The sequence below is a fragment of the Melozone crissalis genome, unplaced genomic scaffold (genome assembly GCF_028551555.1).
Source record: "Melozone crissalis strain CALT ecotype California unplaced genomic scaffold, PUWL_Pcris_2 ptg000035l_1, whole genome shotgun sequence".
Taxonomy (NCBI): Eukaryota; Metazoa; Chordata; class Aves; order Passeriformes; family Passerellidae; genus Melozone; species Melozone crissalis.
In genome coordinates this window covers 8,371,395-8,443,483 of record NW_026535813.1, presented here as the reverse complement: position 1 = coordinate 8,443,483, position 72,089 = coordinate 8,371,395, and the positions used below count along the sequence as shown (strand labels likewise).

The 72,089-nt window shown below is 44.5% G+C and overlaps 1 protein-coding gene across 1 annotated transcript; it reads left to right on the top strand.

Annotated features, from left to right (window-relative positions):
- The first annotated feature begins 26,936 nt into the window (after positions 1-26,936).
- MEX3C (mex-3 RNA binding family member C) lies at positions 26,937-51,485 on the top strand. Its single transcript, XM_054283152.1, has 3 exons — positions 26,937-26,967; positions 27,246-27,515; positions 50,269-51,485. Exons 1-3 carry the CDS (start codon positions 26,937-26,939, stop codon positions 51,483-51,485), a joined length of 1,518 nt encoding a protein of 505 aa, XP_054139127.1.
- The last annotated feature ends 20,604 nt before the right edge of the window (positions 51,486-72,089 follow it).

The window sequence follows — 72,089 nt, the reverse complement described above, 5'->3', positions numbered from 1 at the left end:
AGATCTAACTAATATATTAAGGACAAGATAGAAAGTTTTAAATAGAATTGATTCAGAAATATTGATGAATAAGCTGGCCACTGCAGCAAGTGGCCTAACAAAATTGAAGCAGCCTTTACAGTCATCACTATTGGCATTAAGAACTAGCCAGTGGCAGATTTCAAAAGTACTGCCAAAGTAAGAAAAGGCCGAAGACCAAGACCACAAGTTAATAGTAGAAGCACTTAGTACAGTTCAAGATAATGTCTTTAGCTTTCAGTTGTATACAAGCACAGTTATAGATGCAGGCAACAGCAGCTTTGATCATATGGGAAGGGGGTGAAAGTGATTTTCCAGCTGAAATTCGGAAGATTGTCTGGGATTGTGCGATTGATTTTGAAAGGAAGTTTCAGTCCTAGTAGACTATAGTAAATTTCACCTATGATCCTACTTCTAATGTGGCCACTGCCTTTGTGCTCACCATACGTAATGCCACTGTTTACATTTTCCATCCCATCATTGCACTAAGATTAAATCATGAAAAAACAGTGTTCTACCCTTCAGAACATAGAATGTGAGCACGAAAAGTGAATGAAAAGTAATTTTAAGAATTTTAATTTTTTTAAAAAAATCATTTTAATTTTTGTATTTGTAATTTTTTAAGATTATCGAGTGTAGTTTTTCGTACTTAGCCCGAGTGACATCCCACCACTTGATTAAAACCAATTACACAATGAATCACAGACTATCACCTACTCCTATTAGAATAGACCTTACATTATTAATTAAGCACCAAGGCCTACTAGAGATCTTGAAGAAAAACTCAAGAAAGCAGAGAACTGTCCAACATGATACAAAAAGAAATAACTAGAATTCTGCAAAGAATAAAACAAAATGCAGATGATCACTGGTGAATTGTGATCTTTAAGTAGTCAGCAACTGCAAATAGAATCTTTAATAAGTTGTGTCATCCAATTGTAGTTTTGTTAATATTAGTTAGAATACATTTAAAATTATCCATTATATTGCTAATTTAGAATTAGAGAATACTACAGCGCGTAGCTGTGTTAACTTCCTCATCAAACGTAAATAGCAAAGCACAAAAGTATACTTATTGTCATAAGAATTTGCATGAAGTAAAAGAATTTACTTCCTCCTTTTTAAGAAAAGAGAGAATGAGACAAAATAGAAAATTTTCCAGGGTAGAAATCCATTTTGATTTAGGTGAAATTTACATCTTTGAGTTAAGTCTGTAGTTTGAAACATAGCTATGTAGCCTGACTGAAAAGCCTAGGCTCAGAGATTCAGTGAAGGACAGAGATAAAGGAAGGGAGACAGAAGGTGATAGAGAGAGACAGAGACTGCTGTGAGAGCAAGTCAACCTGACCTAGGAATTCTTTCTGATAAAGAAGAACTAGCGGCAAATGTCACGCAAAATTCGTAAAAATGAATATGTATGAACCTATTGTAAAATTGTATGCATATGTATCTGAAAGAAAGATAAAAAAAGACCTGAAGTTCCCAGTGGTACGCATGCCTTTTAAAGCAAGTAATCTCCGCATGCATCCAGCGCTGTAATAAACATACCGGCTTTACAACTTTCACTAAGTTGTAGAGTTTTTAGCTATATCTCCGCAAAACAATGGGGCAGTCTGTTCTTGTGTTTGTGGGTATTCGGCGACGTCTTCATCTCCAGGCTGAATTGGTTTGGTTTTGAGGAGGTCTTGTGTTTGACTCAGGAGAGTTCTAGTCACCGTTTCTAGGAGTAGCATTTGCAGTGACTAGGTCTGGTTTTATATTTTTTCCTGGGTACCACCTTGGACCAGATGGTAGTAGCATGTACACATATCCTCTGCCCCAGGTAATCAACTGGAAAGGCCCAGAAATTTGGTGTGTTTCGGGGTCCTTCATGAGCACAGGTGGTTTCTCAGTGAGCTTTGCTTGGGTGGTATTTGCAAAGTGGCGAAGTATTGGTGGGTCAGGTTCTGATGTTGTACAGTTCAGGAAGTTGATGATGTAGAGAGCCTTGCAAAGTCTTTCCACTGGGGATGTGATTCTCTTGTCTATGTTCTCTTGATTGAAGACTCTTTTGAGGGTTTGATGTGTCCTTTCCATGATGAATTGTCCTGTGGGGTTTACAGGTATGCTGGTCTAGTATGCTATTCCCCATTCACTGAAGAACTCCTTTAACTTGTGGGAGGTATAGGCTGGTCCATTATCTGTTTCAATCTCCTTTGGTACTCCCAGGGTGGCAAAGGTGAGGAGAAAGTGTTTTATTGTGTGCTGCGTAGATTCTCCTGGATGTGATGATGCAACTACTGCTCCTGAAAACATGTCGACCGATACATGCACGTATTTTGACCTTTCAAAAGGTGTGAAATGACTTACAGCTGTCTGCCACAACTATCAGCGGTTCAGACCTCGGGGATTGACTCCCGTCCCCATAGATGGTATCGGATAGTTTTGACAGTTCAGACATGTAGCAACAATAGCTTTTGCCTGATTTTTTGAGAGCTTGAACATTCTCATAAGGGCAGGTACATTTTGATGAAAAAATGCATGAGACAACTTTGCCTGGGCAAAGATGTTAGGGACATTAGCAGTTTATACTGCCATGGCTAATGCATCTGCTTTCCTGTTCCCTTCTACGATGATACCTGGGAGGTCAGTGTGTGACCTCCCATGCATTATATGGTAAGGTTGCTTTCTGTGGGAGATTAGGTGTATTAATTTAGAAATCAACTGGTACAACTTTGGATTGGAAACCTCTTTGAGAAGAGCATGTTCCGCTCTCATAGCTATACCAGCAACATAAGCTGAATCTGTAAACAGATTGAAGGGTTCGTTTTTGAACTTTTCAAAGGCTCTGACAACAGCTGCTAACTCAGCAACCTGTGGCGATCCCTCCACTATTTTCATGTCAGATTCCCATTTTTGTGTCTGAGGGTCTTTCCATGTCATTACAGACTTGTGGGAAGACCCTGAGCCATCTGTAAAGATGGTTAGAGCTTTGAGAGGTGTTCTACTTTGGACTAATTTTGGGGTCAAGTGAAAGGTTACATCAGGATTAAAAAGTTTGTGTTTTGGGATCTCAACTTAAATTTGGCCTGTATAGCTATCTAGGGGAAACTGGAGATTTTCATTGGTCTGGAGCAAATGCTCCAAGTCCCCAGTGGTTATTGGCAAGTATATGCATTCAAACTCACACCATGCAAGAAAGTGGAGGCGAGTTCTAGCCTTTTTTATTAGATGTGCCATGATTTCCTGGAAGGTGGTAACTGTCTTTGTAGGTTGGTTGTTTGTAAAAATCCATTCCAGTATCAGCAAAGGGTCTCAAAGCTGAAAGTCCCATTGGAAAATCAGTCCATAGAATCGAGGTGCTTTTCCCAGGATGACAAACTGGAAAGGCAGGCTGGGCTCAAAGCGATGGGCTTTGCGTGAAGACAGGGCTTCCTGGAGCTTGGTGATGGCACCTCAGGCTTCTGTTGTGAGAGTGCATGGAGAGTCCAGGTCTTTATTGCCACGAAGAAGATTGAACAGGGGAGCAAGGTCCTCTGTTGTAATTCCTAGCAGTGGACATACCCAGTTGATGGATCCGCACAGGCTGTGTAAGTCTCTCAGGGTTTTTGGGTTGTCTCGGATGGCGAGCTGCTGGGGTACGATGATTCTTTCCCAGATCTGGACTCCAAGGTAATTCCATGGGTTGGTATACTGTATTTTGCCCTCACGGATCTCAAATCCTGCCTTTTCTGGGGTTTCAATGGTCCTTTTAACTGTTTTGTCCAAGTAAGCTTTATCTGATGCACAAACCAGGGTATCATTCAGATAGTGGTGGATGATAGCATCTGGAAATAATTTCCGAACAGGAAACAGGATGTGAGCCACGTACCACTGGCAAATAGTGGGACTGGTTTTTAGTCCTTGGGGAAGAAAAAGCCAATGATATCTTTTGAGTGGGGCCTCTTTGTTAAGAGAGGGAACGGAGAAAGCAAACCCTGGAGCGTCCTGAGGGTGCAGTGGAATGCTGAAGAAACAGTCCTTAATATCCTTGATAGCAAGTGTCCAGTCTCTAGGCAGCATCGATGGGGAGGGCAGGCCAGGCTGGAGGGGGCCCATGTCCTCAATGACCTTGTTAATTTTGCGAAGGTGATGGAGGAGCCTCCACCTGTTTGTTCCAGGCTTTGCAGTACAAAGACTGGAGAGTTCCAAGGGCTGGGGGATTCGACGATGTGGCCTTTGGTGAGCTGTTCTTCCACGAGGGTGTGTAGTGCATGCAGCTTGGCTTTAGAGAGGGGCCACTGTTCAATCCAGATTGGGCCATGGCATTTCTAGGTGAGACGAGGTGTATCTGGCAGTGCATGTTGCTCAGTGGCCCCGATTAGAAATCCCAACTTGGAATACATAGGGAAGCCCCCCACTGGGATAGAACATCCCTGCCCCAAAGGGTGATGGGGGCCCTTACCACAAATGGGTGGATGGTTGCCAGATTGCCTTCAGGCCCTTCGACGAGGATGTTGTTCTTGCTTCGTATGGATACCGTAGCTCCACCAATCCCTGAAATCATGCCTGCAACAGGTTGTAGATCCCAGCGTGCTGGCCACTCGGAGTGAGCGATGATGGTCACATCAGCACCGGTGTCCAGCATCCCCGGTAGGTGGATCTTCTTCCCTCTGCAGGTAAGGCCGCACTCGATGGTAGGCTTGGTTGGTCCCACGACTTGTGCCCACATTGCTGTAGGGTTAAGAGGAATCTGTTCCCTGTGATTCTTTGGAAGTAAAAAGGCTTGTGCAATTGGAGTTCCCTTTGAAAGGAAAAATGGTGAGTCCATGCAGTATACCTGGACAAGAATCTCTTGTCCCAGGTGCACTGTATGCACTTCTGGAACAACAAAAATTTCCTTTGGGCTATGAAGAGAGTCACCGAAATTAAGATGTCCGAAGGACCACCTCTTGGCCCATATTTGCCTGTGGGAACACGATAAACATTCTCATTATTAAAGTCAATGGACAGAGCAGTTACCAGTTGGCGGTGGGTTCCCATCTGTATCACCCCGTGTGTTGGATCCTCTTCTTGTGGTCCGGAACCTCCTGGGATGATGTGTGATTGGGTCTGGGTAGCCTTTGATTTGTTGTCATAGCCCGGGGCTCCACCGGGCTGTGTGAGGCGTTTCCCGGACACTGCTGGTAGTACTGCTGATTTTGGGGTCTTTGATAGGTGTTACAAGTGTGTCAGGTAGGTGACCTGGCTGGGCAGTCCTTTATAAAATGTCCAAAATCTCCACAGTGAAAGCAACGGGCATGGTCTTTAGAAGCCATTACTGCATATGCACCAGAAACTCCTTCAGCAATACCCTTAGCAACTGCTTGGGCCATTGTATTTTCAGTTGACATGTGATGTGTACAGCATTCCAGCATTTGCTCTATGGTAGGGTCTGTATCCAAGGGTTAAGACCTCAGAATCGCTTTGCATTGTTCGTTTGAGTTACTCATGGCAAGCTTACATAAGAGTTCCTTTCTTGCCTCTGAGCTCTCTATCTGTTTTTCCAGAGCATCTTTAATTCTGTCCACAAATTTGATAAAGCTTTCATCTACTCCTTGTTTAATAGTAGAAAAATGCATTGTCGGCATTGAATCGTCATGTATGAGAAGTAAGGAGGTTTTTGCTGCAAGTGCCGCATCTTGCAGTGCCTCTTTGTTCAAATTTTCCATTTGGTCTCCAGGTTTCTGTAAATCCCCTTCCCCAGCCAGCTGTTCTACTGTAAAATTTGTCTTATCAGCATCTGCGGAATATGAGTCTGATAATGTTTTTAATTGTTTTTTCCAATGCCTTTCACGTAACATATATTCTGCTGGGGACAGGAGGCAATGGGAAATATTTTTAATATTGTGGGGAAGTAAAACATGTGCTGAGAACATAGCTTCTAAGAAGTTTCTAAAATTATGTGAGCCTCTGCCATGTTCTTTGGCTATATTTCTTAATTGTACGAGTTCCTTATTTGAGTTTGGTTTCCACATCTTTGTAGCAGATTCCTCGCCATTTCTTCCCTGTCTATACTCTACATGGAAAGCATTCATTTTCTGCGCCATCTGCCAATCACCCATCTTAGTCGCTTCTATCTTAATTAGAGCCCATGGATCAATGTCCACTGTATTAAAATCAGAGTCACTGGAACTACTGTTGTCCAAGAAGGAGGAGTGAGGGCGAGCAGTCCGTGTCCTTTCCTTTTTATGGCTTGTAGAAGTGGGATTTTTCAAGGGCTTAGGGGGCTGTGAGGAGGCACATGGCATAGCTTGGCCAGAGGGAGGCACCATTTCGCTTGGATGGCAGCACAGCATGCACAGGACTGGGGGAGAGGAGTGGTACCGTGGGAATTGTCTGGGATTCCGCTTGGGTGATATTGAGGGTGGGTGGGGGGCTGGGAAGCTGGGGGTGGGGGTAAGGGGGGAGCGGGGGTGAGGGGGCAGTGAGACCGGTCTGGGGTGCCGTGGGTATAGGGTGGCGTGCCAGAGCTGTGGTGTGGCAGCACGCAGGAGCACATCCTTATGTGGCAGGCAGGCAGGAAGGGGTGGGGGCGGGGATACAAGCAGACACGAGAGCGGTGGTAACAGAGGTCGAGGCTGGGATCGGGGACCAGCGGCGGGGGTGGGGAGGACCGGAGCGGGGATGGGGGGGGCAGGAGGGAGGGTGGGGGCAGCTGCGGCGGAGGGAGGCAGAGCCACCGTGGGGGGGGCTGCAGCGGGGGCGGGGGAAATGGCGATATGGGTGGGGGTGAGAACGGGAGGGGTGGGGGGGAGGACAGGAGGGGGGTGGGAACCCGAGCCAGAGGGAAAGGGCATGGCTGCGCTCTCAGATAAGGGGGAGGCCGTGTTTGGGGGGTTGGGCGGGGGAAGAAAGGACTAGTACATATAAATCTCTCTCGTTCTGGGATCGTTTCAAAGTACTAAGTTTTGATCCCATATTAACGTGTCCCTTCCAGCAGACAAAAATGAGAAAAAAAAAGAAAAAAAAACAAAAAGGGAATTAGGACCCAAAGAAAAAAGCACGCAATAGAGGCTGATTTAAAACTTACACTTCTTCAGCCGTGTGGGGTCCGAGGACTGCTGGAAGGTAGTCTGCTTTCATCAGTCTCTTCGAACAATTTCGTTCAGATGTAAATTTCTGAGTGTCGAAGTGACACCCCCTGCAGAGATCTTCTAAAACGAAGAGCTCTCTCCACAAGAGGACGCGGTGTTCTGAAGGCAGTTACTGTTTTCCAAGGAAAACGCTGCTCTCCTGAGGTATTCTCCTCCTGTTCCATGCGCCACGTAAACCCGGCAGCCTGCAGGGCTGGTTTAGCCCCCGAGCAGGCAGCACGAGCCGGATAGGTCAATCCCTCCCAGGGACAGAGTGTCTGAATACCCAGGCCGCTCATAGCCGTGGCTACCTTAGCAAGCCCAAAGGATAACAACTCTTTAGTGATTCAGCTCTCTTAGGATTCCAGCTCATTGCTTGCTAAGGCACCTGGCAGGCTAGTGGGGAAGCAGATGCGAGAGAGGAGAAGAAAATGTCCTGGGGTTCCACAGCGATGGTTTTATTGAGGGGTCTGTGAAGGGTTCCAGCAACAGCTCTTCTTCTGCCGAATGGGTTAAAACAGCCCCTTTTTTATAGGGTATAAAGGGATCCAAACTTGTCCAATAGGAGGGGTTAGGGGAAAGTGACCTATGGGGTTACAGAGTTAAGCTAGGGTCTGAAAGGTGGAAGACAGGAGCTTATTTTGCTATTTCATCATGACTCAGCAATTCCTATCGTTAAGCCTCGGCCCTCCATAGGGCCCTAGCCAACTCCATGGAGCCTGCTACATATTCTGGCCTTAGCCTGTGACTTCTACAAAGAAGAGGAGGAATTACAGCTTCCATCAGTGCCATACCATGTACACTGTCTGATTCATCCCAACACCAGACATGCTAGCTGGGTTATAAGTAAATGTTTAAATTGTGGAAAAAATTGGTATTGTAGTTCACAAAGTCAACACTCGCATTGCATGAAGTGTCAAGAACCAAATCTATTCCCTATCCAGATAGAACTAAGAACAAGTGAAATAATAACTTTGCTTTGTGGATGGGAATAACTAGTGTGTGTTGAATGGGAGATATTTGAGGAATGGTGGGAAACTACAGTTAAGGAGTGACAAAACTATTTGCCTGGAAATTAGCAAAAAGGAAGTGACGATGAGATAGAAAGCAAGCCCAGATTGTCCACTGTACTCGCCACCAAGAAGATCATATACACCTGCTATGGGCAGCAGCCCCATAGGCAAGGGAGGTGGGAATACAAGCCATACCGGAACTCTGTTATTCCTTTTTCTGTCACTCATTTGTTGTCTTTTCCCTTTCAGGATACCAGCAATATCTGTCATAAATGCTACTGGAAGTTTTACATGAAAAGAAAACGAGGTTCCTTTTTTATTACACCCATGTCAACAGTCACTGCTATAACTGTTGAAGGTTGGGTCTTCTTTTCTGTTTATTCCTTATCATCTGGGCGTGAAAAACGCCATTCACTTGTGTTAAAATTTTAGAAGTTTAATAGTAATAAAATATTAATGAAAATAGTATTAAAAATTAGGACAATAGGAATTTGGGCAATTAAAGACAGAACAATAAAAGACAATAGAAACCAAAGAATTATGGACATCCGGGTGTTTTGCTCTGCCACAAAGCACGTTTTCCTAACAAAGAATTAACCCTTAAAAGCAATAGCCTATTTCATCTTCATATATCTCATATATGATTCAAATATTCCTTTCAAACCAGGGATTTTTCTGTTTACTGTCAACCTCCCCCCCTCATCTTGTTAATCAGTCTTTTTGGCCCCTCAAAGTCTGGGCCTTCCCAATAAGGAGGCAATAATTCTTCTCTTGAGATCTTGGTGTCTTGTTGCTGTTATCTCTGTGCAAACAATTTCTTGATTATCTTATCCATTCCTTGAGCTAGTTACAAAAACTATCTTACATCACAAATTTTCTATTTTAATATTATGCTATAGCCTAAAAACTATATTTACCACACTACTTAAAAAGATTAATCCAGCATAACTTTCCAACATAACACATATAATACTCATTTTAATATTTGCAATCATATAAATATGCATTTTTCACCCAAGGAATTTCTTCCCATTGAGTTGCTGATGGGAGCTGATGTCTGGGTGCTTGGGACAAAGGGGGAACTGTTGTTTTTTGGGAGTTTTCCCTTGGGGGAAGGGGCTGGGCTAAGCTGCTGGCCCTCTCTCAGTTTGTTTTTTTTCTCAGAGGAGAAGGATCGGAGCCTCTGCTCTTGGGAAAGGGAGTTTCCACTGCTGCTGCCAGAGCCCGGACCAGAGCTGCTTCTTCTGCCATAGGGTGAGCCTCTGCTCATGAGAACAGCCACTGAACTGGGACCTTATTAACACCTACCTCACTAAAAGAGAGACCTATCCCGCTCTGCTCGGGTGGTTGGGATCCTGAGCTCAGCTCTCCCTGCCCTGTTGGGAGCCCCTCACCCCCCTGCCTGCTGAGACATCCTGCCAGCCCAGCTTGCTGCTTTCCTAGAGTCCTACTACAGGCACCAGAGCCAGCTGCCCCAGGGTTTTGTGAAGCGGAGACTCTCTTCCATCCCCTCCCGTCTTTGGACAAAGCCACCATTGCCATGTGCTCCCCAAGACTGCACCAGAGGGACCTCTGCAGCCACGTGGGGGTCATCGCACCTGCCCTGTCCACCGGGAGCCTGCCAGAACCCCTGCTGACTGTGACCATAACTACACCAAAGGGAAAAGTGCCGCAGCTGAAAGGCTGTTACTGGGTTCCGGGTTCTGTTTGTTGTTAATGCCGTAGTTGTTGTTTATTTACTTTATTATACATACTAGTAAAGAACTGTTATTCCTATTCCCATATCATTGCCTGAGAGACCCTTGATTTCACGATTCAAATAATTTGGAGGGAGGGGGTGTACATTCTCCATTCCAAGGGAGGTTTTGTTTTCTGCCTTCCCTAGCAGACACCCGTCTTGTAAAGCAAGACAGGAACCCATTCAAATTAGGTGCCTGTATGCAGAACGGGAAAAAATACTGGATTGTGGAAAACTGAGGAACAAGTGGTAATAGGTTAGGAAGTGAATGTCTAAAAGGGGAGAGATGGCATAATGTCACTGTGCTAGGATGATGTTATGATGCTTGTATCCCCATTCGTGTGTTCTGTTTATGCTGGATATCATGTTCTGTGCCTTCAAGACTGGCTGTGAAGAGTAAATGTTTTGTTTTGGTTTTACTATCAGCCGCTCCCCCAGGGCTGGCGAAACACACAGACGGGGCAGTACATAGTGCTGCTTTTGCTTTTTGCTTGGCTTTTTGCTTTGCTCTTGCTCTTGCTTCTGCTTTGCTCCTGCTTTGCTCTTGCTTTTTGCTTCTGCTCATTAGTTAGTTTAGCTAAGCAGTCCAAATTTCTTCCTGGACTGTTTCTCCTTTCCCTTTTATTTGGACCTACTCGAACCTGCTCTGGACTGGGACCTGGGAAACACCGAGAGTTTGCACCTTGTGGCTGCAGCAGCTGCCCTAGCGCCGGAGGGACTTATAACAGAGCGACCACCCCCGAGAGAGACTTTCTGAATTTGTAATCTTTTTTCAGAGCGGTGAAAGAGTGTTGTCATTCGGTATTGTTCATTTTGTATGCTGGGGGGTGCTGTGCCTGTTAAATAAACAGGTTCTTTCCACTTCTCTCCGAGGAATCCTTCCCGAACTGGTTGGGGGGAGGGGCCGTGTGGGTTTGCTTTCTGGAGGGGCCCCCTTTTGGAGGTTTTCTCCCGAATTTGCCCTAAACCAGGACAGTTTCACATTAATCCTTAGGGGTGGAGTCCAAAATTTGGTAAAAGAACAATTAGTGAACGAAAAGGCAAAGCCAGTGCAGTAATCTAACTCTATCAACCCCACATCAAGATTTGCATATGAAACTTAAACAACAACTAGAATAGGAAATAGATATCTCGAGATTTGGGGAAAACCTGTTTGTGGAATTGGAGGAAAGAATAAGTAAGGGACTTAACATAACCGTTGGGTCTGTGGAGGGGCTTTGATGATAGAGGAATGGCAGTGGAAAGGCAGTAGCTTAGGCTCAGTTGAACTCCTTAAATGGAATCGGGCAAATATAAGGAGGGGAAACCGACTAGAAGGGTGGATTCTAAGTTCAACAGTGATAGGAGAAGAATGTCTCTGGTGCATCAGAAAAGTTTTTTTTAACGAAGTAGGAAATACTCCCTGTAAGAGATATAAAGTCAGTAATAGAACTTTTACATGGTGGATTCCAGAGGAACCAACTGCATTGGACTCAGAGAAAAACAAAAGAAAAAAACTGCAAGTATAATAACGAAATTAGACTTTACAATGTAATGATACAGGTAAGGATCCTTATTTTGGAATCCCAGAAATACCCAAATTTTGGGAGAATATAAATCAACAGAAAAATTATTATTGGAAAGCACCAGATGGCTTATTTTGGATATGTGGGAAAAGAACATACCCAAGACTCCCCTCCTTGTGTAAAGGGAGTTGTACTCTGGGAATCATACAGCTAGGATTTTTTCTTTTACCAGGACCAGATGCAGATCAATTAGGAGTACCAATTTATGAGGACCTAAAAAGAAATAAAAGAGAATTGATCAGAGGATTTAAAAAATGGGGAGATGAGGAATGCCCTCCTGAATGCATATTGGAAACATATGGGCCAGCCACCTGGGCACAAGATGGGAGTTGGGGATATCGAACCCAAATTTATGTGTAAATTGTATTACAAGACTCCAAGCAGTTGCAACGATAATAACAGAACTGGTCAGGCATTGGAATTAATATCGAGTCAACAAAGTCAGACAAGAGCTGCAGTGTATCAAAATAGTTTGGCTTTAGACTATTTATTAGCTGAAGAAGGGGGTGTTTGTGGAAAATTTAATACATCATGTTGTTTGAAAATAGATGACTATGGAAATGCCATCTTGGATATAGCCAAGAATATCAGAAAAATAGCCCATGTACCAGTCCAAAATTGTGAACCAATGCTAAACACTAGCTGGTGGGATAATATATTGGGGATCGAATGGTGGAAGAAATTAGGCTTCTTCCTTTTATGTGCTACAGCTGGTTTGATATTTCTTCCTTGCTTGATCTCCTGTTTTATTTGACTAATCACCAGCGTAGTCCAAGGCATGCAAGCGGTAACAATACCTATGGACCCAAAATTGGCTACATCTGGAATGGCACAAAAAATCATGGTGTTAAAGAAAAAAAATAATATGGAAGACCCCTTGAAGATGCAAAATTGATTTGTGAAAAAAAATGAACAAATAATGGAGGTTAGAAAACAAGAATTTTTGCTCAAGTCAAATTATTTATAAAAAAGAAGGAGGGGGTTGTTATAGATATATATTATAATATTGGCTTTTTGCAAATATTAAAATGGGTGCTGTCTTAGGTTGGAAATAAGCGTGTGTATTCTATTCCTGTCTGTGGAGCAGTTATCTTCTGTTAATTGGGCAGTTTTCTTTATCTCTTCCACAAACCAATCCTCCCTCCAGGGAGATACCTTCTGTTAAATGGACCATTGTGTCTCACTGCATGACTGATAAAATTACAGCATCCCATTGTGAGAAGCTCCACCCAGAGGGAGGAGCCAAGCATTCCTAACTGGATATAATCAAAGATTTGGAAGACCATAGGCAGCCTTTTCCACTGGATTCCCAGAAGAACAGCTTTCTTCTTCACTGGATTCCCAGAGGAAGACCAGGCCCATCTACACCACCACTGGGTGTAGATGAAGAGGAAGACTACACCCTTTTACAGGATCACTGTTTCAACAGAACCACATCTGTCACTCCAGGAGGACTGCAGCCACCATTTAATTGGACTGCTACCAACTCACAGGGTGTCAGGTTGTATTCTGACTCTAACAGTGTTGTTTTGTGCTACTGCATTGTTTATTTTATTTTTTAAAGTTTTCTTCCCTAATAAAGAACTGTTATTCCTGCTCCCATATCTTTGCCTGAGAGCCCCCCTTAATTTCAACATTATAACAATTCAGAGGGAGGTGGTTTACATTTTCCATTTCAGGGGAGGCTCCTGCCTTCCTTAGCAGACACCTGTCTTTTCAAACCAAGACATATGCTATATATATAATGTTAAAGTAACTTTGCTATAAAGATATAGTTTTTAATTCTCTTGTTAATTATGCTTAGACATAGTACTGAAATAGCTGATATAGATATACTTGTGTTAAAATGCCTGCTTGGTTGGGATAATATTCAAGGAACATGTGATGAAGACCCCTGCTACTGATATGACTATCAACACTTACCATCAGTAGAAAGTATGGACCAAAGCCCATAACTGGCGGTGATAAGAACGGACTAAAACCACAACCAAGAAATACACATGCTCTAAAAAGATGGACCCAAAGATAAGCCATGCTAAACAGTTCTTGAAATGTGTAAATGAATTTGGGGAAAAGTTTAATATGCATAATTGTTTATGAATATGTAACAGGCTGATGCAATAGAAAGGGTATATAAAGGGTGCTTCCAAAACAGCTGATGTGCTCTTGGCTGAATGCCAAGAGGCATCTGGCCGTAAATCATTGTTTTATTGTCTTTGTCTCCTATTGTCCTTTATTAAACTTTTTAAATCTTTACAGGAAAGTGAACTTTGTTTTTTCACACACTGGGACCTTACCTCACTAAAAGAGGGACTTTTCACCATCTGCTTGTGTGCCTCAGGGGGAAAACCCCGGGATTCCGAGTCCACCTTTCCCCTGCCCTGCTCGAAGCCGGGCTGTCGCTGCCCTGCCCCTGCCACTTCTTTTCCACTGCTCTGAGTCTTCGCTACACTGTAGTCCCGCACCCCAGCCTGCCGAGACATCCCGTGGTTCTCACTACAGCTGTGGAGTTTGATACATCTTGTCTATCACCTGGGATTGTTGCTCATTCCTGCCGGCCTAGCTTGCTGCTCCTGAGAGTCCTGCTGGGGCACTGGGATCAGCTGCCCCTGGGGGGTTGTAAAGCAAGCCTTTCTTCCATCCCTTCCCGTCTCAGTCAAGTCCGCCATTACCACGTGGTGTCTGAGCTCGTACCGGAGTGCCTCCTGCAGCCGCGAGGAATTATCGCACTTGCCCTGCCCACCGAGAGCCCACCAGCGCCCCTGCCAGCTGTGACCATCACTACACCAAAGGGGAAAGTGCCTGTGGCAGAGAAGGCTGTTACTGAGTTTCTGGTTCTGTTTGTTGTTGCTACCATAGTTATTGTTGTTTGTTTGCTTTGTTATATATACTAGTAAAGAACTGTTACTCCGTTACTCCTATTCTCATATCTCTGCCTGAAAGCCCCTTAATTTCAAAATTTAAATAATTTGGAGGGAAGGGGGTCATATTCTCCATTCCAAGGGAGGCTTCTGCCTTCCTTAGCAGACACCTGTCTTTCAAGCCAAGACACCTGTCCGTATGCTCATATCGTACCTTCTCAAGTCCTTTGATTGGGGAGTGCGCATATTATTTGAATCCTGAAAGTCATCTGTGGCAATCCCAGATATGAGTATAGATTGGGAGAAGAAGTCATTGAGAACAGCCCTGTGGAAAAGGACTTGGGAGTTCTGGTGGATGAGAGGCTGGACATGAGCCAAGTGTATGTTCACAGCCCAGAAGACCAACCACATCCTGGGCTGCAGCAAAAGACGCATGCCAAGCAGGTCGAGGGAGGTGATTCTCCTGCTGCATGCCCTTCTGAGACCCCAACTGGAGTATTGTGTCCAGGTCCTCAGCACAAGAAAGATGTGGACCTGTTAGAGTAGGTCCAGAGGTGGCCACAAAGATGATCAGAGGATTGGTGCACCTCTCTTCTATGAAGAAAGGCATGGGATTATCCAGCATGGAGAGGAGAAGGCTTCGGAGAGACCTCATTGCAGCATTCCAGTATCTTAAGGGGCTTATTAAAAGGAGAGAGAGGGGCTCTTTATACAAGCATATAGTGACAGGAAAAGGGGCAATGGTTTTAAACTGAAAGACGGCAGGTTTAGAGGAGATGTTAGGAAGAAATTCTTTACTCAAATGGTGATGAAGCACTGGAACAAGTTGCCCAGAGAACTTGTGGGTGCCCCATCCCTGGAAGTGTTCAGGGCATGGTTGGATGGGGCCCTGAGCAACCTGATCTAGTGTTTGACATATCTGCCTGTGGTGGTTTTGATAGTGGAACCCTGGAAAAAGTTAAAGATAGAATCTAAAATGTTAGGCTTTGTGCTTTCCCAGATCAACTGCACCTGCGTAAGCAGTATGATAAATTATGTAGTTGTTAGATGTGATGATTGTTTAGTAATTAAATGTAATTATTATATAACCATAAGAAGAATAGTGAGAAACTATGTTGGAAATTCAGAGAGGGGCTAAATTTATGTATACAATAGAACAATATAAGTTTAATAATTAACATGAAAGTTATGTAACGATAGAGTGTAAAACATGATCATTTCGGATGTATGGTCGGAGTCAGATTTGGGTTGAATATACCCCGATTCCCAGAGCTCTTAATAAAAAGCACCGCATATAATCGTTCCGTGATTATGTGTTTTTGAACGCTAACATTTTGGCGAACCCAGAAGGGACCCTTGTGAGTGCTGCTGAGCGAGTTCGCGACTCGATCACGCTCCAGCCGGCACCGAGGGATTCTCAGGGAGCCCATCGGCCGCGACCGCTTCCGCTGCTCACAAACGTCCCCGGGAGAAAGGTAAGGTGCTTTTTACTTTGGTTTTGGGTGCCTGCCAATAAGACGCAGCGAAAGCTACGCTTGCTTGGGCTAAAGGAATTCCTGTTGGTGTAAGCCTAGGCGCCGTTCCGTAAGACAATCGCGAAAGCGTTGTGGGTTCGGCATTTGTGGTATTTTTGAAATGGAGAAACTTAAAGGGATTTTGGGCAGTAACACCCCTATCCCACAAAATTCTCCTTTGGGGTGCTTATTAGCACATTGGAAACAAGGTAACTTTGGGGAAGGATTACGTAAAACTAAGTTGATTGATTATTGTAATTCATGGTGGCCAGAATATGCCTTGGAGAACGGTGAAGAATGGCCAAAATACGGTACTGTGCAATATAACACTATTTCGCAGTTAATGTCGTTTTGTTAACAAGAAGGAAAATGGGATGAAGTCCCATATGTTGATCTGTTTTTCTACTTACGGGGAAAGCCAGAATGGCAGAATGAATGTGGATTATTAATGGTTAAAACATCTGCAAAGTGTGGGGATTGTGAGGAACGTTGTTTAGAACACTTGGCATTAAGAGAAAGCTTGAGTAGAGAAAATTATACAGATATTGATTTACAAGTAGCTCCAATAGGAACAAGAGAACCTAACCCTATCCCACCTGTTTCATCTGTCCCTATCCCACTACCTGCTCCTCACCCACCTACCCCTGAACCTGTTTCATGTAGTACACCTTTCCCTCTTTATCCTCCTCTCCCATCGTCACCCTATCCCTCTTCCTCGGAAGATGAGCAAAACCTAACTGTGATAGAAAGGGGAAAGAGGTATGCGAGTGAAAAATATAGCAATGGTAATGAATCAGTGACCCCAATAGCCCATAGAACCCGGGGTCGGGCAAAGCTTGCTCCAGTTGTGCATAGAGATGGCATAAGGAAACAAAAACGGACTGTGATTGCCCCCTTGCGACAAGGTGTCGGAGTGGAAGGGCCAGTATTTGTAAAAGTACCTTTTTCCCCGGCAGACTTAGTAATTTGGAAACAGTCAGCCGGAACTTACAGAGAAAATCCTGATAAAGTGGCACGCGTAGTAAAAATGGTTATGAAAACTCAAAATCCTGACTGGGACGATATACAAGTAATATTAGATACTCTGATGGATTCTACTGAAAAAGAAATGGTACTTAAGGCAGCCAAAGAGAGGGCAAGAGAAGATATTAGAAATGAGCTGGTAACAGGGAATTTAGATTTGAATTTCCCAATTGAGGATCCAAATTGGGACCCTAATTTGTTGTGCGATATGAGGAGATTACGGAAATACCAAGAGTAGATCCAAATAGGAGTTCAGAATGCTGTGCCCAAAACTATAAATTGGTCCAAACTATATGAGGTTCGACAGGAAAAGAAGGAATCTCCCACTGCGTTTTTGGAGAGGCTTAAGGAGGTAGCAAGGAAATATACAGACCTCCAAATGGATACAGAGCAAGCCAAGGTTCAGCTTGCTCTCATATTCTTGGGCCAATCACAGGATGACATGCGTAGAAAATTGCAAAAATTAGAAGGGGAAGAATTAAGGAATTTGGATAAGTTACTCGAGGTCGCCTGGAAGGTATATAACAATCGGGAAAAAGAAGCTAGTAAAAGGCAGCAGCAAAATCTTTTGGCAGTAATACAGGGGAGAGGGAACCCAAATTTCAGGGGGCGTAACAGGAATGGTCGGGGTAGGAGACCAGTTACCCAGGGGTTAAGCCTGAATCAATGTGCGTATTGTAAGCAGGAGGGGCATTGGAAGCGAAATTGCCCAAGTTTGAATAACCAGTTTGACCAGGGCAATCAGTTCCAGCAGGCTACCAAGGAGATGGTCCTGGGGGAGTATACCAGCTGACTAGACGTAGAACCGGTAGAACAAGTTAAGGAACCTGTTGTAAATATACAGTTAGGGCATAAAGAGGTCAGATTTCTAATAGATACGGGAGCTAGTTTTTCTGTATTGAATGATTTGGAAGGACAAATTGGGGACAAGGAAACGACAATAGTCGGCACTACAGGGAAAGAGGAAAAATGGCCTTTCCTGCAATCCCTAGATTTGTGTTTTGGAAACAAGATCATAACACACGAATTTTTATATGTACCTGAGTGTCCAATTCCGCTTTTAGGGAGAGATTTGCTAGCAAAACTTGATGCGGTAATAACCTTTGAAAATGGAGAGCTTATAATGAAAATACCTGAATCAAAGACGGGACAGATATTAATGATCAAAGAAAAACCTGTCCCCTCTATCCCTAGGGAGGTAGAAGATGCAGTGATTCCCTCTGTATGGGAGACGGATATACCAGGGAAATCTAAATTGGCACAACCAGTGCATGTAGAGTTAAAAGAAGGGGCAAGGGCTGTACAAGTCAAACAATATCCCATATGACCAGAAGCACAGCAAGGAATAGTAAAGATTATTGAGAAATTCTTGAAATACCAAATTTTAGAAGAATGTGAATCAGAATTTAATACACCAATATTTCCAGTAAAGAAGCCAAATGGAGAATATAGAATAGTGCAAGATTTGAGAGCAATAAATAAAATAACAAAGGACATTTATCCAGTGGTAACAAATCCTTATACATTGCTAACATCCGTAAAGGAGATATATAAATGGTTTACCGTAATTGATTTAAAAGATGCCTTTTTCTGCATCCCCCTTGACAAAGAAAGTAGGAAACTGTTTGCCTTTGAGTGGGAAAACCCAGGGAACGGAAGAAAGACCCAGCTCACCTGGACACGATTACCACAAGGATACAAGAACTCGCCCACCCTATTCGGAAACCAACTGGCAAAGGAACTGGAGATTTGGACTGAAAATGGGCAAGTACCAAGAGACCAATACTTATTGTTGCAGTATGTTGATGATATACTAATAGCTACAGAAGAAAGAGCAACCTGTATAAAGGTAACCATTGAGATTTTAAATTCACTGGGGATGGGAGGCTATAAAGTATCCAGAGGAAAGGCACAAATCACACAACAGACTGTGATTTACCTGAGATGTGAAATTTCACAAGGGCAACGAAAACTAGGTACTAACCGTATCCAAGCTATTTGTGCTATTCCAGAGCCCCAGAATTTACATGAGCTATGAGTCTTCCTCGGGATGGCAGGATGGTGTCGCTTGTGGATCATGGACTATGGACTGATTGCGAAACCCCTGTATGAAGCTCAAAAGACACAGCCATTCACCTGGGGCAAACCACAGAAAGAAGCCTTCCTAAAATTAAAGGAAGCACTGACAACTGCTCCAGCATTAGGGTTACCTGATCTGTCTAAAGATTTTCAGCTGTTTGTACATGAAAGGCTGCGCCTAGCACTAGGAGTCCTGACCCAACGTCTGGGAAGCTGGAAAAGGCCGGTGGGCTACTTTTCCAAACAACTCGACAACATAAGTGCCGGGTGGCCCCCATGTCTGCGGGCAGTCGCAGCTACTGTGATCCTGATACAAGAAGCCAGGAAACTTACTATGGGAAGGCACATAGATGTCTATGTACCACACATGGTAACCACTGTCTTAGAACAAAAGGGGGGCCATTGGCTATCTCCCAGCAGGATGATGAAATTCCAGGTAGTCCTGACTGAGCAGGATGATGTCACATTAAAAACAACTAACCTTTTGAATCCAGCTTTGTTCCTAGGTACCACAACTGAAGAAGGCCCATTAGAACACAACTGTGTAGAAGTGATAGAGTACACCTATTCAGCAAGAGAAGACCTGAAAGACGTCCCACTAGAGCAGCCGGAGTGGGAGCTGTTTACAGATGGGAGCAGCTTCGTGGAAAACGGAACCAGATACGCTGGATATGCGGTAACAACAGTCAATACAGTAGTGGAGGCAAAGGCATTACCACCAAATACATCTGCCCAGAAGGCAGAACTGGTTGCTTTAACCAGGGCACTAGAATTAAGTGAAGGGAAAAAGGTAAATATCTGGACTGACTCAAAATATGCTTTTGGAGTGGTGCATGTACACGGAGCACTATGGAAAGAAAGAGGACTGTTATCTTCTCGGGGTACGCACATTAAACATCAGGATGCAGTCCTGCAATTGATAAAGGCAGTACAAAAACCTGAACAAGTGGCAATCATACACTGCAAAGCACACCAATCAGGAAACTCCAAAATCTGTGAGGGAAATCGAAAGGCAGACTGGGCAGCCCGACAGGTTGCTCGAGAGGTACAAACAACAATGGCATTGATACCTTTGAAGCTTAATGTATCCCAATTCAATTTGCCTCCAAAACCAAAATATTCAGTAGAAGATGAGAGACTGGCACATTTGCTAAATGCACAAAAGAATTAAGAGGGATGGTATGTAACTGCACAAGGACAAATAGTGGTACCCCCCTTGATAATGAGAGAGGTTCTACAAATTAAACATAACGAATGTCACTGGGGAGCAGAGGCATTGGTAAAATTGCTAAAGCAGAGTTTAATTTCAGTATGGATGTTAATAATGGCAAAATCAGTAATGTCAAAATGTGATATCTGCTTGAAAAACAACCCAGTGGCCAGGCGACAGGCACAGCTAGGAAGAATTCGGATAGGAATAGAGCCAGGAGACTATTGGCAGGTAGATTTTGTAGAACTACCAAGGACTCGAGGATACAAATACCTGCTAGTGGGGGTTGACACATTCTCTGGGTGGCCAGAAGCCCTTCCCTGTCGCACGAACCAAGCAAAGGAAACAGTTAAGTGGTTACTACAGGAGATTATTCCCAGGTTTGGGGTACCCCTAGGGGTATCATCAGATAGGGGACCCCATTTCATAGCTACAGTAGTAAGAGAGGTAAGTAGATTGCTGGGGATAAATTGGGACCTCCACACACTGTGGAGACCCCAGTCAAGTGGACAGGTAGAGAGGATGAATCAGACACTAAAAAGGCAAATCAGTAAAATATGCCAACAAGCCAAATTGCAGTGGCCGCAGGCTTTGCCAATAGCACTGTTGAGGATTCGGATAAAGCCTAGGAGTGGGATGTCAGTCAGTCCTTATGAGATATTGTATGGGAAACCATATGAATCTCCTGAGCCTAACCCTAATGTATATGTCACAGGAAAGCAGGAAGTGTATAATTATGTTCTGTCTCTTGGGAAAACTTTAGCTCGGCTCCGGAGTATCCTCGTGTGGAATAGACCACTGACTCTTGAGAACCCAGTCCATAACATACATCCAGGAGACGAGGTGTACATCAAGAACTGGAACGAGGAACCGCTGAAAGAAAAGTGGAGTGGACCCCATCAGGTACTACTGACCACCTTTACAGCAGTCAAAGTAGCCGGCGTGGAACCCTGGATCTACTATACCCGAGTGAAGAAAGTCCATCCTGGATCACAGACTGTATAAACTCTGGAATGAACAAAGGCTGCAGATAAGACGTGTTTAATTGCTTTCAGAATGCTATCAGTAATTGTGCTAACATTATGGTTATTAATATCTTTGGGATGTGGAATGCAAAATGATCAACCAACCACTCTTCATTCTAGAATGAAGAGAGAGGTACAAACGGAAACACAGGTGATAAAGCTTTCTAACGCACTTCGGGCTGAGAATGTAATGATTGGATTAGTCAAAGATTTTGCCAAAATGCAAAACACCAGCCGAATAACTGCCTGTCTGCCAATACCAAAGGCAGCAGGAGACCCAGTAAATTGGGGAATCATAACATCAAAACTACCTGAAATACAAAAGAACAAAACAATTACATGTAAACTGGTACCCGAATCGAGGCAAGTTACAGAAACAACTCTGGTATGGGAATGTGAGGCCAAGGATAGGAAAGATCAGATAGAACCTTGGGACAGTGCGTGGTCTGTGAGTATTCTTCAAAGATTCCAATATATGGCAAACACCCCTTGGTGTATTAAGTGGGAAGGCCCCGAGAATGAAACAGATCCAGCAATAATGAACACTGACACTAGTAGCAGAACGAGGGCAGACAAAGTAAGTTGGTGGGCATGTAATAAAACTTACAACTGCACTTCAGATGATGAAGAGATAAAACAGATGCCACCCGTGGCAATAGCCCTACAAATTGGTTGTGCTTGCAGAGGGATCAAACCTAAACAAGGCAGAGTGAATTATAAAGTAATTATAGGGTGTACCAGGATTACAATCCGAGGTCCAGGACAATTTGTATGGGCAGCAAGTGATGGTACCTGGACAACACATCTGCCTGTAGACGGGAAAGTAAAGGAGATTACTTTAGGCCTCCCAACCTTATGTCCAATTTGGAAAAAGTCCCCATTTAATGGAAAACATGAACTTCTGCAGATAAGAGCAAGACGAGAAGTTCTAGACAATGAAAATCCAGATGACACTTGGCAAGAACCCTCTAGTGGAGTGAAATTTGGATGGGCCCTAGAGTCATTGCTTGGTCCTATAGCAAACTATAAGAGCAGAGAGATGCTGTACAAACTTACAGGTCAGGTAGGTAGACTGGCAAGAGTCACCTGGGAAGGATTTAAAGAATTAAATATACAATTACAAGCCACCACAAAAATGACTTTACAAAATCGATTAGCCCTAGATATGTTACTCCTGCAAGAGCATGGAGTATGTGGATTTTTAAAGGAACAAGTTATCATTGCTGCGTTCATATCCCAAATGTAACTGCAGATGTAGAATATGACATCAATTAGTTGAAACAAATAGATCATGAAGCACAAGAAGAGCAAAAGGATTTGGCTACAAGCTGGTTAGGAAAAATCTTTAAAGGATTGGGGTGGAATGTGAGTTCATGGATTAAATCTATCATTGAGAGTGTGATAATCTTACTAATTGTATTTCTAGCAATTTGATTAGTTTACAGCATCTTAAAGGGAGAGATACAGAAGAAAACATCCTGGAACCAGAGGATAATAAAGGCACTAACACGAGATCCACGCCCACCATCTTCTGGTTCTCCAGTTCGTAACAGAATCCACGATAACGTTTACATCAACCCTGGATTTGAAGAACCAAGTACAAACTGAGGAATAAAGGACTGTATCAAGTGAAAACATTTACACCTATAGTGAAGTGAAAATGCTTTCAAAGGGGGGAGAATGATAGTGGAACCCTGGAAAAAGTTAAAGATAGAATCTAAAATGTTAGGCTTTGTGCTTTCCCAGATCAACTGCACCTGCGTAAGCAGTATGATAAATTATATAGTTGTTAGATGTGATGATTGTTTAGTAATTAAATGTAATTATTATATAACCATAAGAAGAATAGTGAGAAACTATGTTGGAAATTCAGAGAGGGGCTAAATTTATGTATACAATAGAACAATATAAGTTTAATAATTAACATGAAAGTTATGTAACGATAGAGTGTAAAACATGATCATTTCGGATGTATGGTCGGAGTCAGATTTGGGTTGAATATACCCCGATTCCCAGAGCTCTTAATAAAAAGCACCGCATATAATCGTTCCGTGATTATGTGTTTTTGAACGCTAACAGTTTGACCAGGAAGAAGTGGGAATTCTGGGATGCTGTGGTCAAACCAATGGGTGCTCAGATTTTGATATTGGCACCTGATGTGGCCAGTGGGATCTGGACACACCTCCGAGGACACACAGGGGTTAAAAGCAGAGCTTCGGACCTGGGAGGCTCTCTTGCTCTCTTGGGACTTTGAGGGACGGAGGTCGGATCTCCCTTCCCCCCCCCCCCCCCAGCCGCTGCTGCTGGGCGGGGGAGGGGCAGCCATGTGGTAGGCCTGGGCCTGGACAGAGATGGGAGGTGAGGAGGCCCTTGAGGATGGAAGGGTGGAGGAGCCCCAAGAGACAGCCATCGGGCAGCCATCCCCCCCCAGGAGAGAGAGAGAGGGAGAAGAGCCGGCGACGACGAATGTGATAGCAGCCGGCCCAGGAGGAGAAAGGAGGGGAATGCAGCGAGGGAGGAGGTGGCCGGCCGGAGCAGCAGCGAGTGTGGGAGTGCCGGAGTTCTGGGACAGGCAGAGACTGAAATTTTTAACCCCTTTCTTTCATGATTGGGACCTCGCAAAAATGCTGATCCTCCTCGGAGCTGAATACGAAGGGAGATAAGAGATAAGATAACAAGGACCTGGCCTGAAGAACGTGGAGAAGGCTTGCTGAGTGGGGAGAGATGATTGGAGTGGCCTTTTGGCTGGACTTTTCTTGTGTGGCCATAGACTGAACCAGTTTTATTTCTGTGACACAGAGACTGCATTTAGGGGGAGGCAGTGCCTCAGAACCAGGAGGGTTCATTGTGGGGACCCCTCGGCCCCAGGGGGTTGGAAAAAAATGGGGGGGACAGATGTCCCAAAGCAGAGACTGTGCCTTTTTGGAGTGAGACAAGGCATCCTTAAAAGACAATACTAAAAGCAGCTCTGGTCCGTGCACAGTGGTGAGAGCACTGGGCATGGAAGGAAGATGTCACAAGTGGCAAAAGGACTTTCCGGGCGGCGCCGAGTGACATGGAAGCACACGAGGTTTCAGCGTGTTTCCAGGGGAAGCCTATAGTGCAAGAAAGACTCCTCTCCTCTTCATAGACTGAAGCTTGAATATCCTAAAAGGTGGTGCCAGACTGGGCAGTTGGTGATTTGGGGGAATGTATTGGATTGAGAAATTTTGGTGGTGGGGAGGAGGAAAGTGTTTTTTGTAAGGTTTTCAATTTTTTTTTCCTTATAAGTTTTTTCCTTCTTTTCTTGTAGTTTAGGTAATAAAGTTTTCTTTATGTTTAAGCTAGAGCCTGCTTTGCTTATTCCTGGTCACATCTCACAGCAGACACCAGGGAGAAGGTATTCTCATGGGGGCACTGGCTCTGTGCCAGGCCCAAACCATGACACTGCCCAAGGCAGGGGGGTTGGAACTAGATGATCTTGAAGGTCCCTTCCGACCCAAACCATTCTATGATTTTATGAAGTAGTATTTTATGAAAGAAAATGTGACAAGCCTGAACAACCCCTCTTGGGTCAATCAAAATGTAGTTCAGCTTTTAATGATGTTCTTTAATAAATTCCTTCAGCCATGATGGGGGTGAGTGAAGCAATGGGGGAAGACAGAGGGTTAAAATAGCTTCCCTGGTGTGAAGTGAGCTGTGAGGAACAGGTCCCAACAAGCCACCAAGTAATTCTTTTTTCAGACTTAATCTTCCATCTCAGTTTACAGTTAAGCACATAATCCTTGCTTTGATATTTATACCTCACTCTACATCTTCTCTTTGTTCCACCAAAAACGAGAAAAAAAAGAGTAAGACTAGGCTGAGAGATTCAGATGTGTGTGAACCTTGTAGGTCCTTCTTCTCTTCTGGGAGAAGGTCAACTTCTGGTGTCATGGCAGGGATTGGGATGGTGTTAAATAGATCCAGGTACAGGACTTACTTCCCTGACCCTGTATGACAGTATAGCTGAATAAATGAATCCCAACAATTTTTGGTGAGACGTCATTTTGGAGAATGCTAAGGAAACTGGGACTTCACTTTACCTGCACGTTAGAAATATAGTCCTCCTGGGGGTTATAAATGCCTTGGAAATGTTCGGAATTTACAAGATAGTGCTGGAAACCAGACACTTCTAATCTGTTTCAAAAATGAGCTGGTCATTTATGGGTGAGCAGCAGGATGTGTCCCCCAGAGAGTTCCCAGGACCATAGAATCCTAGAATCATGGAATGTTTTGGGTTGGAAGGAACTGTAAAGATCCCTGCCAGGGGCAGGGACATCTTCCACTTGACCAGGTTGCTCAAAGCCTCATCCAACCTGGCCTTGGTAGGAATCACCATGTAGTATTTATGGGGAGCATTTGTTGTGTGTGAAGTCATGTTGCTGCCACAGCAGGGATGGCCCTGAAGCTGTGAGCTCATTTTGCCATTCAAAAGAGCAAATTGAAGTGAACCAAAAGGCAGAACTTCAGCTACATCAACTGGCTTCCACCTGCATCTACATTTGATATACCCCATAATCCTTCTGTACTGCCTACTCCTTCAGACAATAGATTGATGTAACTATTTTACAACCAATATGGACAGAAGTTTGGAGAATTACATGGTGATGGTGTTCACAGGGGTTTTCAGGTGAGGGAAGAGACGAGGATGTTGACTCTATGTTCAGAAGGCTTAATTTATTATTTTATTATATATATATTACATTAAAACTATACTAAAAAGAATAGAAGGAAAAGTTTCATCTCAGAAGGCTAGCTAAGCTAAGAATAGAAAGGAATGAATAATAAAGGTTTGTGTCTCGGACAGAGAGTCCAAGCTAACTGGGCTGGGATTGGCCATTAATTATAAACATCTAAGATGGGCCAATCACAGATGTACCTGATGCATTCCACAGCAGCAGATAACCATTGTTTACATTTTGTTCCTGGAGCCTCTCAGCTTCTCAGGAAGAAAAATCCTAAGAAAAGGATTTTCATAAAAAGATGTCTGGACATTACATATTTTTTTTATTGACTGCAAAGTCATTATACAATTCTATCACCTCAAATATGAGCACGGTAGAAAGAACTTGATATTCCTAAAACAGACTTTATAAAGGCTTTATTGGATTCTAATTTGTAGTATGGGCTATAAATTGTTCAAGCCACAGTGCTCATACCAATGTCCCTGACATATTGGGCTGCCCTTGAAGATGCTCTGTTTAATAAAGCAACTAACTCCGTGAGAGATCACTTTCAAGCACTTTATTATGGTTGTATTAAGATGTCCACAGCCAATTGCCTTTGCTTTTACCACAGAGAAGGGAGATGGGCTCTGTTGGGGATGGTAACTGTTAAATCACAGAGCCTTTACCTCAGCGAGGAAACACACAACAAGGTATGAGGGGAAAGAGGGCACCACGTCCATCAGACGGTGTCTGTCATTTTTGTCTGTTTTGGGGCTCACCCCGTCTCACCGGACCTTAATTCACAGCACCCCACCGTCCCAGGGCTCACCGAAGCGCTGAGGCGGCGGGGTCGAGGGCGGGGCCTCCCCGCACCCCGCAGGCCCCATCCATCCCTGGCGCCGCCCAGGAACCGGCTTTGCCGCCCAATGGCGATTCGGCGAGCGCGGGGCGGGATCACCTCTTCCCCGCTGATCCCTCTATTCCAGCGCCGTCTGTAGGCCTCTTGTGGGGAGGGTTATGGGGTAGAAGGTCTGCTGAGAGTGTGGCCCCTGGGGTCCGGGTCGTGCTCCTCACGGCATGGCGGCTCCGCGCCGCTAGACCCTGCCCGGCCTGCCGTGCCTTCCCCGCCATGCCGAGCAGCAGCGCCGCCACGGCTTCCTGTGCCGCCGAGCTGCCGCGCCTCCCCCCCGCCCCCCGCTGCCTCTACTCCAGCAGTACATCTCCGGCCTCGGCTTCCGCGACCATGGCCTGCCCGCCGGAGGCAGCGGAGTGATGGGGGTGGCCCGGCAGCGGGCGGGCTTGGCGCCTCCGCCGGACTCCCTCGGGGAGCCGAGGCTTGGCGGAGCGGGGGAGGCGGCGGCGAGGGGCGAGGGAGATCTGGAGCTGGACGAAGAGGACCACCTGGCCGCGCTGCTGCTGCTCTCCATGTCTTCCTCGCCCTCCCAGCCGCTCCCGCTTCTGCCGGTGTTGGGATCCGTCCTGCTCTCGCCCGCTCTCGATGAGCAGGAGGTAGCGGCCGGGGCGCACGATCCTGAGGGCATGATGGCGGCAATGCTGTCCCACGCTTACGGCGGTGGCCTGAGTGGCGGCAGTTCGGTGGGCCTCAGCGGCGAGCAGACGGCGTTGCTCTGCGGAAAGAGCGTCAACACCACCGAGTGCGTGCCCGTGCCCAGCTCTGACCATGTGGCTGAGATCGTGGGCCGCCAGGGTGAGTGAAGGACTGGATGGGTTGTGGGGCGGCCTGGGCCTGCTGCCCTTCCCCAGGGTTCGTGGCAGGCCTCTCCCCGCACGTCCCTGGGGCATGCTCCTTCGAGGCTAGCTGCAGGAGCCCCTTGCCTCGGTAGTAGCATTATGCCCCCTGGGGACGACCTCTCCCTCCCAGCCTCTAGCTTCCCCATGGAGTATAGGATGCTGGCACCAGGCCAGCCCTGCTTGAGAAGGCGAGAGCAAGGACTGGATTAGCTCAAACTTTCCATTTTTGTTCATCTGAGCTGTAAAATGCAGTGGATAGCCTGGCAACGTACAGGTAAGTGTTGGCATAGGCTTTGCTTTTCAGTGACACTTGGCTCGTGATCTTTAGTGAGAAGCTGACTTTCACTGTAGAAACTTAGTATTATGTTTTATAAAGATTTTTGAGTAAAGGGCTTTAATTTGCCTTGGAGAGCAAGGTATGGGCTGACACTGTTCCTACAGCTTTTCATGGTGCTCACCGATTGCAAAGACCTGAACAGTCAACGAGATGGAGAAAGGAGCCATGTTTAGCCTTCCTCTGTGTGAAAGCCCTTGTCTTTCTGTTTGGGTTATGGCTTCCTGTTGATTGCCGTTGCTACACTCGGTGAGTCTCTATTATGTCATTAGGATGAAGTCATCAGTGATGTCACCATCATTCTGTGCCTTTTATATGGTCTTGTAGGAGTGGTGCTTGGAGGAGTTAAATGTTTTGCACCATCTTTCTAGTGGTGAACTTAATTTTAAAAGCCCTTTGTATATATTGGAAGAAGCACTGAGCAGTGTCAAGTGTAGGTGTGGAAACTCGGACAATGAAGTTGCCATTCTCTCTTCCCTTTCTGCGTTATTTTTTATTGTTTTGGGGGTGGTGTGTCTCATTTGCTAATGAGCTTTGATAATGAGCAGTTATGCTGCCTAGTCTCTACACCAGTGTGGATTGTTTTTTTCCCTTAAGTATGGAAGAAATAGTAAGATTGGTCTAAACCAATGTGGTACTAAAGAAAGGCCCACTGAGCACCAATGCTTAGGCGAACTTGTTTTCTCTTTCTACGTTTATTTTAGGTTTTTAGCAGTTAAGGGTGGGATTTTTGCTGTATGTGTCAAAGGAGAATAGAAGGCTGTGCAGCAGAAATTTTCAGGTAGCTTCCTCTGATGCAGACAAGTCTGTTCTGTTCAAGCAGAAAATTTGTTTTCCAAGAAATGGTGTTTCAATGTCTTAAGACTATTCATGTGTCACTGGGGATGGTAGGCAGAGGAGAGGGTGGTGGGTGGATAACAGAACTGAAAACTGCGATTGCTGCAGTTCTCTAAAGAAATAGAAACTACTGGGCTTCAAGGACTGGTTAGGCTGCCATGTTTATTCTCCACCAGATCAGGGTTGTTCTCTGTAGTATATTTTCCCATACTTTGAGTCACTTAAAGACAAGATAATGGGGTTTGCATAAAAATAGGATCATTGTTCCTGAGGGTTCATTTGCTGCTTCTGCTTTTATTTTTCATCTGGTGTCATGCTGTTTGGCTTGTGATAAAATATTTAGCCTTGATGGGGAGGGATTTTATAATACCAAGAATTAGGGCTACAAAAGAGGAAGGAGCAGGAGTAAAGGGAGCACTAAAAAAATTGTTACCAAATATACTTGCATGAAAACTTTGTGCAAGGAGGCCCTTCAAAATTCTCATTAATGGGAGACATGCTTAAAGACTGCCTCATGTAAGTTGTATTAGTTCCACTAAATATTTGTCAAATGGCTTAAGACATACTAGTCCTTGCATCCCCTTTTATGGTACAGAACTGTGCTGGCTCATTGCATGGGTTTGAGGCTCTTGCTTTCTCATCCAATTGCTTTGCATGTATCTGTGCCCTAGCCCACAAAGTGTTGTCAGTTGTAGTGCAGCTTAGTCTGCCTTGAGCAAGGCTGGTCAGAGCTGCATCCTTCACAGATCGTTCTGCTCTCTGTAAAAATAAAGATGCATATTCTCTTCCTAGCAGACATCCTAACCAGCTGGTTACATTATTATACTTTTCACTAGACCAGGTTGTGCAAAGCCCCATCCAACCTGGCCTTGAACACTTCCAGGGATGGGGCATCCACAGCTGCTCTGGGCAACCTGTTCCAGTACCTCACCACCCTCACAGGAAAGAATTTCTTCCAAATATCTAATCTAAACCTATTCTCAGTTTGGATCCATTCCCCCTTGTTCTATCACTACATGCTCTTGTAAATAGTCTCTTTCCATCTTTCTTGTAGGCTCCCTTCAGGTACTAGAAGGCCACAATTAGGTCACCCCAAAGCCTTCTCTTTTCCAGGCTCAACAATCCCAGTTCTCTTAGCCTTTCCTCATAGGAGAGGTGCTTCATCCCTGTAATCTTGGTGGCCTACTCTGGACTCCAACAGGTCAATGTCTTTCCTGTGCTGGGGACCCCAGAGCTGTATGTAGCACTGCAGGTGGGGTTTCATGAGAGCAGAGGGACAGAATCACCTCTCTTGCCTTGCTGCCCAGGCTGCTTTTGATGCAGCCCAGGATACAATTAGCTTTCTGGACTGTAAGTGCACATTGCTGGCTCGTGTCCAGCCTCTCATCCTCCAGCACCACCAAGTCCTTCTTGGCAGGGCTGCTCTTGATCTTTTCATCTCCCAGCCTGGATTGCCCTGACTCAGGTGCAGAACCTTGCACTCAGTCCTGTTGAACCTCATGAGATTCTCATGGGCCCACTTCTCAAGCTTGTCTGGGTCCCTCTGGATGGCATCCCATCCCTCAGGTGTGTAAACAGCACCACTCAGCTTGGTGTCATTTGCAAATTTGCTGAGGGTGCACTCAATCCCTTTGTCTATGTCATTAATGAAGATATTTAATAACACTGGTCCCTGTACAGACCCCTGAGGGACACCACTTTTTACTGATGTCCATCAGGACTCTGAGCTGTTGACTGCTACCTTCTGGATGCAACTGTCCAACCAATTTCTTATCCATTTAACAGTCCACTCATTGAATCCATCTCTTTCCAATTTAGAGAGAAGGATGTTGTGTGGGACTCTGTCACAGGCCTTACAGAAGTCCAGATAGATGATACCTGTAGCCCTTCCCTTGTGCACTGATGTAGTCGCTCCATCATAGAAGGCCACGAAGTTGGTCAGGCAGGACTTGCCCTTGGTAAAGCCATGCTGGCTGTCCTGAATCACCTCCATGTCTTTCATGTGCCTTAGCATAGCTTCTAGGAGGATCTGTTCCATGATCTTCCCAGGATTATCTTGAATGAATTCAGATATAAGTTTTATGCCAGACTCCTCTGTACTGCAGTACTTTTTTTATGTAGGGGTGATGAGATTGAAATGCTACTTCTGACAGATTTCCACAAAGATTAGGTTTATATTCTTTCTGTTGCTGTCTGAGGTATAAAAAGAACTTGAAAGTCTGCAGTCTAAAAACATCAGCTCTGAAATACCAGGAATGCGGAATTTGATCTAGGCTTTGCTTGAGGCCCCATTACTGTGTCTGAGAGCGTGTTTTTTGTAAGTCCTAACTGAAAAAGTAATGATAACCAGAATTCCACAGTATTCTTTATCCAAATTTAATTTTTTTGCACAGTGGAAGAGAATCTCTAGACACTTTATCAGACCAAAGGAGCTTCTGAGTTCTAAGCAAGCTGTAAACAAGCAAAGACCGTATGGCGCACGCATTTAACATTTTTTCCATTGTGTGTGAGTTTCAGAAATAAATACAGCACTTAAGGCAGTGGTGTTCCCACAGCCCTGCTCTAGGTTTCTGGATTCCAGATTAGAATCATAGAATGGTTTAGGTTGGAAGGGACCTTCAAGATCATCTAGTTCCAACCCTCCCCTGCCATGGGCAGGGGGTGCCTTTCACCAGATCAGGTTGCTCAGGGTCCTATCCAACCTGGCCCTGAACACTTGCAAGAATGGGGTATCCACAACTTCTCTGGACAATTTGTTCCAGTGCTTCATCACCGTTTGAGTAAAGAATTTCTTCCTAACATCTCCTCTAAACCTGCCCCCTTTCAGTTTAAAACTATTGCCCCTTTTCCTGTCACTATCTGCTTGTATAAAGAGCCCCTCTCTCTCCTTTTAATAAGCCCCTTAAGATACTGGAACACTGCAATGAGGTCTCTCCGAAGCCTTCTCTCCATGCTGGACAATCCCATGCCTTTCTTCATAGGAGAGAGGTGCACCAATCCTCTGATCATCTTTGCGGCCACCTCTGGACCCACTCTAACAGGTCCACATCTTTCTTGTGCTGAGGACCTCAGACCCCTGGATGTGCTACTCCAGGTGGGGTCTCAGAAGGGCAGTGTTAGGGGGGTCGAATCACCTCCCTTGACCTGCTGGGCATATCTTGCTGCAGCCCAGGGTCTCGTGTGGGCATTTTTGCTGGCAGCTGTGCACAGATGTGGGATGCCACAGCTATAGAAGGCATGGAGTGCTTGAAATGCATTTTGTGGTTGATAGTTGAAACTATGTTAGAGGTTGCTGGGTTACTGTGACAGTAGTTCAATGTGTTGCTGCTCGAAGCATTTACATCACTGGAAAAGGATTAAGACTTTAATGAATAAGTTAAGTGCTCCTTCAAAGTTGTGTATTATTTCTAAAACCTGGCAGATTTTTGTGCCTTTGTTTTATTTTTTTTAAATGTTATTTTTATTAATCTGAAATGTTCTCAGCCTTTTCTTATTCCCCTTGCCCATCGAGAAATGAAGTTGACAGACACTTTTTGAGGTAGTGCAATATATTTCTTTGTAGTCTTTGAGGTAGCAAAATCTCAAAGGTGAACAACAAAGGAAAAGATTTTTGTATCCTTTTATTCTTTTAAAGGCATGCGACTGGGAGCCAAGAAAACTAGATTCCATTCCTGGCAGTGTATAGGCTTCCTGTGTGAATTTGAACTAGCTGTTGAATCCACCCTTTGCTAACTTGGCCAGTCATCATGCTGAGCAGAAAAGCTACTTCCTTTGCTGTCAGCAGCTAAAAATCTTGCATGCACAAAGTTGCATTGGTTTAAAAACTAAAATCAAGTTAGAGAAAGCGCTCTTGAAAAGTGGTAGCAAGAAAGCTGTGTTGCTGAGGAGGTGACTTGGTTTGCATGAGAAAAGCTGGAATTAAATAAGCAGGTATCCAGACTTAAAAAGCTTTCATAGGTCTCATTTAGAAAGTTTTGTTTTAATCTCTAAATCATGTGAAGGACATGTGAAAGCCTTCTGTGGATCACCTGAAAACTGTTTCCCTTATGTATAGTTGGTGATGCTAAGTCTTCAGTGCCTCCTGCACTTTGCACTTGAAGTAAGACACATTTAAACACTAAAATCTCTTTTGAATAATGCAAAAAGAGGGGTAGTGTCTAAAGACAAACAGAAAACCTGAAAGATGCTGGAAGGGACCAAGTCTGTCCTGTAGACATGCTGCATCCCTGAGTATATTGACTGTCTTCAGATAGTGATTGCTGGAATATATTTAATACATTCCAGTGTTTTGACTATCCAAGTAATGTGATTTTTTCCAAGTGTTTATATCCTCGATAAAACGGACAATAGTGGATTTTCTCCCTAAAACATCGCTAGAGTTGGGAGCTGCTTAACTCTAAAGCAGCACTTCTATGCAGATTTAATGATCCGGGACTCTTTTTTTGTTCTTTGTTTTTGAATATGGGCTCTTGAGCAAAATATTACTTTGCTTAAAATAATCCTGGAAATTGAAACAAAACCATAATTCTGATAAGTTGGTAGCTGATAACTATCTAACATAGCTGAACAGCCAAATAAAAGCAATAGCTATCACTCAGGTAGTGGAAAAGTGCTAAAGCAACCCTAGAGTTATATATATTATAATAAAATATAATAATAGTAATATAATCCTAGACCTTATGTTAGGATATCTATGTACTGTATTTACCTATTAAGGGATTAATTATAGTCCTTTCAAAAATACTGAATATCTGGTTTTATCTCTCAATGTGTTGTGATAATAGCATTACTGAATTATTGACAGTACTTATATAGCCTTGACTGGTTATTAATTACCTGTAAGGAGTAGTCAGCATAAGCATAGCTAACTAACCTGAATTGCATGTTTGTTGGTTTTGGGGGTTTTTTTTAACTGGATTCTTAAGATTTCTACTTTCATGGATAAGTTTAATTTGTATGACAGAAGTTGTCATGTATCTCGGTGCCAACTGATTGCCACAGACAACAAAGACCACAGGTTCAACTAATTTAAGTGAAAAAGGCAATTACACTTCATATTATTTTTTTGCATCTTCTATAACAAGCCAGTTATTAAATGTTATACTAAATGCCTTGTTCTAAAGACTGAAATAAAACTTGAGGTATTTGTTGGAAAGCTATTTTTCTAGATAGTTGAAGTCTTGTCATTTTTAGAGCCTGAAACTTCCGGATCTGAAACATGTGAGCATACTGTGGCCTGGCATAATCTGAAATTACTGCTGAATTTTCAATGGCCTATTGCTCTGATACCATGTAACAAATGTGATTTCAGTTATGTTATTTGTCATTTCTGCTATGCAAAGATCCAACTCAAGTTGTGGAGTGTGTTATAAAGGTGCAAGTTTTCCAGCTGGGATTGTAAATCCTTGCTCATAAATGCTGTTCTTGTCTGGCTTCTTGGGTGGGAAGCACACCAAACACAGTGCACACTCAGGAGACTTTGTGTAATCTGCCAGAAATTCTGTAGATTTTAATGCGTGAATGCATAATAAGATTATTTTTTTAATGAAGCTGAAATTAAAAATCTTGGAAGGTAAAATACCAATTTCTAATTGTCTGGTCCTTTTGATTTCCTTGTAAAATTGCTGTGTTATAAAAGAGTATGGTTTTCTTTTTTATGTTTATAACATACACATAAAAAAGAAATACTGATTAATGTGCTTCTGAACTGCACTGGATTAACTTGTCTGGCATGAGAAAATGGATGAATTCTTTTAAGCTGTTAGTAAAGTCGGCAGATGTTGAGTGTTTCCCTGTCTCAGCCTTCACTGTGGTCTGAATTTCTGGAAAAGAAACTTTGTTCTAAACAAGGTGTTGGCTATCTCAAACATCTTAAATTTTGTTTTCATGCAATGCTTCCATCCCATACACCCAGTTTCTCATTGCAGGCAAAAAAATTAGCAGGGATAAGGTTGCAAACTTCCTGTAACAAAAAATGTTGCTGAGCCCTAGTACACTTTTATTTAATCAAAAGAAAAGGTCAGAGCTCTAAATCAAGCATTTGTTTCCAATTTCAGGTATTCCTTAATGTCTTCATTTTCTCTTTCATGTATTCTTTTAAAAGCATGAGATTTTGTCAGTGTCTGAGATCTGTTTCCTTTACTGGTGTGAGTCAGTAGTTCTCAGGTCTGCATCAGGTTCTCCATTTCTCTTTTGAACAGACACGTTATCTGCTACTTTTTACCTTCTAGATCATTTAACCTTTGACAGTATATTGTGGAATTTCATCTATAAAAACACAGGTCTAGCAGCATTTTTGAATCAAGGTTTTGGTGTAAGTGAAGATTTGCATAGTCTTTTGCAACCTTCCTTTATTGGCATGTCATTATAGAACGCGATATAGCACAAAGTACCATGACTCCATCAGAAGGGTGCAAGAGAGATTTATTACAGCAACATGTTGCTTTTATACTTTTTCAAGATATTTACATTTACTTAACATACACATTCACTGTCCATTGATTATAAGAAAGAAAAAAATTCTCAGTAGATGATCAAGGAGCCATGTCATTCTGTGAGCCAGCTAGAGTCAGTATCTTTTAACTGTCTCCTTCATCATGTCTCCATGGTGACAACTTTGGTGTCTTCCTCAGGAGAGATACGGGGCTTTCCTTATCTTCAGGAAGCCTTTGCTGGCTCACAAGAACAGCACAGAATGTCTTTCCTACATTGACCATTTACTGCATGGCATGAATAGTGTTTCTTTTTAATATTGTCATGCAGGTCAGCTTTCCCAATGCTGTTGCTCACACAAATCTGTTTCATTCACTAGATCAGTGTTCCTTATCAAAACAACTTTTTTCCTGTAGTTATTTGTTGGATGTACTCCCTTTCTTATAACTATTGCTTTTCTGCTATTGTACCTTCCTAATTTGGCTCAACAGATGCTACCTTAGTCCTGGTGCTACAGCAGTGCAAGTAACTAATTATACAAGTTGCTGCCCTCTGGCTTTTTGCTCTATGGAACTTGTTTACAAAGTTGCCATCTGTTTTGGGAATTGGAGTATTCTTCTGCCTGTGAAATTGCTGATTTATTTGATAGTGTCCTGGACTGACTACTTCATTCTGTACTAGATTTATATATATATATATATATATATATAAACTGATAAATTAATAGATGCCTAAGAAATCTTTAATTATTATAGCGACCTGATGAGGTCTTCATGGGTGAGAGAAGGACGAGAATCTTGTTTCATGATCAGAAGGCTGGATTTATTGATATATGATATATAATACATTATAACTATACTAAAAAGAATAAGACGAGAAGTTGCAGAGGCTGCTAAACTAAGAATAGCATAGAAAAGAATGAATAACAAAGTTCTGTGTCCAGCAGAAAGCAAGGACAAACCTCTCCTGTGAGTGGTTAGCAAATCCAAACACTCACAGAAGCCAAATCACCGCTGCACCTGTTACATTCCACACCAGCTGATAACAATTGTTTACATTCTTCTTCTGGGGCCTCAGCTTCCCAGAAGATGAACAAATCCCAAAGAAAGGATTTCTATGAAAAAATGTCTGTGACATTTAATAAAGAGTTTCTATGTGGTTCTTGAACCATAGTTTTTTTTTTTAGAAGAGGGAAATATTTATGAGAGCTTTTGAGTAGCCTTCTCTTGGAAAGCTTTCTCAACATCATCAGAGACTCTTAAAGCTGCCCACATTTCCCATCTCTTAGCTTGGCACTAATAGGATCAAACAAAGTCCTGCTTCCTTTGATCTGGCACAGCCAAGTGGTCGACCTCAATTCCTTGGCTCTTGGTTAAAGCACTTGAGATCTCCTGACTCCTCTGTCCTGGTACCTAGGCAAAGCCTGTGTGGCTGCAGCACCTCCGGTGCACTTGAACTTGAAATGCTGGTCTGGAAAGTATCTCATATAAAACCACTTCTACAGCTCCAGCTGGATAATGACAAGTAGGTAACTGATGTATCATCTTCGCTTTGTATTTTTTTACATGTGCTAATGCCAAGTAAGTGGTCAGTTGCTCCTCAGAAATGGGTGTGATGGAATTATAATGGGAGCAGTCTTGATCCCTATGTATAACATAGAAACATAGAATATCCTGAGTTGAAAGTGACTCACAAGGGTCATCAAAGTCCAACTCCTGGCCCTGCATGGGACAACTGGAAAAATTGCACCATGTGCCTGAGAGTATTGTCAAAACACTTCATGAATTGTCAGGGTTGGTGCTGTGATCACTTCCCTGGGAAGCCTGTTCCAGTGCCCAGCCACCCTGGGTGAAGAACCTTGTCTTAATGTCCAACCTAAACCTCCTCTAACACAACTTCAGGCCATTCCCTTGGGTCCTGCTACTGGTCACCGGAGTGGAGATTTGTGCCTGCCCCTCCACTTCCCTGGAAGTTGTAGACTGTGATGAGGTCTCCCCTTAGTATCTTCTAGGCTGAACAAGTCAAGTGACCTCAACTGCTCCTTGTATAGCTTCCCCTCCAGATTCTTCATCATCTTTGTTGCCCTCCTTTGGATACTCTCCAATAGCTTTATAGCTTTCTTATATTGAGGTGCCCAAAACTGTGCACAAAACTTGAGGTGAGTCTGTGGTGGGTTGACCTTGGCTGGACACGAGGTGCCCATCAAGCCACTCTATCACTCCTGCTTCCCAGCTGGACAGGGGAGAGAAAATAAGATGGAAAACAACTTGTTGGCTGAGATAAGGCAGTTTACCAAGGCAAAAGTAAAAGCTTGTGTGTGCACAAGCAAAGAGGAAGAAATTTTTTTTATTTTCTACTTCCCATCAGCAACTGATGTCTAGCAGGGCTTCAGCATGTGTAGCAGTTGCTCCAGAAGGCAAACATCATAAGTAAGGAATACCCCTCTTCCTCCTTTTCTTAGCTTGTATAGCCCTTATGGAATATCCCTTTGGTTAATTTGGGTCAGTTGGCCTAGTTGTGTCCCCTCCCAGGATCTTGCCCACTCCCAGCCCCTAATAGGGGGAATTTTGAGAGACAGCACTGATGCTGTGCCAGAGCTGCTCAGCAGTATCCAAAACACTGGTGTGTTATCAACACACTTCTAGCTACCAATGCAAAGCATAGCACTGTGAGGACTACTTTGGGGAAATGAACTCTGGCTCAGCCAGACCAAATACAGAGCCATCTTGATATGTTCCACAGGCAGGCACAGAGGTTTGGTAACTGCAAGTCCTGGTTTGGGACAGATTTGGGAGGGAACTTCCTGAAGAGGTCTCCTCTAGAAAGCAAATTCAAGTGGCCCCTCCCCCAACCAGTTTGGGAGGTAAACCTCCTTCAAGAAAAGTGGAAAACACTGTTTATTTAACAAGCTAAGTACTCACAAACATGAAAAAATGAATAATATTAAACAATGGAACCTCTCGTCGTTCTGACGAGATGGCAAATTCAGAGAGAGTCCTTCTCGTGGGGTGTAGCTCGGCTCGCTCAGTCTCTTATCAGTCCCTCCTGCACTGGAGAATGCCGCATCCTGGGCCCCGGTGGGCCACAGGTGTGAGCTCACGGTGCTTTGCTGAGTTTTCGGTCCAGAGCAGGGCTGATTGGTTCCAAGAAAAAGAAAAGCCACAGTCTGAGGCACTTCTCTGCCTTAGTTAGCTAAAAAACTAACTAACAGCAAAGGAGAGCTCTCTTCTGCTGTCCGTGCTGCAGGCAACAGTGAGAGAATGCGGGGGAGCAAGTGCAGTTTCTGCAGACAAACTGCACGCGCTTCTTCTCCCCCTCGGATCTAGTTTTAAAGGTGCAGAACTCAATATCCAGCATAAACAAAACAGATGTTTGGGGATACAAGCATCATAAAGTCACCCCAGGACACTGCAGTGGATCTAAAAGCTTGTGATTGTAGGGGTGAGTTGTTGATGGGTCAGGAGGCAAGGAAAAATATCTTTAGTATAAAATGCTCTGATTTTTTTTTATTATGTAGTGAAAGGTTCAAGAGTTAAGGGCCAGGAAAGATCACTCACAGATAGCTATCACTGGCAAAACAGACTCAACTTGTGGATATTAATTGAATTTATTGCTAACAATATCAGAGCAGGATAATGAGAAGTAAAATAAGACCTTAAAAACACCTTCCCCCCACCCCTCCCTCCTTCCTGGGTTCTTACCTCCTCCCCCACCATTGCAGGGAGACATGGAATGGGGGTTATGGTCAGTTCATCATGTCACCAAAAATGTCAGGTGTGGCGGTTTTGGTTGAACCGGGCAGAAATACTAATTAAGTGTAGTGGTTTTGGTTAGCTAATCCGAGTTTCCCAGCCAATGCACCAATTAATGTACCGTGTCTAGTGCTGGCCAAATGCCAGTGCACCCACTAGAATTATTTTCTCATTTTCTGCTGTGAGATAAGGATTAGGAGAGCAAAGCAGGCTCAAAACTTTGAAGGGTATAAAGAAAACTTTATTAACAGAACTAAAAATAAATAGTAAGAAATCAGAATAAACCTTCAGGTCACTTCTCCTCCCCCCAGCTCTTCTTTCTTTTCCTACTGACAATGTAAAGAGACAAATTTGTTGTTTTCAGTCAGTTTACCACTTTTAAAATAATCTTTCTTCAGTTCACTTAGGGAAAGGCATCTCTCCTGCCATGCCATGGAGACTTTTCCACAAGAAACAGTTCTCTCATGGTTTTAATTGTCATGAATAGCAGCTGCCTGGAAATCTGCAATCGTGAAGTCCCTCCCATGGTTTGGTAGTCTTCCCACAACTACCACCATGGGTCATCTCAGCTTATTGGGGTGCAATTTTAAGGATGAGCTGTTCTAGTATAGAAACAAACGTTCTCTTTTATCTCTGGGAACAGATTTTCTTCTCCCATCCCTGGGGCCAGGTTTCTCATCTCTCTCTGTTCAAGCTTCTCATTCGATCACAGCTACATCAACATCTGCTTGCTTCAACACTGGTGCTTCTGCTCACGACTATGGCTAGAACGCTACATCCCCTCAATGTATTCCATGAATTACGAGGGGGAAAAAAAGAGTCTGATGTATCAATTATATTGTCACCATAGTCTTACAAGAGAATTTCAGCCCAAAACTAAGGCATCTCCTCATTCTCCTCCCATCTGGTATTTGACTCCTTCGCTGACCCCATGTTGTTTTCTTTGTGTGTCTTCACCCTTTCCTTTTTCTCTGACTCAAGAGAGGATTGATGTCTGCAAATTTCATCTGTGCACTAAGAGAGTTAATATCTCGCTCAGGCCTGCGAATGGTCATGTGATCTCTGCGGGTGGCGGCTGCTCTCGTTTCCTGGCTGTTTTCCAACCCTGCCACATTTAATTCCAGCTGCGGAGCTGCTTTCTGCGTGGCCGGCTCAGCCCGCAGCGCGGCTGAGATTCTGCCACCGCTGAGTTCCAACCACAGCCGGCAGGCCAGGCCGCCTCTGCTCGGCTTCAGGTGGAGCTGAGCTGGGCCCGGCTTTGGCTGTGAGCTGCCGAGCCATCCTGATGGTACCGCAGAAAATCATGCGGCTGAGAGCAGAGGTGGCCCTGCAGCCCTGCACAGAAAACGCCCCTGAAACTTATCAGGGTTAGTTTAGCAAAACTTAAAAGTTTCAGTAATCTAATAATCACACTCTAACAATAAAAGAAAATTAGCTATATGCTGGCCAGAGTGGAAAACTACACTGCTTAACTTCTTATGATTAATTAAAACAGTTTAAAAGTTAATTAAAGCCATTAATTAGAAAAAATAATTAGGAAAGTTATATAATTTCCAACAATCACATGTTGTTCCTGCTGCTGCTCAGGGAGAAGAGTCCTTCCCCTATTCCAGCATGGGATCCTTTCCATGGGAGACAGTCCTTCATGCTTGTAATATATAATGTAAAATAATTCATGCTTAAGGGGAAATGTATAAAATAAAAATTGTAAAATGAATTTAACATCTAACGAGCCTCTGACCACGAACAACCTGGAGACAGATTACCACATTGGAATTATGAAACTCCTGGTGGCAGCAGTAGAAGAATGCCTCATTAACTAATAAAAGAACATGGCTGGTGCGGAGATGGGCTTCCTCTGGAACCATCAGGGAACACCCAAGGACGATCAGCACTTGATAGATATAATCAATCAAGATAACCGAAGTCGTCTAGAAACATACATCTGAATACATCCCCTGACACGATCAGCGCCTGCCACTACCCAGGAAACAGCAATTGTCCAACCCTGCACAGTGAAAGAAAACTTCATACATGTGCGGGATTACAAAAGGAATCAGGGCACCTCTGCCTCAGGCATAAAAAACTGTATAAAACAGCCCTGCTGGAGATGGCATTTGTGAACAGAGGGAGATCTGGTGCAATAGAGGTTGGATCTAGGTTCACCCAGCGCTGATCCTGGGCTCGACGCTGTCTCTTTGACTGTGGTTTTTGAGGATTGTATTTTGGTCGTGAAAATAAAATCTTTCACATTTATTAATTTGGCTTTCTTGTTGATCATTTATAACAATGATGATGGGCTTCATAATGTAAGTCCATCCCACAAGCAACAGTTCTCAATGAACTGTTCCAATGTGGCCCCCTTTTCATGGGGTGCAGTCCTTCAGGCACAACCTACTCCAATGTTGGTCCCCTACAGGGTCACAAGTCCTACCAGGAAACCTGCTCTAGTGTGGGCTCCTCTCTCCACAGGTCCCTGCCAGAATCCTATTCTAGTGCAGGCTTCCTACAGGGTCACAGCCTTTTTTTGAGCATCTACCTGCTCCCATGTGGGTCCATCTTGGAGCTGGCTGGCATTGGTTCTGTCTGGCAGAGGGGAAGTTTCTGGCAGCTTTTTACAGAAGCCACCCCTGCAGCCCCCTGGCTACCAAAACCTGGCCACACAAACTCAGTATAATGTAGATCAGCATCTTTTGCAAGTATAGAGAAATAACCATCTTCCTTAAATCAACTAATTATATTCAACAGCCAGTTAAAAAAAATTAAATTGGCAAGAGTTAAAATTTTCTACTGCATTAATTAAAACAAGGTGTGAGATGAAATTAATTGATCTTAGTTGAAAAGTGATAGTAACTAGTGTCTATCAACTGACTAGACAACAGGTAGTATTTAAAATGGCTTTAATAACCCAGCAAAATGCCACAAATGTTCTGGTTTTAATTTTCTTGTGTAGCCAGCCTGCTTAAGGAAGTTTAGCCATTAAACAATTTAGAATAGGTTTTCATTTTCTCTCCCAATGCAGCTTCATCTCTGCTTAATAAATGGGGCGTTTATCTTTTTTGTACTGTATAATCACAAACTGTAGAAATACTTTTAGTTATTTCACAACTGAGAGGAAACGTTCTGTTTAAACAAAAGAATGCAGCTTGGGAATGAACAGCTCTTCTGAAATATGTCAAGCAGTCATTTTTAATGAAGTAGATTATTTTTTCCTTCTTTGTTAATCAGCTGTGCAGTGTTATGCTTTGCAGACCAGCAGCTGTTTGCCTTGTGGTACTACCATCCAATGTTTCAGTCAGGTAACAAAGGATTTGCACAGTCGCAGGGGTTCTTGCTTTCTGATTAAAAATTTGTGGCAACCTAGCAATGAAATAAGGGCTGTGCCAGCTTAACAGACTCTTCCTTTAAAGCTGTGTGCATATACAGCTGTTGCAGGCTGTCACGGTTTGACGCTGGCACAATGCCAGTGCCCCCATGAAAATACATTCTCCCTGGTGTCTGCTGTGAGATGTGACCAGGAATAAGCAAAGCAGGCTCCCACTTAGAAATAAAGAAAACTTTATTAACCTACAACTATATGTAAAAAGAAACACACAGAAAGAATGAAAACCTTCCAAAAACATTTCCTCCTTCCCCCACCAAATTTCCAATACATCCATCCCTCAGATCACAAACTCTTGGTCTATCACCACCCTTTAGATAATCAATTTTCAGTTTATCAAGGAGTGAGGAGTCTCTCTTGTGCCATAGGCTTCCCCTGGAAACACAGTTGAGACCTCTTGTGTTCCCTGTCACACGTGGCACTGCCTGGAGATCATTTGCCATCGTGACATCTTCCTTCCATGCCCAGTGCTCTCACCACTGCACATGGACCAGGGCTGCTTCTAGGGTTTTCCTTTTAAGGGTGCTTTGTCCAGTTCCAAAAAGAGCACAGTCTCTCACTTTCGGGACACCAGTCCCCCCCAAATTTCACCCTCTGGGGCCGAGGGGTCTCAGGAACAGAGATCCTCTCCTCCACTGAAGATCGAGGGCACCAACCACCACCCTCCTCATCCGTTGTCTCTGTTCATGCACTCTCATAACATCACTGCACTCTCTTGGCTCCAAGCCATTGCCTCCCCCTAGATGCAGTCTCTGTGTCACAAGAAAAAAATGTTTCTGTCCATGGCTATACAAGAAAAGTTCAGCCAAAGGCCACTTCATCATCTGCCACCTAGGATTCTTCTCAACTTCTCTCAGACATCTTTCACTTGCACAATCCTGCATCATACTTGCTCATTTCCTGCTTTCATTCCTATCTCTCTTCTCATTCAGGAGAAGGACCAGCATTTGTAAGGTTTCCATCATCCAAGAAAAGGGTTAAAAATCTCAGGCTCTGCCTGTCCAGAATGGCTGCCTTGCCGAGCACCTTCTCGCCCCACCCCCCCTTCTCCTCGGCCTGCTATCAAATTTCAAGGTGGCACAGACACTGGCTCTTCCTCTCTCTCCTGGGGGGGGGCTGCCGGATGACTCTCCAATGTTCCTCCACCCTTCCATCCTGCAAGGGCCTCTTCACCTCCCCTCTCTGTCCAAGGCCCTACCTCACCGGGCTGCATGGCTTCCCCTCTCCCACCCAGCCACAGCAGCTGGGCAGAGAAGAGGTCTGACCTGTTTCCTTGCTGGAACCCAAGAGGAAATTTTCCTGGGAGTGCTCTGCTTTTAACCCCCCGTGTTCTCAGAGGCGTATCCATGTCCCCAGTGGCCACATCAGGTGCCAATATTCAAATCTGAGCACCTATTGGTTTGACCACAGCATCCCAAAAAAACTCACTTCTTCTCAAACCACGACACAGGCTCATAGAAAACAAATCCCTGCATGTTCCTGTCAACACACTTGGCAATGCTATGCCATCCCCTGCTGGTCTGGAGGGACTTCCCAGACCTTGCCCTTGCTTTCTAGGCAAGAAATTAGCTATGGTTGTGCTAGCAGCTCATTGCTTGGGGTTGATGTGAGTAATTATTCTGTTGCTGCCTTTTTACTTGGTGTCAGCTTATTATGGTGGTCAGAGCACTAAAGACTGTATTCAGAATAGAGGCTGTAATACAATATTGTCTTTTATCAGATAACTGCAAAGCTACTGAGAAATATATTCCTGCAAACTATGGCTTTCTATTTAGTTCTGATGGGCTGTGAGATCTGTGGTTGCTCTGGGGACAAGTTGAAGGATGCCAGACTTGGTCAGGGCTGCTCATCAGCCCCCCCCTCCTGTTTAAGAGATGAGTTGGTGCTAATACAGCTTCACCCTGATTGCTGCTTTTCCAGCCTAGGCTGTACTGGTAGCTTCACACACTATTTGTGTTGGAAGAGCTGCAGGAAGTTCTCAGTTTTGAACCCCTTAGCTAGTTACTTGTCAGGAGCAGGGAAGGAAAACATACTGATTTCATTTGATTGTGGTTCACAGGGGCTGCTCACTGATTTTTTACCCACCATGACTTCCAGGCTTCTATTTGGATAAATTTCTTTCAGCTTTTTTTTCCTAGATCCCTCTGTAATTGGGGAGGCAAAATTAAATAGACATGATGGTAAGAAGGTTTAAGTTCCTGTGTGTGCCTGAACCCCAGTTTTGCAGCACTTGGCAAGAGGAATGTGGTATACGGTGTGTGTCCCTGCTGTGACAGGTTGCATTTTGCTACTGTTGATAATTGGAAGGATTAAGGACTTCTGTCCTGTGGTGAGAGGGGATGCCACACAACAAAGGGAACCTCATCTATAAATTGATCCTTGTCCCATTCTCACTGAAATAAACAGGGCCAGGAGACTTCTTCTCCTTTTTAATGCCTTTATTAAAAGTGATCAGCTCAGGATTGGGCAGCTCGGCGGGGCTGCAGTCTCCCGCCGTGTCTCCCCGGGCGACTCAGAGGAGGAGGATATGCGCAGCTCTGTCCACTAGGGGCAGAGCTGGGGGATCCAGTCCTCGTGGGAGCCTTTTGGGCGTGGTGATCCCCGTCAGATCTTGGTTCGATCCGGGTCTCGCTTCCTCCCAGACCTGGCCCGGGGGCTCTCGAAGACAGGGTGAGGAACAATGAAGCTTTCCAGCATCTCTGCAGGCCTAGCACTCCGCTCCTCACATCCAGACATCACTCCAGTCTCTCAACTCTTATTTGGCTCGTTGTTTTTGGGGTTTTCTCCGTGGGTTTGGAGTCGGGGTCCCACAAAGAATGCTTGTCTTGGAGTCACTTTGCATAACCCCCCCCCCACCTTCTCAGGTCTCTTCACTATTCTGGGAAAGGTACAACTTAGCCTCGGGCAAGGCTCTGCTAATACAAAAGGAGCAATTAGCCTCAACGACCCGTGATTACAATAACAAAACACGCAGAACTTGGGCAGGGACAGTGATCTGGCCGCCTTTTTGTAACTTTTTCTCAGAAGAAAATCAACTGAATTTTTGTTCATAACACCCACTGTGTGACATGGAAGGGAATTCAGCAGAAGAAAGAAACTGGGGGAAGGTTACATTTCTCCATGGCTGTGCAGAACAGGAGTCTGGAATGCTTTTTTGGGGTGGTTCTTGGCTTATGGCAGCAGCTCAGCTGGTGTGGTGTGAAGCAGGTGTGCACAGGCTTCCCACTGTGGTTACTTGGCTCTGCTGGCTTCATTGGGGAGTTTCCTTCATGGATTGAATGGCCTGAGATTGGGTTTGATGTCTCTCATTCTGTTAGTGATGATGAAAGGTGAAAAGGGGAGTGAGGACTGAGCTGGTTGTTGCTGTGTTATGGGTGAGGACTGCCGGTGCTATGGCTGCTAAACTTTAATCTCATTTCAAGGGAAAAAAATTATTCTGTCTTCCTATAATCTCTTTTTAATTAGGAAGTATTTGATAATTTCAAATTGGCAGTGTATGAGGTAAACTATTCGATTAGAACTACCCTTAAGTTTCTTGAGGAGTATTATGTTCATTGTGTGGTTAAAATGTACAGTCAAATAATCCTCTTGAGGGGAAAAAAAATGGGGAGAAGGCTTGAGAAGAATGATACAAATCAGCCAGCACAGGGTGAACACTGCCTACAGAACTTGGCTCAGTCTTGGCTCCTCGTCAGGTGCCTGGGCAAGCAAGCACTAAATTTTTGCCTAAATGAAAACAAACCAAAAGATTCTTGTTTTAACTGTGTCTGTATGTACTTATGGCTGAATGTGCTGCTTAGGAATGCTTATGCTGTTGAACCAAGGATGGTAACTGGTATTGAATAGACTTCTGTTATCACACCAAACTAAAATCACTTGAAAAGGTTTGATTAGATGAAATTTCTGGTCTAGAAGTCTCCTTTTCAGGCTTTTTTTTCTATGTACTTCAAAATCTTGGATACAAAAATCTTATTGCAAAAGTGTGGGTGATATATTTTTTCTTCCCCTTTGTCTTTCCCAGTCTCCTGAGCTTAGATACACAAACTTCTTGATTTATCCTTTGGCCCTGTGATTTCATAGCTGGCAGAGCTTGTCATTGTGGCTGCAGAATTGTTGGAGAGGGGATGGGATCAGCTGAGCTTTGCAGCATCGCCTCAGTAGTGACTAATGGAAGAGGGTGGGAAACCTGAGCAGCTGAGTAAAAGCAAATAGAAAGGTCAATCGGCTAGAGTGGTATTATGGGCTACTGACCTTGTATTTTGACATGAGTGTCTTTTGTGGGGATTTCCAGCAGTTCTTGTAGGCAAAATCTGGTGAGTATTGACTGACTCATTCAGAAATATTGGGTTTTGTATGTGGTGACTTTCTTCAGTTCTTCCTAACTTTTCAGATACAGATTGAGAGTTGGTCTTGATGGTCTGGGGAGTCAGCTTTCCACTGAAGCAAACTTTCTGATGTTTAAAAGTCTTATTCTGTTGCTACAAGGTTTTGAGGCAGTGTTTGGCCTCTGCTTTCTAGGTATGTGACTCATACCTTAAAAGCAAAGCTATACCCATCTTGGTCTGTGCTGTTCTGCAGCCTGAGGAAGAAAGGCAAGAAGGCTTTTCTTTATACTGGAGTGGTTTGGAAATGTGACACTGGCAAAGCCATCTCTGCGAATATGCAGGGAATGGAGTTGAAGGTGCATAATTCTAACTTAATTTGAATTTCTAAAATATCAGGATGTCCTGGTTTAGGACAAATTAGGGGAAATCTCCAAAAGGGAGTCCCCCCCCCAAAAAAAAAACAAACCTCCAACCACCCCTCCCCCCAATACCGGGTTCGGGAAGGAATTTCTCAGAGGAGCAAAGTGGAAAACAAAACCTATTTATTGACAAATAACAAAAGAACACTCCCCAACACAAGAAAAGAAACCAGTCAGTGTTGTGGAGGGCGCCGAGCTTCTCTCGCAGACTACTCCGGAGATCCCGCCGGACGTCCCAGGTCAGGTCCGGAGCCGGTCCAGTATCTTCAGGGGAGGGTAAGAAAGAGAGGACGAAAGAAAAGAAAAAAAAAAAACAGCGCAGAAAGAAGCAAAGGGAAAAAAGGCAGCTGTCAGCTAGGCCTAAGGCAGTAGCAAGCAAGCAAAGCGGCAAGCAAAAGCAAGCAGGCCAGCCAGCCAGCAAGCAAGCAGCCAGCAAAGCCAAACAGCCGAAAGCGAAAGTGCCCCCCCAGTCCCCCTCACTCCTCCCTCCCCGCCCCACCGCGGCAAGACGGCCGGGGGGGGGGGGGGGGGGGGAAGAGAGAGAGAGAGAGAAAAAACACAGCTGCCAGACACAACACACGATACTGGGATAAAGGCTGTCACCCCACGACACAGGAAAATCTTGTTTAAAATGTAAGCTGTAAGACTTGGTAAGGCAGTTTGGAATCTGGAATTAAGTGGGCTCTGAACTGTGATATATAATATAGAATTCTATTGCTATATAGATGTCTATGTCTAAATGCCTCTAGTATTCTTTAAATGTTGCCTCTGTAATTTTTCGGGAAATAAGGATATATACTTGGGTGGAATGGAGTAAATGAAAGTAATCTGTATATACTGGAGAATAATTGATACACAGCAGGAGACTGTGTTTAGGTGTTTCAGTAAAAAGTGTGAAAACGTCGGTGACACCATTTTACAGATCCTTTGGGTTTAATGTTTGAACCCACTATATTTTCTGAGTAACTGGGAAGGAATTGTTATAGATGAGTAAATGGTTGGCTCTCACAATTAAGGGGTAAACATTATATGTATGTTAAAAGAAGTTTTATAAATGTATAGTTATGTTACTGCAATGTGCTCCCCCCAGTATGTGTTATAATGGGATGGTCTTGGTAATCTGGGCATTTGGGAAGGTTGGCTTGTTACTATGGCAGCACCTGACCTCCAATCAGAATGTAAGAAAGTGACTTCTACCACTGGACAGCAAGGGAGGAGTTGACTGAGAAAGGCTCTAGGAGGCGCTAGAGATGTAAAAAGGCAAAGCATCCATCTTTAAGATGAGCCAGCCACGTGGTAGACAGCCATGAGGGAGGTTCCCAGGCCTGTTCTTCCTTATTTAGTCCTTTTGTTGTATTATTGTTAAGGTTGAATAAACATTTGCAATTTTTAAAGCGAGCAGTTGTTTCTCAGAATGGGAATGGAGTGGGCAAGCAGATTTACTACAGGGAGAAATGCAAACAAAGAGATGGAAGGAGTAAAGGTATGTTGCCAGTGAGGTGTTGCTCTCTGGTACACGTAGGGAAATGGCATAGCTTCAAAGGATATGTGCTTTGCCACTTCTCTAAGGCATCTCATATCCGTTTTCCCTTTTTTTTATCTAGTAGAGCACTAATGCCTTCTCAGTGGGCTGTAGTGGGAGGTTGCGGCTTATGGGTTTGTTCTCTCCTGCTGACACTTGCTGATCATCATGTTTGGCTCTCTGGTCTGTATCCCCTCCTTTGCACAGGTATGTCTGTGCCTCACACCCTCTCTTCTGGGAGCCCTCCTGTGCTCCTCCATGTGCTTTCTGGGGGAGGTAGGGCCTCTCAGAGTCCTCACTAGCTATTGAAGATTAATGAACTTTCTTTCCAGCTGTGTCATGAAAACAAAGGACTGTTGTGTTCAGCCTTTGTCCTTGCTATGTGCAGGGACCCTTCAAGAAGCAGCTCTTCCTCCCCTCTATTCCAACCAGCATCTGCATGTTTGCTGCTTTCTTTTTATTAGTAGATAGTACTGAATAAAGTGCATCTTTGTGTGGTTTTCTAACTGTACAATTTATTGCTTGTGATACCTTGGGTGCAAAGGACTAACAAAACACTATTTTGAGTACCCAAATGGTTATGAGATGCTTAAAGTAAATAAGGGAAAGGTGAATAAATTGCTGCAAGTGGAATGATGCTTCAAACACTTGATCTGAAAATGTTATAATTTTTTCAAGATGAGGTTCACTGTAAAATAACACTTACTGTTACATGCTTTTGAGTTTGTTTACAATAGGATAAATTCAATTAAGACTGAATCCAGTAGACTGTCTTGCATGTCATGGACCTGCTTGTGTCTCTTCATTTTGCAATGCCTGCTTTTCTGGTCCTGTCATGGGTAAAAGGGGCTTCTGTATGTATTTCAAAATGCCTTGAGCATCTTGGGAAAGAGCCTGTTGTCACTGTGTCATGGCATACTTTATAATTCAGTCCCCAAAAATCAAAGACAAATATTTCATTAACTTTCTGCTTTTATTTCAGACTGTATTTACTCAGTTAATGAATGAGAGAAATTCCATGTAGGCATATACTATTACATAGTAAGCCTTATTTGCATGCAACAAACTGCTTGAACTCCTACTTGACAGTTCAAGCAGTGGCTCCTTCATCTCCCAGGGAAGAATAAAGTTTTAAATAACACTTAGTGATAAAAGGAAGCAAATGAAGAGTTCTCAGTTAATTGATTTTATCTATACCCTATACCGGTTGCAATACAGACACTTCTCTCACTTGTAAATGCTTAATTTGCTTTTAGGTCATACTTGTTGGTGGAAGACTAATATATCAGCAAACTTGTGCGTGAACCTTTACTCCTTTTGCAGGATCTTAGAAATAACTGAAGTGTACCCAATCAATGGAAAAAATTTAAACCTACTAGTATGTATGGGATAATCACAAAGGTGGCTGATGGAGGAAAAAGTCATTCATGTTTATTCACCATCTAATAGCAATTGAGGAGTTGCTGGGCTAAACCAGCCCAAGAAACATTGCTAAAATAGTCTGTGGCTATAAGTATCAGAGGCCTGTTTGGAAATAATAGGTATAAGTTGATACTGGTTTTGCTGATGTGGCTTGCAGAGATGCAAACAGCTGCTTCTGGTTTCACCCTATGGTTTCTTGAAACTCTCAAACAGCTTAGATGATTTTCTTGTGGCTTTCTAAACTTGGATGTCTTGCCAAACTTGTATATGTTTCCTTTAAACAGGTTGCAAAATAAAAGCACTAAGGGCCAAGACAAATACTTACATTAAGACCCCTGTTCGGGGAGAAGAACCAGTCTTTGTTGTCACTGGGCGAAAGGAGGATGTAGCCATGGCTAAAATGGAAATTCTCTCAGCTGCTGAACACTTCTCCATGATCAGAGCATCACGCAACAAGAGTGGTCCTGCTCTGGGAGGCCTGTCATGTACCCCTGATCTGCCAGGTCAGATGACAGTCCAAGTCAGGGTGCCTTACCGTGTAGTTGGGCTGGTGGTTGGACCAAAAGGAGCTACAATCAAAAGAATTCAGCAGCAGACCCATACCTACATAGTCACCCCCAGCAGGGACAAGGAGCCAGTCTTCGAAGTCACAGGAATGCCTGAAAATGTCAACTGTGCACGTGAGGAGATAGAGATGCATATAGCCATGCGTACTGGGAACTACATCAAGCTGAATAAAGAGAATGATTTCCACTACAATGGTACAGATGTGAGTTTTGAAGGAGGCACTCTCAGGTCTGCATGGCTTGCTTCTAATCCTGTCCCTCTTAGTTGCACCAGAATGATTTCTAATTATAGGAATGACAGCTCCAGCTCCTTGGGAAGTAGTTCCACAGATTCCTGTTTTGGAAGCAATAGATTGGCTGATTTCAGCCCAACAAGTCCATTCAGCAAAAGCAACTTTTGGTTTGGAGAAACATTGCCTTCAGTGGGCATGGAAGACTTCGCGGTTGACTCTCCTGTGTATGACTCCTTATCAATGCCTTCCCAAACCATTTGGACTCCTGGCTTTGGTAGTGACCCTGCTATTAATACTAAGCCTCAATGCCGAGGGAGACAGCCATCTACTCCTTGCCTGTCACCCACATTTCCAGAAAGCCTGGATCATCTGCTGGCTGGGAGAGCGAATAATGACCCACCTAGCACTGGCCACCAAGTAGGCCTTCCTATCTACATCCCTGCATTCTCCAATGGCACCAACAGCTATTCATCTTCCAATGGTGGCTCCACATCCAGCTCACCCCCTGAGTCAAGACAGAAGCTCAACTGCGTGATGTGCTTCGAGAACCAAGTTGTTGCGGCTCTGGTCCCCTGTGGTCACAATCTCTTCTGCCTGGAGTGTGCCAACAAAATCTGTGAAAAGGAAGTCCCATTGTGTCCTGTTTGCCAGACAGCTGTTACTCAGGCAATTCAAATTCACTCTGAAATAGAGATGTTATAGGGATATTATTATATGTGGACTTTTAAAGACTTGAAGTCATAGATGTAATGGTACCCTCTAGTAAACTTTCAAATGAATTCTGACTGTTTGACTTCCTTGGGATTAGACTGAAGTTATTAATAAATTTTTACTTTCTCAAAAGGCTGCTATGGTAACACTAAACTTAAGGGGTCTCTGTCTGGTACAGTGTAAGCAGATGGCATGTTTAGCAGAGATACATCTGGTATAATGTTATGGCACAGTGAGGGCAAGTTTTCATAAACTACACAACTGAAAAAAACCCTAAAAATTTCCAGGCTTTTCTAAAGGATCTCTGTTAATTGTTTGGCTTCTGTGAGTTGGCAGCAATGAACCTTGTTGCCTAAATGCAAAAGTACTTGTCTGCTATGGAGGATGTGTAGTATTATCTATATATCAAACAACACTTCAATGCTATCTTCTACCAGCTTTGAGGAAATATTTTTTTCTTTATGTGACAACTTATACCTAATTCTTCAGCATTGGAAATATCTTTTAAAGTATAGTTTGATTTACTGAAACGGATTGTGTTATTTGGCAGGTTCAGATAATAAATGACAGGTGGGAAGAGAGAAACTGCCAGATGCACCTCCATTTTGTCCTTGATAAGGGCAGTATGTCCAGAGGATCAGGAATGTCTCAATTTGTGAATTCCTACCCACTGCTTTTGTGAGGGTAATGTAGAAAAAGTCTGTCTGGCTTCATCCAGTTACAGTAAGGGCTTTGGGATGCACATACTTTGACTAAGAGTGATGATGCTGACATTCTGTTCATTAGTCTGATCAAGCTGTTCTTGACCTTTTTTAGAGAGTATATCGTTCAAAATGTGAAGCATTTTTATGTTAAATTCATGTCTTACACATAAATATCTATTTTTAGTAAGAAAAAGGAAAAAGAGGGAGTTGTGTAAATGTCCTTGTATTATTCATGACAGCAGCTGTGACAGTGGCCCTGTAATCAGTTTACTTCATTTCAAAACTGTCTTTCCAAAAAGAAAAAAAGTCTCTTGAATGAGCTTCTTACATTTCAACCTGTGGATGTTTCTAGCTTTTTCATCCTCAGTACATTACCAAATCTGTGCTGACATACATTAAAACAGCAAAAACAAAAACAAAAAAAAACCACAAAAGTATGTATTTTTTTCTCTTTTTTAAAGCATTCTTTTCCCAAGACAATCTTTTTCTCAGTGTAACAACAAAAAAGAAATTATGTATTAAACTAGTAAATATGCAGAAAATTTTATTTTTATTTCCACTTGAAGAGTTACATTTCGTATAAAAGTTTACAACTAGGAGTTGCCTTGAAGGCATATTATGTACTGCAGAACTTTAATATAATTGCTTGCAGGATAGTTACATGTCAGTATTAAAATCTGATCTCTAGCTACAGTCCTGTAGATGCGAACAAATGTTCACTGAGTGTGTATTTTGTTTTATTGCATTGTACACTGCAACTAATAAGCCAAGGAATCAATAGACATAAGGTAGGTGTACCACTTCTATAAACCACAAACTAAGAATAAACTGATAAACTATTGATCTAGCTTAGTTTTTGCTAATTTTACTACACTCTTTGTTATGTATATGTAGGGAGGTCATAGGCATTATAAATTAAATTTTGGTAAAGTTTAAAAACTATATATTTTATGATAAAGGGCCTTTAAATTATGATGGCCAAAGCACTGATATTATATATTTGTTGTAAAGAGAATTATAAGAGTTTTATTTTTCTGATATTAAAAATTACTTAATAAAGACTTGTTTCCATTAACTTGAATGTTTTGCTCTCTTCATAGTTGTTACTTGGAGCAGCTTAGGCAGGCTGGGGCTGGCTGATGTCCCCCACGCAAGCAGGGGCATTCCTGGTGCTTAGTATTTCATGTGAAGGGCTCAGGCTGGTGGGATCCCATTCCAGTGCTGCAGAGCTCCACTCCTGAAAGAAGTTTAACTGGTATAAACAAAAATTGAGGGGTTTTGTGGTTTTGTTTTTTTTTTTTTTTGGTGGGTTTTTTCTCCCAAAATACCCTTGGCTCAATTTTTCCCAAAGTTGCATGGAAGAGTTTCCAGGAGCTGCTGGGTTAAAGTTTAAAATAAATCCATGCAAAATGAACTGAAGTAGCTGAGAGGAGGGTGCAGATTGTTGCTAAGAAAACAAATGGGTTTTGGGCAAATGAGCTGCACCAGGAACTGTAGAAAATCTAAAATATTGAGGCTGGCAGGTACCTGCCCCAGGGTGTGACATTGTTTAGTGGTGGACTTGGCACGGCTGGGTCAATGGTTTGACTCAATGGTCTTACAGGTCTTTTCCAATCTAAACCATTCTCTGTCCATAAGTCAAGGGGGAAAAGAAATATGGACCATATAGTCACATAGGTTGAAAAAGACCTTTAAAATCAGAGTTCAATTGTTAACTCAGCACTGCCAAGTCTACCCCTAAGCCATGTCTCCAAGTGTCACAGTAACATGCTTTTTAAATCCTTCCAGGGATGGTGACTCCATTACTACTCTGAGGAACCTGTTCCAATGCCTGACCACCCTTTCAGGGAAGAAATTTTTTCTAATCTCCAATTTAAACTGCCCCTGGCACAACATGACACTCATCCTACTGCTTGTTACTTGGGATGCTCCATGCCTGCTCCCCACTTGAGGTCTGCTCCCTCAACCTGTGCTAACCTGAGTGGCATGTCAGTGGTGCATCCCTTCTTCCTGCTGTTGACACCAGCTGCCCAGGTGTCCCCATGGATCCCTAGCCACAGCAGCCATTCCCACCTCTGCTATCACCATACTATGTGCCCTTGGTCATGTCACTACACCCAGAGGCAGCTTCACTGCAGCACCCACACCTGCCATCCTCGTACTGGCCATGCAGCTTCCCTGCTCTGAGCATGGCCATGCTGCTTTGCACTGCTTTGGCTGCATTGACTTCAAGACAATGCTTCACCCTGACTCAAGAAATCAACAAAATCAACCTAAACTGCCAGTCTGCCCCAGGGTGTCCCCATCTTCTGCTGCCATCCTATATCTATGAAGAACATGACCAAAAGGAGACATGACACATGACCCACATAATCTGTGGGATGCTCCCAAAGCTTCCCTCCCTTCCCCCCCCCCCCCATGTTTTCAGACATAGAAGATGGAGCACTAGTGGACATCTAGTGGCACCTGCCCCAGATGCCCAAAGGCAGCTACAGAACCCCCTGGTGCATAGCCATCACCCTGTGGCAAACCCAGCCTTGTGTCCCTTGGGTCACTCCAGTACTCCCATGGACATGCAAATAGTAACATTGTGGACAGGAGTCTGACATGGGGCCATCTTTCAGCCCCTGGGGCAGCACAGAGGTGCTCAGACTGAGACATTTTGGGACAGCTTTAGCTTTGTGATATGGATTTATTCTATGCCTACAGACACATGGTTGTATCAGAGGGTTTAAATGCACATAATGTGCTGGTATATAGTTTCTCAGTGCTCTAAAGGCAAATACCAGTGTGCTATCCAATGCTTTTACCTTGGTCACAACAATGACTAGCCACCAGTTACAAAATAATTGCTAAGTACAAGGAGGGAGCATCTGAAAAGCTCTCTGGAGAAGTATGGAGCTAAAACTGCTTTAAGGTGGCTTATGGAGGGATTGCAACTAAGCAGGAACATCTTGGCCACAGAGAATTCGAGGATTTGATGTTTCTGTATATATAGGAAGCTGTTTGGGGGTGGAGAGGAAGTATAATCTTTCACATTTCAGTTATTAGTCTAGTACCTTAGGATATACAACTTATGCATCCATGCCTTCCAGCCTGCCAGAGCTACCTGTGAAGCCCCAGACTCAAAGTGGGTGGGCACTGAGGCATTCTGTTGTAACCATTCCTCTCAAACAGGGCACCAGATCTGCAGTGGAGAAAGAAGGAATTTTTACCCTCCCTCATGCTCATAAATCACTGGAGTTCAGAGTTGGTGTTTTAAGGATTTTTATTTTTTTTAATCCCATATCTGTCGCTATTGAGTAAGAAATGGCACACTCATCAGAAGGCTGATTGGCATAAGGTGCGCGCCATATTTGGAACTACTCCTTTTTATAAGCTGTTCCAATCCAGGTAGATTTGGTTGGTCATTTAGTTAATACATTTCACCTGATTGGCTAATTAACAAGATGCCCTTCTTATAAACAATCTTTGAGAAAAACAAGAAAACAGAGAGTAGGAAAACAACACCTGCAGGTTGTTTATAATAATAAGCTATCATTGTTTATCTTCAACTCCCTAAAGTCTCTCAGGCTGATTCTGGGAAAACTTATCTAGTTTTCTCACTCTCTGACCAGGCTGTCACCTGTGGAGGTCCCCCTTTTTGTTTAAAGGAGGAGGCGGTATTTGTAATCCTCTGTGGGGCCCCTTGCAGAAAGGAGAACAAACAGAGCTCCAGAGGTTCCTCTAGAAGTTGCTAGTTATCAATCAGAACCTCAATCGGACGCCATTTTGAAATGGTCTGAGAGATCAAATCTTGTGATTCCCTCTTACAAGAAATACACTAATGATCTTAAAATCAGTTACTTATTCTAATACAATATCAAGTCTAATATAGTAGCAACTTATCATTAGTTTGTTCAAAGAACTGAAACAGAGTGAAAATTCAACAGGGTAAAAATCCATTTCGGATTTAGGTGAAATGTGCCATTTTGAATTATTTAGTCTGTAGCTTGCTTGCATAGATGAAATATGTTGTTTAGTCTGTTAACTGTGCTGTGCTTAAGACTGCCTGTTCTCACAAAAAAGCCTGTGCTCACAAAACTGTCTCAGCCTAGGAAAAAGAATGCGAACTTCCAAGCTGGAAAGAAAGATAAGGGGGAGGCCCCTTGAACTTTGAAACAAAGACGAGAGCCAAAGCTGAGGCTGCAGGAGACGGACAGGATGACCCAGGAGTTCTTTCTGTACAAGGACTGATAAAAAAAACTAGCTGCAAGTGTAACGCAAAATCAGTAAAATGAATATGCATAAACCTATTGTGAAACTCTATGCATATGTACAAGTAAGGGGGACAAAAAATGGTTCCGAATTCTCAGGTGTGCACATGTCCTTTAGGGGGAACGATCCCCACATGCGTCCAGCACTGTAATAAACATACTGGCTTTACAACTTTTACAAGTTGTGGAGTTAGGTTTTTTTTTCCCACAAATCAGAACTGACAGTCTTAACTTGTGTCCAAGTTTAGGGCAAATTGTTAAAGAATCTGCAAAGGAGGGCCCCCCTCCAGAAAGCAAAACCCACACGGCCCCTCCCCCCAGCCGGTTCGGGAAAAAATTCCTTGGAGAGAGGTGGAAAGAACCTGTTTATTTCAGGCACAGCACCCCCCAGCACACAAAGTGAACAATACCCGATGACACCACTCTGAGAAAGATGACAAAATCAGAAAGTCTCTTTTGGGGGTGGCTGCTCTGTTCTCAGTCCCTCCGGCGCTGGGCCAGCTGCTGCAGCCAAACGGTGTTCCCGGGTCCCAGTCCAGAGCAGGTTCGAGATGGTCACAGGAACAGGAGAGGAGAAACAGTCCGGGAAGGAATTTGGACTGTTTAGCTAAACTAGCTAATAAGCAGAAGCAAAAGCAAGAGCAGAAGCAAGAGCAGAAAAGCAAGCAAGCAAGCAAAGCAGCAAGCTGAAAGCAAGAAGTGAAAAACAGCCCTATGTACTGCCTATATCTGTGTCTCTGATAAGAGAAACCCAAACAAAACTTCCACTCTTCAGAGTCAGTCTTAAAGGCACAGAACAGATGAATGGGGATACAAGCATCATAACGTCACCCCAGGACAACTTGTCAACAGTCTTTTTCTAGAAACAAGGAAAGGATAGAATGTTCATTCCCCACTCATGAAGGGGACATCTGATTGATGGTTGTCATCTTGATCATTGTTCGGAGGTTGCCTGTTGGCCACATTCTGGTTTTGGTGTCACAAATCAGGGCCGACACACCTTGCAGGTACCCAGTATCTGCAGATATTCCAGTATCTGTGGGAACACATGCATACCCGCGGCCCCAAGTGATAAGGTCGTACGGGGCATTCCACTTATTAGTGGCTAGGTCCCATATCCAGACATTCACTGAGGGCAGATGCGTCTCACTTGAAGAGTGCAACGAGATAAAATTATTTAGAATGACAGGATTCTCTGAATTCTATGGCACTGTAAGATGATTGATTGTATATAGAGCTTTTTCCAATCGACTGTGTGGCGTTTCTCCAGGCATTCCCCTTTTTTGTTTGTCCAGAACACGCTTTAGGGTACCATGAGCGCATTTAACAATGGCTTGGCCCATTGGAGAGTGCAGCATACCAAGTTTGTGTGACACTCCCCATAAGCGCAAAAAGTCCCGCATCTACTGCGAGACATAGGCAGGGCCATTATCAGTTTTCACAGAAGAAGGTATACCCAAGACTTCAAAAGCCATCCTCCACTGGGCAGTCATGTCACAACCATTTTCTCCAGTGTGAGCAGATGCCCACATGGTAGAGGAGAACGTGTCAATAGACACGTGCACATACTTAAGTTAGCCAAATTCAGTGATGTGAGTAACATCTGATTGCCAAAGCTGCAAGGCCTTTAGGCCTCTGGGGTTCACCCCTGCTGGTAAAGGTGCAGCAAGCCCATGACCATCACAGCAAGAACTGACAATGTCACAAACGTCAGTAGGCATCAAGCGAAATTGTTTCTGCAGGGTACGTGCACATTGATGGAAAAAAATCATGCAACACTTTGGCTTGCGCAATCTTGTCAGGCTGAAGCGTTACCCACGCAAGGTTAGCCAACCCTTCAGTCACCTTCTGTTATGAAATCTGGCAACCTGGTGTGACTCCAAACGTGCAATGTGTAATACGAATGAACTCGGGACTGAATTGCACTCCATAAGGTTCTCAGTAACTGAAACAAAACTGCATTATTGACTTCCTTCAGAAGTGAACAAGCCAAATGCTTAGTTATGTCTGCAACATAGGCAGAATCAGTGACCAAGTTCAGAGGCACCTTGTGACGGTGGTCACAGGGGTCTTTGGATGAGGGAAGAGACGAGGATTTGACTCTATATTTCAGAAGGCTTGATTTATTATTTTATGATATATATTACATTAAAACTATACTAAAAATAATAGAAGGAAAAGTTTCATCTCAGAAGGCTAGCTAAGCTAAGAATAGAATAAAAAAGAATGATAACAAAGGCAGCTGCCTCAGACTCTCTGTCTGAGCCAGCTCTGCTGTGTTTTGCCATTAATTACAAACAAGCGCACGAGACCAATCACAGATGGACTTGTTGCATTCCACAGCAGCAGATAACCATTGTTTACGTTTTGTTCCTGAAGCCTCTCAGCTTCTCAGTAGGGAAAAAAATCCTAAGAAAGAATTTTTAATGAAAAGATGTCTGCGACAGCACCTGAGAAAATTCCTGGAATGCCATGGCAACAGCCTTTAACTCAACCAGTTGGGCTGAGTCTGACTCATGGCCATCCAACATTTGCCATCCAGATTCAGCCTTCCAAGTTACAATGTCTTTCCCTGTTTTTCCAGAACCGTCAGTGGAGACAGTGGGTCCTTGCACTGTCACCCAGCTGCTTTTTGGCCACAATAACAGATTGGTTGTTTTTGCCAACTGCAATAACTTGTGACTGGGCAGATGATAGGCAATCTGCCCTGGAAAGTTTTGCAGTGCACTTTGCAAAGGAGCATTGTTAGCAAAGCTCCATTCAAAGTCTACCCATTCTACTGGAAGAATGATTGTTGAGGGATCAGCTGCCATTCATTGCAAACACCATTGATGGCATTTGATTATCAAATGAGCGATCAGTTCAAATAATGTGAGTGCTGTCTTTTTCAGTTGATGGGGCAAGAAGAACCATTCCAAAATGTGCAAAGGATCAGATAATTTGTCACTCCATTGGCCAATGATACCCGTAGGATGAAAATCTGGATTGGTAATGAAGACAGTGATATCAATGGAAAGGTCTACTTGATGAACCTGACAAGCAGAAACAGCCTTTTGGACCTCCCCCAGCGCTTGTCGCGCCTCAGGAGTCAATTTCCAAGGTGATCTCAGGTCAGGGTCCCCCTTTTGAGTATCATACAGCGGGGACAGTTGTTTTTTGGTTAGTCCCAAGTAAGGATGCAATCAACTGATGACACCTATCAATTTCTGGGCATTGTTCAAGGTCTTAATAGAATCTGAGAATCGCACCTCCTGATGCTAAATAGTTCGGTCAAGAATTTTGACTCCCAGATATTTCCGAAGAGGGTGCTGTTGAATCTTCTCCAGAGCCACCTGCAGCCCATAAGAACACAGAACAGTGAACAACTGAGGCCAAATCCTCAGCAACTCATCCTGGCTGGGTGCTGCCACCAGGATTTCGTCCATGTAATGATAACAACATGCATTGGGAAACTGCTCGCGGACTCCAGACAAGGCTTGAGCCACATACCATTGACAAATAGTCGGGCTATTGCAACAGCCCTGGGGCAAAAGTTTCCATTGATATCGCTGCACAGGTTCAGCATTGTTGATTGAATGCATTGTGAAGGCAAACTTTGGCTTGTCATCAGGATGCAAAGGAATTGTGAAAAAACAATCTTTCAAATCAATGATCAAGATTTCCCATCCCACGGGGACGATGGTGGGTGAGGGCATATCAGGCTGCAATGCCCCCATGCTTTCCATCACTGCATGAATTTTTCGGAGGTCCTGTAACAGCCTCCATTTCCCAGATATTTTCTTTATCACAAAGACAGGAGTATTCCAGGGACTAGTGGAAGGCTCAATGTGTCCCTGTTGAAGTTGTTCCTGAACCAATTCACGAAGGGCAACCAATTTTTCCTTTGTCAGGGTCCACTGGTGTACCCAAATGGGTTTGTCCACCAGCCACCATAAAGGCAGCGTGGGATATTTTCTGCCCTTTAGCGCAGTGGCCGCAATTAAAAATCCATCCCAATTTGTACCCCCCTGGGCTGCCAATACATCCTGCCCCTAGAGGTTGATTTGAGCTGCAGTGACATAGGGCTGAACTGCAGCTGTCTGCCCATCCATGTTTCTGATCAGCACAGACTGTTGGCTTACAAAGGTGTACGCTGTACCCCCCAACCCTTAGATGGCTGACCTTACGGAAGCCAAAGGCCATGTAGGAGGCCATGCAGAGAAGGAGATGACTGTCACATCTGCCCTTGTGTTGATCAAACCTCGAAGCCAGGTCTTCGGCAGGCAGGCACCTGGTAGGGTCAGAGTACACATCATCTTGGGTTGCTGAGCAGAAATATCTGCAGACCAGAAGACTTGTGGCAGTCCCGTGGATTCGAAGCCACCATTCCCACAAGTCCGCTGGCCAGTCCTGGGGACACATGACTGAAAAGGCACAAGCTAAGCAATCCAAGTCCCTGCCGGAATAGTGATTGGGGGGGGGGGGGGGGGGGGTGGGCATGGAAACTGTAGCACAAATTTGACCTGAAAAACCAGGGTCAGTGACACCTGGATGAACAAAGATTCCTTGGTGGGTGACACTAGATCTTCCCACAAGCAGTGCGCTGAGTCCTTGTCCTAAAGGTCTGCACAGATCCAAAGGAACCTTATGTTCACGACAGGATTCTGAGATGATTGCGGTTGCGGTATGTACATCCACCCTGGCGGAGCCGTGGGTGCTGCCCCTGAACTGGCTGAGCAGGCCTGTGCCGGTGCGATGCCCTGAGGAATCACTTGTGTCAGAGCGCAGTTCCCCTGTGTGCTCATCCTCCCATTTCCCAGGCCTGCCAAAGGCTGGCCATTGGCATGATATTTAGACTTACAATGGTTTGCATAATGACCTGCCCTTAGGCATTTAGAGCACAAGAAATTGGTATTTGGTCCTGTTTGCTTGTGTGTTCTCTGCTTTTTCTTGTCCTTATTTTTGCCTTTTTTCTGTTGTCCACTCCCTAAGGATTTCTGGCCTGGATGTAAAGCAACTGTCAAAGCAGATACTTTGTGGTCTACAGCACCTAGTTTGGCACATGTGTGGACCATGTCTGTTAGCGTCCGGTCACCTGGAAGAGCATCTATGATCTCTGACAATCACTATTTGCGTTGTTCCGAGCTAACTGCTTGCATAAAACCTGCCTCAAGATATCATCCTCAACCTGTTTCTCCAGGGCTGCTGCAAGTTTCTCAACAAAAGGCAGAAAGGGTTCATCTGCCCCTTGAGTTATTGTTGCATACCATGGCTTGGGAGAGGCCATTTCTATAGTTCTTAGCAATGCATTAAATCCTATATTTTGACTCTGCTCAAGAACAGCAGGGTCACAGGTAGCCTGAAGATCAGGATTGGAAAAGGCCTGTTCTCCGAGGAGAATGTCTATTCCCACATAAAACCTAGGATCTCCCTGAGGCAATTGCCTGTTGTCTGCTGCAATCCTTTCAGTAACCTGCTTCCACTTGTCCAGAAAAACCCTAAATTGCACAGGCTGAAACAATATTTGAGTTATATGTTTAATATCAAATGGAGCAAGCAGGTCTGTATTTAGCACTCTGAGAACTTGCATAACTTGTGCAGAGCCAAGGCCATATTTTGCCACTTTATCTTGCAAATCTTGGACCACCTGTCATATCGGGTTCTTTAGCTGGTCAGAGTGACCCCAAGAAATGTTAGAAAGTCTCTTTTCCCAGCCCAGCGCTCGAAGAAGGAGTCAGAGCTCTTCAGTTCTCAGTCTCAAGGTTGTTTATTGTATCTTATCTATAAAATTTTTTCTCCTGTCTAGCCGAGGTCCGCTCAGCAAGACAGTCCAAGGCACTCTGCCTCCCCCAGGGCAGTGTTATCTTTTTATACCAAAAACTACGTGTACAATATTTACAATTACTTTCCAATACCTATCACCTATGTTAGACAGTGAGTGTCTATTCTAAACCAATCTAAAAGTGCCAACATCACCCAGAAGATGGAGGCTAAGAAAAAGGAGAAAGGCTGGACATGCCCAAATTCCTCCATCTTGCCCCCTGAACCCCCATTCTAAAAACTTCAAAAAAATATTTTTTCACCCTGTGATAAATTCACTATCATTCTACCTAAACTTTCATGGCTTGTAATTCTTCATATAAAGGTTGGCAATTGTTTTTTCCAAGGGCTAAATCAAATGCACAGGGTTCTTGGGCTCTGTGCCAAGGCCTCTGAGCCCCCTGAGCAGGGGCTCGAGCCCTCCAGGGCAGCCAGAGGAATTTCCTGGGTTCCAACACTGTCAGGCAATCACATCATGCCTGTCAGCTTGTCCCATATTTGAGACAGCTTTATACATAGGAAAAGCTTGAATAACTCTGTGGTGGAACATTGTCTTTCTCAACCACCTGTGTCTCCTCCACAGATGCTGGATTAACTGTTTGACTGACATCTGTGGCCCCTTCCCACAGATCTGGTGTGGTGTCAGCTTCCCAGCATGGCATTCCCACCCTTTCTAGCAGGTTCCAATCCCCAGTCTCTAAAGCTAGAATCTTAACTGCTTCCCAAAATTGGCACGGGTTCTTGGGGCACACTGTCACCCGACAGGAGGGCAAAGTCCAGAGATTACTCAGGGACGATGACACTGCCTGTCGGTGACGACATTCTGCCGCCAGGGCACGCCTCTGCCTGGGGGCTGGCCGTTGGCATTCATCGGTGTTGCTCTCCCAATCCAGGGATGGGGAGGACAGCCTGTGGGCAGCAGGGGGTGGTGGGTTGGCCAGAGGCGCTGAAGTCGACGGACCAACTGCGGACTGTGAAGCTGAGGGGCTGGTTACAAGCCCCGCTATGGGCAGGCCAGCCGCCGGCGGTGCCACGGTCGGGAGCCCAGTCGTGGATGGCACAGTTGGAGGTGCGGTGGCAGGTGGCGTGGCGGTGGGCGGTGGCACTACTGGCGCCGCTGAGGGGGCTACAGGCGTGGCTGCCACTGGCTTGGGCTGCAATGGCAAAGCTGCAAAAGACATTAAGTAAACCGAGTCAGCCGTCGTGCAGGGAGTAGGAGGAGGCAGTTGTTCTGCAACTAAAGGTGAGGGGGGTGAAAGAGAATACAGCTCCTGTTGTGTGATTTACCAATTGGAGAGACGCTGCTAGTGCGGCAGTCACTGTTGCTGTTGTCTGCGCAGGCGCCATGGAAAAGGTGTGGAAGCCAGCGGGGGGTGTGACGTTGGCTGGAACAAATGCTCACCAGCAAGCACTGACGATGGGTACGGCCAGTACATCTGCACAGGCTCCACGGCTGACAACAAGGGAGCTGACGGAGCGACCGGTCCAGCTGTGGTGACCGCCGCTGATGGAGGTGGTTCCACCCTCACCTGCAGTGCAGGGGGGAAAATCTGAGTCAGGAGTAGCATCTTCTGCCGGCCATGAAAGAGTCGGTCCCCGGCTTGCAGAGGGGGTGAGGCAGAGTGGAAATTTTCCAGAGTAGAAATCCATTTTGATTTCAGTGAAATGTACATCTTTAAGTCTGTAACTTGCTGCTTAGTCTGACTGCCTGTTCTCGCGAAGGGCCTGTGTTTGGAGGGACTGCTTCAGCCGAAGGACAAGAGATAAGGGGGTGGGGGGGGGGCAGACAGAGCAGGGCAACCTGACCCAGGAGTTCTTTCTGATAAAGAAGAATTAGTGGCAAGTGTCACGCGAAATCAGTGGAATGAATATGTATGAACTTATTGTGAAATTGCATGCATATGTATTTGAGAGGGAGATAAAAGGGGATCTGGAGTTCCCAGAGGTATGCATGCCATTTTAGGGGAATGATTCCCACATGCGTCCAGCGCTGTAATAAACATACCAACATACCGGCTTTACAACTTTCACAAATGTTATGAACAAAAATTCAGTTGATTTTTTTCTGTGAGAAAAAAGTTACCACTACTGCTGGGCTGCTGCCTGTGTTATGGTAATTACAGGTCGTTGTCGTTAATGGTTGTTTTTGTATTAGTAAAAGCCCTGGCTAGGGCGAGGTAATGGCCCTTCTCTGACACAGTGAAGGGTGGGAACCTTCCCGAACAGTGAGGAGAAGAGACCTGGAGGGGGGGGGGGTTATGCAAAGTGACTCCAAGGACCAGAATGCTTTGTGGGACCCCCGACTCCAAACTCACGGAGAAAATCCAAAAAACAACGAGCCAAATAAGAGTTGAGAGACTGGAGGGATGTCTGGACGTGAGGAGCCGAGTGCTGAGCCTGTAGAGATGCGGAACACCTTCGGAGCCTGTCGCCCTGATCATGAGAGTCGACCCCGGCGGTGAGACCAGGCCGACTGGGTGGGAGGGACAACAACTGAAAGGGATCAGCAGGCCCTAAAGGCTCCCACGAGGATCTGATCCCCAGCTCTGCCCCTGGTGGACAAAGCTGTGCATATCCTCCTCCTCTGAGTCGCCCTGGGAGACGACGGGAGACTGCAGCCCTGCCGAGCTGGCCAATCCTGAGCTGATCACTATTAATAAAGGCATTGAAAAGGAGAAGAAGTCTCCTGGCCCTGTTTATTTCAACAAAAGTTGTGGAGTTTGTTTGCTTCCGCAAATAAGGGGGAAAGCGGGGCCAGCAGGCGGGGCCAAGCGGCTTTTGGGACAGAGCAAGGCCGTCCCACTGGGTGAGGCAAGACTGGCCAAAACACAGACATGTCCACTGCATCCCGCGGAGCGCAGGCAGGCATCACTGGTGGCTGGAGTGGGGCCAGCTGTTGCAGCAGCTCGCCAGCAGCTCTTAGCGGGGCAGGGGAAAGCCAATCCACTGGGCGCAGCAGCAACAGTTCTGGCACCGCCAGCGGCTGTGGAGCGGCTGAAAGCAGCATAAACGGGGAGGGGCCATTTCCCGGGCATGGCCGGTGCTATGAACAAAAATTCTGCTAATTTTTTTGTGAGAAAAAGGTTACCACTGTTGCTGCTGGGGTGCTGCTTGTGTGTTATGGTAATTACGGGTCGTTGTCGTTAATAGTTGGTTTTGTATCAGTAAAAGCCTAGCTGGGGCCGAGTTAATGGCCCTTCTCTGGGACAGTGAAGGGTGGGGACCTCCCCAAACAGTGAGGAGAAGAGGCTTAGGAGGGGGGGAGACATGCAAAATAACTCCAGGACCAGCATGCCATGAGAAGCTACTGCTTCTAGCTTGTTAAAAAAGACCCCAAAACAACGAGCCAACTAAGAGTTGAGAGATTGGAGTGATGTCTGGACGTCAGGAATGGAGTGCTGAGCCTGCAGAGATGCGGAACACCTTCGTAGTCCCTCTCACCCTGAGCACGGGAGTCATCCCGACGACCGGGAGCGGGCCAAGAGAGGCGGCAGGAGTAACATCCAAAGGGGTCACCACGCCCTACAGGCTCCCACGAGGACCGGACCCCCAGCTCTGCCCCTAGTGGACAAAGCTGCGCATATCCTCCTCCTCCTCGTCGCCCTGGGAGACACGACGGGAGACTGCAGCCCCGTCGGAGCTGCACAATCCTGAGCTGATCACTTTTAATAAAGGCATTAAAAGGAGAAAAAGTCTCCTGCCCTGTTTATTTGAGCCGGGACATGGCTATCGTGCTTGGCGGTGCCAGTTTTGCGGGAGGAGGATATGTTGGTCTCACAGAATCGTAGGGATGAGGTTATTTCAGCGGAACATAATCTCTAGGCAAGAGATTGGTTCCACGGGGGGTCCCCACGTCCCCCACCAGTCTGCAGGGAGCCGTAGAAAAGCCTGCAGCTGTCCGGCCTGCCAATCCTTCCCCCAGGGTTTCGGCACCCCCAGAGGCAGCATCGGTACCCTCTGAGGCCCCTATTTCTGATTCACTTTCCCTCTGGCTGTGGCCTCTAAAGACATGGGACAGGAGTCTCCATACAGGTATGAGTCGAGGCACAGTGGAATCCCCATTAGGAACTTCTTCCAAGAGCTTGTAGCCCAATGCCTCTCACAACTGCAGACTAAAAGTGGTCTCTATATCTACTGAAAAGTCGTGAGATTTGGCCCAGGCAAGCAGAGTGCAGAGCGACTCATCTGACACAGAGACTCCAATAAAGCAAATAATGTCCTTCCACAAAGAAACGATCGCGCGTTCTTCCCTAGACAGGTGACTCCCCATCGTGAAAACACTGGCCCCCAACCTTCAGCAAGAGGTACTGACTGTCCACTTTGCTGGGGAATTCGTTCCTGCCTGAGCTTTTAAGCTATCAGGGCAAAACCGCAATCCCAGTCCTTTTCAGGAGGATGCGGGGAAAGGCTGTTAGATCTCCGTGGGAACAGAGGGTGTGCAGACGTGGACTGGCTGCGCAGGCACCGCGGGATCCTGGCGGAGTTCCAGTGGGGGTCCGAGGCATCCCTTCATCCGTCCTGCAATCCACAAAGGGCTGACCGATGCAAATCATGTCAGGGTCACCAGATGTAGCTGTTGAGTAAGAAATGGACACAGACTCATCAGAAGGCTGATTGGCATAGTGTGCGTGCTGTATATTTGGAACTGCTCCTTTTATAAGCTGTTCCAATCTAGGTAGATTTGATTGGTCATTCAGTTAATACATTTCACCTGATTGGCTAATTAACAAGATGCCCTTCTTTGAGAAAAACATGAAAACAGAGAGTAGGGAAACAACACCTGTAGGTTGTTTATAATCATAAGCTATCATTACTTATCTTCAACTCCCTAAAGTCTCGCAGGCTGATTCTGGGAAAACTTACCTAGTTTTCTCACTCTCTGACCAGGCTGTCACATCCACACATATTCATTTTGAGGTTTATTTTTGTTTTTTGTTTTGTGTCCAGGGTGGTTGCTGCCCGCCCCCCTTCCTCCTGGCTTCCTGAGTATTGTGATGCATGAGAGCTTGGGATTCCTGTGAGAGTTGGGGGCGAAAGGGGGTTGCTTCCTTCCAGTGGGGCAATTCATCTCAGCGGCCACACACCATGATCCCTCTGACGAGAGATACTGTTGCCATGTGGTTTTTGCCCAGTTTTTTTTTCTTTTCCTTTGGCACTGTAACTGGAGGTTACTGGCCTGCTTCTCTGCTGCTTGGGAGCCCAGAGCCAGTGCGTGCCATACCGGCACCCGGGAGTACCCCATCCCCTAACGGGGCTGCCCCCTCTGCACAGCCCGACCCCGAGACCTGCCATTGCCGGTGAGCTATCCAGGGGAGTGATTCCCTGCCCAGCCCTGCTGTTCTCTGCCACTGCTTCAGGGCTTCTTGCTACATTTTAACCTGACATCTGGACACCCTGCAGCTTCTGGCATGGCCCTGGAGTCTCTGCTACACTTTGTTTGTTACCCCGGGTCTGCTTGACTCTGCCAATCCAGCTTGCTGCTTCTGAGGTTTCTGCTACAGCTCATTTCACCATCTGGAGGGGCATTGAGACTGCCCCTGGGGGTTTGTAAAGGAAGCCCCTCTTCTATCTCTTCCACCAGCTCGTTCACCATCATTATGTGGAGAGTGGGCTGAGTTCGCACCACGGCGCCCCCTGCAGCTGTGGGGGAATCATCGCATCTGCCCTGCCCAGCTGGGAGCCATGAGCATCCCTGCCAGCTGTGACCATAATTACACCAAGGGGGAAAGTGCCTGACAGGCGAGAGAAGGCTGTTACTGGGTTTCTGTTTTTGTTTGTTGTTGCTGTCATTATTGTTGTTTGTTTGCCTTGTTATACACATATATATAAGTAAAGAACTGTTATTCCTTTTCCAATATCTTCGCCTGAAAGCCCCTTAATTTCAAAATTATAGTAATTTGGAGGGAAGGGGGTCATGTTTTCCATTTCCAAGGGAGGTTCCTGCCTTCCTTGGCAGATACCTGTCTTTCAAACTAAGGCAGTTGGTATATGTTTTTTTCCCTTTCTCTCCCCCTGGGATGCAGCTGCTTATGGAGATGAGATACAGAGCATTACAGACACATCACCTGCCTCCTTCTTTATTCCTACATTGCATGACTTGTGGTGGTTGGTATTTGATTCTTTTATTGGGAAGAGTTCTGCAGCCTGACTGCAGGGGCAGGTGGAGTAGAGCTCCTGTGCAACTTTTAACATGGGATGGCAATCACTCACCCACACCTGGCACTCATTCTGATCTCTGGTCCTTCCTCTGAGACCCACACACACAGCTTGGCTGGTGGCTTAAATGAAGCAATTTCCATTAACATGAACACCCACAGAGCTGTTGTGCCCCACCAGCTTAAGGCAGACTGGTATCTGCATATCTCCAGGTGCCCAGAGACATTTCTACACTGGAAACTGACCTTGGCTTTGGGTTTGATACTAGTTGTACCCAAGTATCTGACATGGGACTCCGAGGAGGGACCTTCTGGAATCACAGCTCTGCTCCAGCAAGCTCCCCTAGCCCTGACACGGTTCAAGATTGCAGCTAGCAGCTCTGACAGCTGACCAGAAACAGGATAAAGCTTTCCACTGAATGAAATAAAGAAGCCAAAGACTTGAATCTTTACCTTTTTTAATCAAAAACATACTCTGTAACAGAATTTCAGGAAAGTTAACTACAGTATATTATCCACAAACTAGGTCAAATGAAAAACATACAGTAAGCTACAAAGGAACTACTGGGAATTCTGTTGACCGCTCATCAAAAGGCAATGGCTGAAAGAATAAATGCTTAACTAGGCTTTCATGCTCAAAAAAACCCCTCTCACAGCAGATTTTGGATTGTGGGTACTTCGCAGCTGTCAATCCAGCTGAATCACTTAATCCTGTTAAAAAACTTCACCAGAAAGACACAGAAAAAGGTACAGGAGCAAGAAAGTGCTATGTGGTTTTGGTGAACTTATACAAGTCCTGCAAATTTAGGAGCGATGTATCACCCAAAAGGCACAAGAGCAGCCAACAGTGTCAAAACCTCTTGAGATATTGTTGACAGTAGTTCTGCTTTCACAAGGTCCCACCAAGTGAAACTTTCACATTGCTGAAAAGTCAAGTCAGTTCTTGGGGACGTCAGCAGTATCATGTGCAGTAGCTTTGAGTCAGCATGGTCACACGCCTTAGATAATTTTCAGAAACACACAATCAAGAAGAGTGTTTTGAAAGTGAATGACACAATAAAATGAGATGTTCAGTATCCAGCCCCTAGGGCTGGTGGAGAAGCACTTTCCATTTTTGTTTCCCTGTCCAGGACCAAAGTGCATTAGAGGTTAGAAGCATGAGCACAAAGCTGGTTCCCACACATGCCTATGACAGGCAACTTGCAAATCTCAGTCCCAAGAACAATGCCATGGTCCTCAAAAATCTGATACCAGTCATAGAAATACTCCTGTTATCAGCAGGACCAGGCAAGACCATAGCTTCTAAAGACTTTCAAAAACCAAAAGAAGGTAACCTCTCCAAAACTGCATCCTTAAAAATACCTGACAACTAAGCATCTTAGAATTTTATAGAGCAGATGTTAATTAGCATGGGGTCTGAGAGGAGGGGGAGGGGAGGAAAGAGGATTTCTTAAATGAAGTCTGAATCTCACTTAGATGAAGATCCATGTGGCTGTCTTTAACTGGTTGCATTAAAGTGACCAGCAAACCCAGTCACTCTGTGTAACAGAGTAAAAATGCGAATTGAGGAGACAGTCCTTTCTAAAGCATTTACTCTTCAAAGAAGAGATTAATGATGCCTCAATAAAGACCATTATCAGGACATAACATTTAAAGGGTTTACAGGCAGAAGCCCCTCCTATATACACTGGTATACGAATTTTGTAATGGTTCCTAGTAAAAGAACAGAGACAGTTGTTCCTGAGCCACACAGAGACAATGCTGTCATCAGAAGTGTTACGAGAAGATGGTCTCAAAGGTAAGGCACAGGAGTTGGACACGGGTTCGATGAGTACTGCTGCTACAGACCTGTTTGGTGACTGGGGGAGACCATTGTCTTGTTTGCAGCGTAGGTTCCTCCCTAGAAAGCAGAAGGGTACTTCCCAGGTCTTTAGTAGGCCAGAGCTGTAAATGAAGTGGTTTATATCACAGCCAGTGGCTCCAGGTCTCTGAGCACATCATTCTCATCAAGCCCAGAAAAGTGATGAAAAGAACAACCACTTTCAACCACCACTGTTTAGCAGTTATGGCTCCTTCCAAGGGATTCTTGTAGAAATAAGTATTTTTAAACCATTCCAGAGAAAAGCTTTTCTCTCCTACATCTCTACCGTGTTAACTTTAAATGCCCTCGCTTTCAAAACTAACAGTAACACAGATAAAGCAATCTAAACCTTCTGGTGTTAATCCCAGCTCACCCGTACATGAAGTGAAATTACATAGTATTCCAGCACAATGTGTTTTTTGAGGAGCACATAATCAAGGGTGAGAAACACAGAGGTAATTACTTCATTGAAAGAACTAAGCAGAGCAGACATGGGAACAGGATTACAAGCAGGAGACTGCTAGCTGAAAAAATACTCGTTGAATTTGAAACATTCAGAGCTGAAGGAGACACAATTTTGGCATCCTTGACATTCCTGCCTGCTGCATGTATAGGGGTCATCATGGCTATCGAGTAGCTGTTGCTCTTCTTCAACTCTCAGAAAAAGATAAATGCAAGACTCAAAGATTCAGTGTGCAGCCACTGAAGGGTTTCTAATCCATTATGCACTACCTTTTATGCCTTGTCATAAAAGTACAAAAAATTAAGTTAAACGCATATTAAGAAATAAGAATGAGATTCTCTCATTTTGACCTTTAATACTTACAACAGCATCTTATCAGAAACTGCCTGGTGGAGAAGATGAATGCCTTTTCAGTATTTGTACTGCCTCACACAATGCTCAGATTTCTCCTGATGTGGAGCCTGCAATTTCTTGTTTTTGATAAACTCATCTGACATTATTTTGTTGTTCTATTCCAAACATTTTGAGCCATCTAAATACTACACTGCAGGTGCAGACTTTAGGAGACTTGCAAAACATCGGCAAAGAAAACTAATCTTAAAAGTTGAATTCTTTCAGACCATAGTACAGGCCAATACACCAACAGGTGGAAGCAATCTTTCACTATTTTATCAAAGTTTGGCATAATCAAAGCAGAAGCAACTGGTAGAGAAAGTTGTCTGTGAAGCAGTCATATACAGATCAGTCATCCATCAAGAAAAACACTTTGCAAAGCCACAAAGTTAAATAGGGAGTAAGCTCATGGACTCCTAATCAAACAAACAGCCTGTTATAAACAATTCATCAGGCAGAAGGTTACATACTTTCCAAACACTGAGGCACCTTGAACCCAGCAGTAAGCGCAGGGTATATAATCTAATAGGGAGGCTGGCAAGAAAAAGATGTAGTCAGGCTTTTAATTTCTTCCCCCAAATCAAGATTTCTGTTGTGGATGAAGCATAGCCAAGCTGCCGGTTAATAAGCTTCTCTGAGGATGTGGTCTGAATCCTCTACTGAGTGTTCCTCAAGACTGTGAAGCAGATTGCTTTGCAGACAAAATAGATCACTTGGGAGAGAAAGAAAAATGAAAAAGATTTTAAACTAAAGGCCATGAGGAAAGCAAACACTATTTTCCCATACATCGAGAAGTTGCCACATAAGTCAAAAGAAAAAGTGATCTCATTAGAAGTTAGTCTGAAGAAGGCAACGCTGTTAGTGAAAATACAGAGAAAATTGATCCATTTCTGGCCATTACTCCCAGATCATCTGTCTTCTGTACTTCCACACCTAAGAGAAACAATGACTGCTGACTTCATAA

Bases quoted from the DNA above. Each gene is read 5' to 3' on its own strand.
- MEX3C (XM_054283152.1), top strand. From the start codon at position 26,937: ATGCCGAGCAGCAGCGCCGCCACGGCTTCCT. The intron at 26,968-27,245 runs GTGCCGCCGAGC...TGTCTTCCTCGC, and splicing joins CAGCGCCGCCACGGCTTCCT to CCTCCCAGCCGCTCCCGCTT. The intron at 27,516-50,268 runs GTGAGTGAAGGA...TCCTTTAAACAG, and splicing joins TGAGATCGTGGGCCGCCAGG to GTTGCAAAATAAAAGCACTA.